Source organism: Phodopus roborovskii, unplaced genomic scaffold, assembly GCF_943737965.1.
Source record: "Phodopus roborovskii unplaced genomic scaffold, PHOROB, whole genome shotgun sequence".
In the NCBI taxonomy this organism is placed as follows: domain Eukaryota; kingdom Metazoa; phylum Chordata; class Mammalia; order Rodentia; family Cricetidae; genus Phodopus; species Phodopus roborovskii.
In genome coordinates this window covers 25,463,366-25,535,454 of record NW_026126447.1, presented here as the reverse complement: position 1 = coordinate 25,535,454, position 72,089 = coordinate 25,463,366, and positions in this window count along the sequence as shown.

Sequence of the window (72,089 nt, the reverse complement as noted above, 5' to 3'; positions counted from 1 at the left end):
AAGGTTTGTCTATCTTGTTGATTTTCACAAAAAAACCAACTCTTTGTTACATTGATTTTTGTATTGTTTTCCTGGTTTCTATTTTGTTGATTTCACCCTCAATTTGATTATTTCCTGTCCTCTACTCCTAAGGGTTGAATTTGCTTCTGTCTGTTCTAAGGCATTTCTTTTGCACTGTTAATTCTCTTATGCAACTATCCACTGTTTTCTTCATATGGTCTCTTAGTGCAATGAACTTCTCTCGTACCACTGCTTTCAATGTGTCCCATAAGTTCGGGTATGTTGTGTCCTCATTCTCATTGAATAATAGAAAGTCCTTAATTTCTTTCTTTATTTCTTCTTTTACCCAGGAGTGGTGCAATTGCACATTGTGCAGTTTCTATGAATTTGCAGCTTTTCTGCTATTTGTGTTGTTGTTGAATTCCAATTTTAAAGCATGGTGGTCTGATAAGATACAAGGGACTATTCCTATTCTCTTGTATCTGTTGAGGTTTGTTATGTTACCTAGTATGTGGTCGATTTTAGAGAAGGTTCCATGTGGATCAGAGAAGATATATTCTTTTGTCTTTGGATGGAATGTTCTATAGATGTCTGTTAACCCCAGTTGAGACATAATTTCTGTTAATTCTTTTGTTTCTTTGTTATGTTTCTGATTTGTGTTCCTGTCTAGTGTTGAGAGTGCTGTATTGAAGTCTCCTACTATAAGTGTGTGAGGTTTTATATGAGCTTTGAGTTTTAGTAGTGGTTCTTTTACGAATGTGGGTGACTTTCTATTAGGGGCATAGATGTTCAGAACTGAGACTTTGTGTTGATGGATTTCTCCTGCAATGAATATGAAATGACCGTCTTCATCTCTTTTGACTAATTTTGGTTTGAAGTCTAACTTATTAGATATTAGGATAGCTATGCCTGCTTGCTTCTTATTTCCATTTGATTGGAAAATCTTTTCCTTTCCTTTACTCTGAGGTAATTTCTATCTTTGAAGCTTAGAGTGTTTCTTGTATGCAGAAGAAGGATGGATTCTGTCTTTGTATCCATTCTGTTAGCCTGTGTCTTTTTATAGGTGAGTTAAGACCATTAATGTTGAGGGTGAGTAAGGACCATTGATTGTTGATGCTTGTTTGATTTAGGTTTGTTGTTGGCAGTGGTATTGTGAATATATTAATTCTGCTTTACCCTTGGTTTCTGGTGTAGTTGAATTATCTGTTGCCTACATTTTTGTGGGCATAGTTACCTTCCTTGGATTGGAGTTTTCCTTACAATAATTTCTGTACTGCCGGGTTTGTAGATATGTATTGGGAAAATCTGATTTTGTCATTAAATATCTTGTTTTCTCCATCTATAGTGATTGAGAGTTTTTGCTGGATATAGTAGCCTAGGCTGGCATCCGTGTTCTCTTAATACTTTTAGAACATCTATCCAGGACCTTCTGGCCTTGAGGGTTTCCATGGAGAAGTCAGGTGTAATTTTGATAGGTCTGCCTTTATATGTTACCTGTCCTTTTTCCTTCACTGCTCTTAATATTCTTTCTTTATTCTGTATTCTAGGTGTTTTGATTATTATATTTCGAGGGGTCTTTTTTCTTTGGTCCAGCCTATTTGGTGTTCGGTATGCTTCTTGTAATTTCATGGGCATGTCCTTCTTCAGATTGGGAAAGTTCTCCTTGTGATTTTGTTGAATATGTTTTCTGCACCTTTGAGCTAGGCTTCCTCACCTTCCTCTATGCCTATTATTCTTAGGTTTGGCCTTTTCATTGTGTCCCACATTTCCTGGATGTTTTGTGTTAAGGATTTGTTGGATTTATGATTTTCTTTGGTCGATGAATCTATTTCATCTAGTTTATCTTCTGTGCCTGAGATTCTCTCTTCCATCTCTTGAATTCTGTTGGTTATGCTTGTGTCTGTAGTTGCCGATTTTTTTGCCCAGTTTTTCTATTTCCACCATTCTTTTGGTTTGTGTTGCCTTTATTTTCTCTATTTCAGTTTTCAAGTCTTGAACCATTTCCTTTGTTTTTTCTTGGCTTTCTGTACTTTCCTTAAGGAATTTGTTCATTTCTTCCACTTTTTTGTTTGTTTTTTCCTCCATTTCTTTAAGGGATTTTCTCACATCTTCTTTGAGGGCCTCTATCATTTTTATGATGGTAATTTTTAAGTCGTTCCCTTCTGCTTCCTCTGCTTTGTTGTTGTGTTCCATTCTATTTGGTGTAGATTCCCACGATTCTGCTGGTGTCATGCTTGTCTTTCTGTTGTTAGGTGTTTTCTTGTATTGCCTTCTTCCCATAGCTTCTTCTAGTAGGTGTTGGTGCAGTCTCCCTCTCTCTCTATGGTACTTCCCCGGTGGGCTTATGTGGGTCTAAGATTCAATATCTGTAGCTCTTGTTGTCCAAGCTCTCTAGGAGGTTTCTCCACAGACAGGGACCCAGAGATGGGGTCAAGGATGAGGATCCATTAGAAGATGCCAGCAGGTACTCACAGTGGTCCTGCAGAGATAGGCGGATCTCTGGGAATGGCCTGGGACTCCAGCAGAGGACTGGAGGTGGGGTCAGAGTCCAAGCAGGTGTAAATTAGGGGTGGTCCTGCTTGGATAGTCAGGTCTCCTTTGTTCAGATTTGCTCCGAGAAGTCTCTGAAATAGGGTGGACTGTTGGCTCCACCATCTGTCCCAGTGCTCAACCAGAGTGGCAGTACTGTGGGTAGGGTAGGGCACAGGGTAGAGGAGGTTGGCTTGCAGTGGGGATGGGGGTGTGTATCAGCGCTCCAAGGGTGCTCTCGATGGGGACAGGAGACAGGAGCAGCAGGATCAGGGGCCCTCATGTTTTATTTTTAATTGAAGAGGCACATAACATGATTTTACCAGTTCATTCCCATTTCCTAAGGCTCTTCTGTCTCTTTATTCTAGTTGTAAATTGTTGTTACAGTAGGTTACTGATCCAATTGTCCTAGTCTAGCAGTTTGGTGAATATATGTTAATCAAGAAGCATGCAAGATGGACTTGGTGTTAGCTTGGTGTTAGAATATGTGATTTTAACAGCAAGGCAGCCAAAAATTGTAATAATTTTCTTGAAACATTGCTGTCTCTTCTATGTCTAAAACATACTTGTTATAATAGTTTATCCCTACCTAGTGTGTCCCTAGAAAGAAAAATGATGTTATTAAATACATATCATAAACTAACTATAAATCTTGTCAAATAAAAATTTCTTGATTTTTAAATATAAAAGCTTTTCTGCAATAATTCAAGGATAGATATGATTCTAATAATCTAAATAAAAGCTTCAGTATTTCCAATACAGATTAATCTAAAAGAAAATTTATTTATATATGTTGCAATGTCATATACAGTTATAATAAACATAATGTTTATTATATATCTCTTGAAAAAAAGATGTTACTGGCCATTAGAGAAGAACCTGGCATGAATTAGCTTTCAAAAGACCTTTATTAACACTGTAGCATCATGTCCCAAGTACTGTGTTTGGTAACAGATGGGAAAAAAATGCGACCCTTCAGTTCTTAATTGCAGCTTCATTAGACAAGTTATCCCTTCACAGATAGAGTAATAAAAGTATAAGTGCAAAGTTCTATCAATTCCCTTGGCTTCACAGACCATTAGATAGAGTTACAGCATTGCATCATAGATACCATAGAAAGCATGCTGGGGCCCTAAATGTAGAGAGAGTTCTCTAAGATCCAGCACAATCAAAGAAATTCCTCAGTCTTAAAGATGTATTGAGGTAGAACAATTCTATGTCATGTGACTTAGCCCATAATCCAGCAATCACAGACAGTTAGGCACTGGCAAAAAAAAAAAAAAAAAAAAAAAAAAAAAACAACAACAAAAAGTTATAATGAAAGGTGTGAAAGGTGGGCTTGGGCAGAGACCTGATTGGCTTGCTAGCAATTTCTTCAAGGGGAGCTCTCAACTTTTTGTAAGACTTTTAAGACCTTTTAAGACTACTGCTTGTATTACTCATGGAGACCTGCGCAGGTCACATCCTTGTAGTGAGATAGTCCTTCTGTAGCACTGACCACGCCCATTGGGGGGTGGAGCCATGGGCGGAAGTGACCTGTGGAAGGAGGTCGGAGGGGGCCAGGAAGGCGCTCTCTTTCTGGCCTGACTAGGACAGGAGAGGATCGGGTTGAATTTCCTGGTGTTCATCTGTCTAGGTTGTAAGTTATTTCTCCCTGAATAAACATCTATTCGGCCTATTTGTTTATCCTGATCCTTAGTCCTGGCCCCCTCTGACCTCCTTCCACAGGTCACTTCCACCCATGGCTCCACCCCCCAATGGGCGTGGTCAGTGCTACAGAAGGACTATCTCACTACACATCCTTACATCTGGGACAGTCCTCCATCTAGACAATATATGATGTAACAATTACAGCAATTTGACTGCTTTTTTAAGTGCTTTCTTTTCTTTATAGTGTCTGATAATATAAGTGTACTTACAAGGTCCTGCACATATCAATAGCAGATATTTGCTACTCAGCCTACTATTAGAAATTCTGAATTTTAAGGAAACATCTCACAGACATTCCTAGAACTCTTACTTTAATATCTTTCTAGTCTTCTTAAATTTGCCATCTAGATATTTTAAGTTTTATAAGGTACACTGGGCTACCAGTGAAGAAGTGAAGAAGAAACTGTATTTTCAGATAGTCCCACCTGCCTATTAAACTAAGACAATATTAGCCTTTAAACCACACAACATATTTCATTAACAACAACAAAAACCATTGGAAACAAAATCTTCATTTAATCATTAACTTAATTGATTGAAATCAAGTGTATTGCTAAAAAGTAACTGAAAATTTGATGAATATTTGTTTATAGCAGCCATATTTCCAGATTTAAAGAAAGCCTTTTATGGTAAAACACTATTCCAAAGGCATTAAACCACTTTATATTTTTTCATCTAGAATATTTATTTCTAATCATTTGTTTTCCTCATGTAATACTTTTTAAATACCAGATGGAAATCTGAGATACTATTTAACTTTATTGCTTAATAGCTGCCTAACTCATTAGATATTTTTTTTGACCACTTCTTCTTTATCCCATCTTCAGTACTGATGGCAAGGGTTTATAAACTGGGCTGCATTGATGTAAGATGAGCAGTTCTCATGTGTGGATGTGATTAAATAAAATCCAATCACAAGTAGCACAAAACAGTGGGGATTTAACCTCTGCTGTAAAAGTTTAAATTATAAATGAGACTCATTTGTTATTCTTACCTTATATAATGAATTATGTATTTAGTGATTTCACATTTATGTCTCTCTGTGTTCTTCAATTTATTGTAGTGTTATAATTTGTCCTCAAACATTTCAGTAAGTTTTTACATTTATATGACACTTGCCCTAAGCACCAGATGGATGAAAGTGAGGTCTATAAACATTTGCACCTGTCAGAAATGAAACCATTATCATAGTGAGAGTGACTACCAAAGGGCTATTATTATCATCTTTTATCTCTTGACCTAGAAAACACAACTAAATTTCAGAAAATCTGACCTTTTTTTAAGCCAATTCATTAAAAAGGAAAGTACCACCATTAGATTTTTTAAATAGCCTTTTCAATTTCTCTAAGTCACAAATCATATTTGTTGATATACAGAAATTACAAAGAGCAAATTATAATTAACAGCATTTCTACTCCATATTTCCAGTCAATACTGGTTATGAAAATACATACATTCTGCTTTGTTGGAGACAGACTATATATTTACATCTTTGATTCCTTTTATATATGTATTTGTTTTTATGAAATTCAAGATATTCAATATGTATATCTTTTGAAATTTCAGTGCTTCTTAGATTCTTAGAATTCCTAGATGATGCTTTGCATTCTTTTCTAAATTGTGTTTTTGGATTTGTGTGTGTGTGTGTGTCTGTATGTGTGTATGTTGTTTGCGCTGGTGTACTTAGAAGCCATTGGTTAACCTTGACTATTAATTGTCGGAAGCTATCTGCCTTGTTTTTGAAAGGAGTTTCTCACAGGCTTGAAGCTTCTCCAGGAGCTGAAACTGACTGGCCATTGATCTCCAAATGTATCTCTCTTTTCCTACTACTTCCTCCTCTCTCTTCTGAGAATATAAGTACACATCACGTTTCTGGCGTTTTATATAGGTTCTGGGCATGAGAATTCAGGTCCTCATTCTGAGGCAAGCACTTCACTAGTTTTCACTTTAAACAGAATCATATCTTGTTGTTTGTTTCTTGATAAGCATTTCAACAAGGTTAGGAAGAAAAGCCTAAAAATAATCTCTTTTCACAATTGTCCTAACCCTGACATAATCATGATAGATAATTACATACAAACCAAAGGTTTAAGAAAGTTATTAATGAATAATAAATTAACTAAAAAATATTTCTAGTCCAATCAAGACTTCATATGGTTTATATTATTCATACTCCATAACACTTTTATTTAAGAGATTGCATGCCAAATAGACATAATAAAATTGCTAGGTAAATATTTTATAGTAACAGAAAAGTCAATATAGAGAGAATGGCAGAAAGCATAAATCATTAGATAGACAATAAGCCCTGTTCTGTTTTCTATTTTTCATTTTCCTTTGTATTTTTCATGTTTTACACAAAAATGCTTGAGAGCCATTGATGTGTAGGTGTTACATTCATAGACAATCAGTAGATTGTATTTCAGTAAGAAACTCCTCTGGAATGTCAGTTTCTTTATGGACATGTTATATTAGATAAGTATATTGGATATGGTGTTAGATATAGACATAGATAGGCACATGACAGAATAAATAAAACGATTGGAGATTTAAGGTCTATAATATTTAAAATATTTATTTTTATTTATTTATTGTACATTCCTGTTGCACTTTCCCTTCCCTCCCCTCATCTCAGCCCCTCCCACCTATATTCCCTCTGCCCTACTCATCCACTCTTTTTTTTTTCTACTTAGATATTAACAAAACCTGACATATAAGACTTGCAGGCTGGGCAAGACAACCAAGTTTGAGGAGTAAGGTCCCAAAAGACAGAAAAAGAATCAGAGGCAGCCGTTGTTCCCACTATTAGGAATCCCACATGAGACTAAGCTATGAAACCATAACATATAATCAGAATACCTAGGTCAGTCCCATGCAGGCTCCCTTATTGTCAGTTCAGTCTGTGAGTTCCTACAAACAAAGATTAGTTGATCTTGTGGGTTTTCTTGTGATGTCCTTGACTTCTCTGGCTCCTATAATCCTTGCTCACCCTCTTCTACAAGAATCATTTAACTCAGCCTAATGTTTGACTATGGGTATCTGCCTCTGTTTCTGCCAGCTGCTGAATAAACCCTCCCTGATGACTATTAGCTAAGCATCGATCTATGAGTAGAGCAGAATATTGTTATGCCTCAGTACATTGACCTTTTTTATCCAGTCTTTCTTGGTTCTATTCTATGTCTCTGGGCCATCCAGTGTCTGGATCCTGGCTCTCCAGGCAGTATCATAGTTAGGCTCACTCTCATGGCATGGGTCTCAGGATGAAACAGTCACTGATTGGGCAACCCCATAATCTCTGTGCCACCTTTATCACAGGAAAGACTTTAGGTAAAAGGTTACTTGGCTGGTTTGGTGTACCAATCCCTCCACTGGTAGACTTTCCTGATCATAGGAGATAGCCAGTTCAGGCTACAAGTCCCCTGTTTCTTGGAGTCCTAACTAGCATCATCCTTGTAGATTCCTGGAAGTTTCTCTTGTACCAGTTTACTACTTGAACCTGAAATGGATCCCTTTCCAGTAGTCTCAACTAAGGTTGTTGAACATTTCTTTAAGCGATTCTTGGCCATTAGAGAGTCCTCTCTTGAGAATTCTTTGCTTAGATCTGTACCTTATTTTTTAGTTGTGCTATGTGATTGTTTTTATGTCTGTTATTTTAGTTCTTTATATATTTTGTAAATCAGTCCTCTGTTGGTTGTAGGATTGGTGAAGGTGTTTTCTCATTCTGTAGGCTGCCATTTTGTCCTAGTAATAGTGGCCTTTGCATTGCAGAAGATTTTCAGTTTTATAAGATCCTATTTATTAATTGTTGATCTTTGTGTCTGTGCTAGTGGTGTTCTATTCAAGAAGTTGTCTCTTGTGCCAATGTATTCAAGAATTTTCTCCACTTTCTCTTCTATTAGGTTCAGAGTATCTGGGTTAATGTTGGGGTATTTGATCCACTTGAACTTGTTTTGTGCAGGGTCATAAATCTGGATATATTTTTATTATTCTACTTTCCAACAGCCAGTTTAAATAGCACCATTTGTTGGAGATGTTTTCTTTTTCCCATTGCATAATTGTTAGCTTCTTTGTCAAAAAGCAGGTGTCCATAGGTGTGTGGATTTATCTCTGTGTCTTGCCTTTGATTCTGGTACTCAGTCTGTCTGTTTAAATGACAATACCATATTTTTTTTTTATAACTGTAACTGTAGTAGAGCTTACAATCTGTGATGGTGATACCTCCAGATGTTCTTTCATTTAGTGGATTGTTTTATCTATCCTGTGTTTGTTTTTGTATATGAAGTTGAATATTGTTCTTTCAAGGTCTATAAAAATTGTGTTGGGATTTTTAATAATTGTGTTGTATCTGTAGAAGACTTTTGGAAAGATAGCCATTTTAACTATGTTAATCCTACAGATCCAGGTTCACGGGAGAGCAATCCATCTTCTGTTATCTTCTTCAAGTTCTCTATTCTAAGATTTAATGTTATTGTCAATCAAGTCTTTCAATTGTTTGGTTAGAGTTTTACCCTGAATGTGCCCTACCTCATCTGATCTCAAAAACTAAGCAGAGGCAAGTCTGGTTAGTACTTGGATGGGAGGTCTATAATTTTGATTGTTTTACATAGTTAAAAAATGTAAAGTGTTTGTTTTGGCTTTGTTTTTGTTTTCTTTTTGCTGTTATTGTTTTTTTTGTTTGTTTGTTTTTCAAGCAAAACAAAGAGCAAACAGTTATATTTCAAATAAAATTGGCTAATCAGAAATTCTACTATGGGTAATTAGGATCAGATATAAAAACACAAAAATAATCATGGTTCATGTATATTCATAGGTAAACAATATTATATTTCCCAATAAGCACAAGTTGACTTTTAATTATTGGTCACATCTGTGAGGAGTAACAGAATGAGTCACTGTTTCAATGGATAATCTCTGTGGACCAATGCCTGTATGTGATTGTAAGCCCATGCTGGAGTCACAATGAAACAGTTACTATAGATGCAGGTTCAAGAATTGGTTTTTCTAAGTCCTAGGTGACTACAATTTGTGCCAAAGTTTAGGACAGTCTGAATAAAACTAAGATGGTAGCCAACATGGTTCTTCAAGAATATTAATGAAAACACTGTATCTGTTTATGTTATAGTATGATTTACAGACCAATTGACTAAAGCTAAGAAGCAACAACACACTGAAATTATACCAATGCCTTTCTCTAATCTAAATTAAATATTAGGTATTTTCACAATAAACGTGTTAAACACAATCACTTATATAAAGTTAAACTTATGAGCTGGTCAGATAGCTCTGTAAGCAAATTATTTGTCATGCAAGTATGGAGAACTGAGTCTGAACCCACAGCACACTTATCAAAGCAGCCCTGGATGGCACATGCCTATAATCCAAGAAGAGAGGCAAAAAGAAGACATCTCAGAGCCTTGTTGCCAGAGAGTCTAGATAATTGTTTAGTTCCAGGTTCACTCATAGATCCTGCCTCAAGTAAATAAAAATACAATCAAAAGAATAGGGGAACAATTATTTAAGGTATCTGGTATTGATTTCTGGGGCTTACAAATATATATACAATATGTAAACACACACACACACATACATGCTCACAGAAAAAAATAATAAAACTGCAAATTGTATAATGGTGTTAAAATAAAAATGATGAGTCCTAAGTAATCATGACTTTTTGATTTTTATTCTACTTAATACATATAATTTAGTGCTAGCTCTACCAGTGGTGACTATATTTTGTCTCAGTGTGTAATAATATATGTATATGCTTAAACTAGTCAGGCTCATGTAGTTATCATATGACATTTAACAAACAAGGTCAGTGCTAAATATTTTCTCATACTTCACATATTACCACTGAATTTTATAGAAATCTGATTAAAAATTTCCATTATGTATCTACCTAATTTAATAAACTATATTGAGATTAGATAGCAAACATTATTGAGGAGTGGCTATTTCTAAAAAAACCTTCTGAAATCACTCTAAGGCTAATGATATATATCACATTTCATAAAATTTAAAATCAGTCCATTAATAAATTCCTTTCTTTACTGATTATAAAAGACATAAAAATAACTTATTTGCTAGATCAGAATCAAGGTAGAAAAATAAAATGAGTGAGAAACAGGCCAATATCTAGAAAGAAAACTTTTATAAACTCTGCACTTTTACTTTTGATAACATTCACAACAGCTTGATGACTTTCTCTTCCTAGATTTTCAGCCAGGTGCTTTCCCTCTTAGTATCCTGAAACTTCTGTTCTCTTCTCTTCCCTTACTTCTAGTCTGAAAAAATAAAAAGTTCTTTGAAAATTCTGTTTGTCTAGTAAGCATGAATTAAATGGTTTCCTTCATCATCCTTTAAACAGGAAAGACAACAGGAAAAGGTGTACAGTACAATTGCTACAACTGAACTTGCCTGCACCATACTTAGAGTTAGATATTGTTAGGTGAATGAGAGATAAAATCCCTTGCCTTGAGAAATTTGTATTGTGAAATGGTTTCCTTATCAGAGAGGTTAATGAAGATGTCAGCAAATGAGATGAACTGTACAAATTGGAGTCATTTTTACCTCCAAACCAACTCAGAATGTGCTAATCAGAAAATTAATCTTATCAGAAGCAAGAAGGAAGGCTTGGATATGGGCATTTTCTGCATTTCATTAGAAAACATTGAAAAGATAATTATTTACAAAATCCATTTTATCTGTACAATGGGAAAAACATCTCTTTTACTAAATTGAAAAAATTCCATAAAGCAAAGACAAAGATATATGCATGGGCTAGAAAATAATCTCGAAGCAAGAATATATACTGTGGCATGTTTAGAGAACATGCTATGACTATTAAGACATAGTCAGAAGATGATGGATGGAAGTTTATCAACTAAACAAAAATCACTAAAAAACAACCACTGCCCAAAGAAAATTGGTGATTTCACATCATAGTTTGGGTATGACATATTCCCAACAAGATAATAGGCCTGGTCCCCAGCTGCTGGCACTGTTTCTGTAGGTTGTAGAACATCTGGGCTTTGGGTCTAGCTGGAGGATGAGGGTACTTAATAACAGACCTTGATATTTACAGTCTTACCCCACTTTCATTCCACTCTTTGATTTCTAATCCACATATGTAAGTAGTCTCAAGCTCCAACTGAAACAGTAAAATGCAGTTCATGCCACTGTACTATCCCGCATCACATTGGAATTCAAACCACTAATTAATATAAGTCCTTCCTCTGTAGTAGTATATCTATCATGCATCTTTTCACAGTGGCAAATAAAGCAGCTAAAATTGTCTTCTAAGTATTATAAATTTGTGTTTTCAAACCAGTCAATAATAGTGATAAAACTCAGAATGCAGATTAAGAAATGCATAAATAAAGACATATTATAAAATTCAGGACAATTATTATAAATCAATTATAAACTGAAATATAAAAAAATCAGTAAGTTTGATCAGATAATTTAAAATATATACAAATTAATAATTAAAAAAGGCATTTTACATGACTATTTAAAAACATAATTTAAAATCTGTATGCTATATTATGGCATAGGATAATGAACCCGTAGAACATTCACATACCACTTTCAACTATTGTTATATGCACTACTGATATTTTAAATTAGTATAACTAATTTTCAAATGGAATTCTTACTAAAGTTGAACACACACATATTTGGCAATTCCATTACTACACAGTTTTAGTAGCGATTGATATACATATCCTAAATATATGTCTATGTGAATTCTCATATAGAACATTGATATTAACTCCAAAACAGAAGTTATGAAAATTTCCAAAACTACTGGATTAGGCCTAAAAGGCATGAAGGTATAACCATATAAAATGAATGTAAAGGAATAAACCACACAGAAAATGAAGTAAATGATAATATTCTTGATAAGTATTAAAAATTGATATTTCAAAATAATCATATACAGAAGTTTTTTTTCCATAACTTTTTCATTCCACAAAAAGAGGAAAACAATGTATAGTGTAGGAACTGAGAGCATTGATCTGTAGAATGGAACCTTGAAACAGAATCTGAGTATGCTGAGTTAGGTCTGGAAGATGATATGATGCTTTCTACTTTGTTCTGAGAGAAGCTTAAATAACACCTTTGCAAATTGATATCTGGCAAGACTATTTTTTGAGGTAGTTGTTCACTGTCTATGTGTTATGTTTCAGTATGAAACTGTCAGTTTAATAGAACAAAGGGAGGAATTCTAGGATGATGGGCCACACAGCTTAAACAAAATAAGATAAAGCCAAGGAAAATATAGAACCTTATATTTTCCATCTGTATAATAAGTGATGGAGAAATGAAATGCAAACTGATAATTGGAAATAAACTAGAGCGCTGTATTTTTCTTTAATATGGTTTCAACTAAAAATGTAGCAGTATTTCATTTTTAGATTTTAAATGTATAAATAAAATAAATAGCATAAATAATCAAGGAGGAGTTGTATCAAAACATTAGAAATCTTATGAAAGATACTTTGTTAGCTAGTTCAATATTGTTTTTATTAACTAACGTTTTGCTATCTTTTCACATCCATGTTTTGCTTTATGAAGAAAAATGAATATCCTGGTGAGCTTAGGCCAATAAAGATGAATTCTTTTCAGCTTTAGGAATTGCGTCCTGTCTCTTAAAAAGAATATGGACATAAGAGTTCTCTTAAACAAGAGATCTACTAAATAACTAACTCAACAAAGCAACACTGCTCCCAAACATTTGCACATTTTAATACACCAGGTAGAAGACCTTGTAATCATACCATGAAACTTTCATATTAGTAGAAAATATAGCACCTGCTAGGTGAACTTTCATACTTAATTACACACACACTGAGTGAAACAGATAAACCTAAAGGAAAGCTCAAAGTAAATTAGCACTCAATCAAAAATTACAAAGCTGTTATAAGTAACACAAAAAATCATTCTAATTCTGTTCTATTAGAGATGAAATCCTTAAATTAGGGCCTTTAATTTATTTGTATAGTACAGAATATTTTAGAATTTTTAGGCCATGAAATGTCTGTTGAAACCCCTCAGTTTCATAAGTTTTAAATGCAGTAGGGAAAACAACAATAAAGAATACATAACTGATGAATACAGCTGTGCACAATAAATTTTTATTCATAAATATGGGTGGTACATTGTACTGAAATCTATTAGTGAAAGAAAAAGAAATCATGACACAAAATATTTTACGGACACACAAAATATCTGACCTGGACTGTTTAAGGAAGTGACATTCTAAATGAAAGAATACAGAAACACACCAGATTACCAAAAGTAATGGGTAACCTTTGACTGAATTATTTTTTAACATTTTTTTATTCCTCCGAGTATCCTTCCTGAGGTAATATAAAGGATTCAACTAAGACAAAATAGCAAAACAGCCCAATATTACTCTGACTGTAATAAATCTCCAGATATACGTCTTCCTGACTGCAACCTCTGTCATGCTTTAAAGGACTAACTTCAGGAAGTTTATGATTTTGGATTATTTCTGTTTTGAGTTTATTAATCCTCTACAACCCAAGAGAATGTTCCTTCAGACCTGGAGCCAGATCTATGGAATGACATCAGGAAAATGTGTCTTTTCTTCCCAGTAATTTTGGTAGAGTGGGTGTCATATGTCAGAGAATGGCAATTACCAGCAATAAATAGCTGAATAAGCTGAACAAACAACTTGGCAATCAGAAGTAAATTGCTAGTGCATGCTGACAATTAAAAGCCCAACACACACCTTTAATCATAGCACTCCGGAGGCAGAGACAGGTAGATCTCGGTGGGTTTGAGACCCACCTGTAATACAAGAGCTAATTCCAGGGCAGCCTCCAAAGCCAAGGAGAAACCCTGTCTCGAAAACAAAACAAAACAAACAACCAAACCCCCCCCCCAAAAAAAATCCACACATGCCTTCCATGCCTTCTGTTTAACTTCTGTTTTTAATATTATTTAAGCATTCCATTTCATGTTTTAAAATACTTATCCCGATGTGTTACACTGGTAAACGTTGGAGCAGTTACTTTTTTTATATGGTGTGTCACTTTTCTCATCATGGAAACTATACCAAAGATGAAAGGTTTATTTCGCTCATAGTTTCAATGACTCAATACTCACTTGGTCCTTATGGAGTTGCTGGTCAGAACATCATAGGAACTAGAGCATGGAACAAGGAAGCTATTGTCTAATGATGAACATGAAGAAATAAAGGCTATAGTTAAAGCGTTCAGGGCAAGATGGAGTCCCCCATGAATACAAGTGCCTGTGCTCTATTTCATCTATTTAGGCTTCACCTTCCTCAATTTCACCACATCATTTATTGTCTTTTGAATTTTTTCTTCCACCAATGAATGTATTAAACATGCATTGGGTGAGAGCCTACATGATTCAATTCACTCTGTCCCAAGAATTGTCTTGTCTCAACAATTCCTAAATGTACTCAATGTAGCAAAGTTAGTCATGATAAAATTTGTTTAATGTTAGAGCACTCAGCTCTATTTGGTTTCTTCATGAAACTAGGGAGTAAGAAAACTAAACGAGTAAAAATAGATTTAAGTAAAATCTATTATTTCCCACCAAATTGTACATAAACAGTTTGAAGTCTTTATTCTGGCATACAGTCACATGGAACACCCATCACATTGTCTTTCCAAAAGGGGTGGTTTTAATATGAATACTTAAATCACTTTAATTGTTTGAAATACACTAGGAAATCAGCCTTCTTTTCACTATCACATTAAATAAAGTCATAGTTCTTGTGACTGTTGAGTCAGACTCTGAAAAACTAGAGGAGACAAAATAAAGCAAATAGCAGAGATATAGGAGAAAAACAGGTTTCTGGTTGGCCTTGTGGGATGGTGTTCTCGAAAGCATGATCTCATTGCGGGGAAACTGATTTCCTGCTTCAATGTCCTAGATAAGCTTATGTTGCTTTGATAAAACACCATACAAAAAGTATCTTAAGGGAGAAAGGATGTTTTTGGGTTTACAATTCTAGGTTAGTGTCCCTCATTGGAGGAAAGTCAGAATAGGAACACAAAGCAATTAGCCATATCTATTTTGAACAGTGGAGAAAAAAAATGATAGTATGCATTGTTAGGATTCTTCTTACTGTCTCCTTCTCATTCAATCTATGGCCGAGCCCATGGAATTGCTATTCATATTCAGGAGGGATCTTCCTACCATTATTATCCCAGATAAGAAAATCCCTCTCAGACATACCCATAGGCCAAGTCCTCATTGACTCTTTGAGATTCCTTTCTATAGTAAACTTGCATTGTGTCAAGTTGATGGTGTAAACTGTCACTCATTTTCTATTAGTTGTTCTTTTATTGATTTGATAAAATGTCATGAAAAAAAAGCAACTTAGGAGAAGGAATTTATTTGGTTTATGGGCTAAACAAATAGAATCTGTGGTGGCAAAAGGAAGTCATGAATTTAGGACCAAAATGGCTGTATGAGTTTGTACTCCCACTAGCAGTGGAGGAGTGTTCCACTTTCTCCACATCCTCTCCAACATAAGTCATCACTGGTGTTTCTAATTTTAGCCATTCTGGCAGGGGTAAGATGGTATCTCAAAGTTGTTTTGATTTGCATTTCCCTGATAGCTAAGGATGTGGAACATTTTCTTAAGTGTCTTTCAGCCTTTTTGATTTCCTCCATTGAGAATTCTTTCTTCAGTTCTGTACCCCATTTTTTAATAGGGTTATTTGGTGTTTTGTATATTTTGGTTCTTTGTATATTTTGGAGATCAGCCCTTTGTCGGATATAGGATTAGTGAAAATCTTTTCCCAGTCAGTGGGCTGCCGTTTGGTCTTGTCAACTGTGTCCTTTGCCTTACAGAAGCTTCTAAGTTTGAAGAGGTCCCATGTATTAATTGTTTCTTTCAGTGTCTGTGCACCTGGAGTTATGTTCAAGAAGCAGTCTCCTATACCAATTTGTTCAAGGGTACCTCCTAGTTTCTCTTCTAAGAGGTTCAATGTGGCTGGATTGATGTTGAGGTCTTTGATCCATTTGGACTTGAGTTTTGTGCATGGCGACAGACATGGGTCTATCTGCAGTCTTCTACACACCCTCATTCAATTGTGCCAGCACCATTTGTTGAAGATGCTGTCTTTGCCCCATTGTATAATTTTAGCTGTTTTGTCGAAAATCAGGTGTTCATAGGTGCGTGGATTAATATCAAGATTTTCAATTTGATTCCATTGGTCTACCTATCTATTTTTATGCCAATAACAGGCTGTTTTCAGAACTATAGCTCTGTAGTAGAGCTTAAAGTCAGGAATGGTGATGCCTCCTGAAGTTCTTTTATTGTATAGGGTTGTTTTGGCTATCCTGGGTCTTTTGTTTTTCCATATAAAGTTTATTATTATCCTTTCAAGGTCGGTGAAGAATTGTGGTGGGATTTTAATGGGGATTGCATTGAATCTGTAGATTGCTTTTGGTAAGATTGCCATTTTTACTATGTTAATCCTACCTAACCAAGAGCATGGGAGATCTTTCCATTTTCTGGTATCTTCTTTAATTTCTTTCTTTAGAGTCACAAAGTTCTTATTATATAGATCTTTTACTTGTTTGGTAAGCGTTACACCAAGATACTTTATGTTGCTTGTGGCTATTGTAAAGGGTGATGTTTCTCTGATTTCTTTCTCTGCCTCTTTGTCGTCTGAAAAAAATAGGGCTACTGATTTTTTTGAGTTTATCTTGTATCCTGCTAGTTTGCTGAAGGTGTTTATCAGCTGTAGGAGTTCCCTGGTAGAGTTTATTGGGTCGCTTATGTAAACTATCATATCATCTGCAAATAGAGACAGTTTGACTTCTTCCTTTCCAATTTGGATGCCCTTGATCTCCTTTTGTTGTCTTATAGCATTAGCTAGAACTTCTAGTACGATATTGAAGAGATATGGAGAGAGAGGACAGCCTTGTCTTGTTCCTGATTTTAGAGGAATTGGCTTAAGTTTCTCTCCATTTAGTTTGATGTTGGCAGTTGGTTTGCTGTATATTGCTCTTATTATGTTTAGGTGTGTTCCTGTTATCCCTGACCTCTCTAATACCTTTATCATGAAAGGGTGTTGAATTTTATCAAAGGCTTTTTCCGCATCTAGGGAGATAATCATATGGTTTTGTTTTTTCAGTTTGTTTATGTGGTGGATCACGTTGATAGATTTTCATATGTTAAACCATCCCTGCAATCCTACTTGATCATGGTGGATGATTTCTCTGATGTATTTTTGAATTTGGTTTGCCATTATTTTATTGAGTATTTTTGCATTGATGTTCATCAGGGATATTGGTCTGTACTTTTCTTTCTTTGTTGTGTCTTTGTGAGGTTTGAGTACCAAAGTTATTGTGGCCTCATAAAAAGAGTTTGGCAATAAACCTGTTTCTATCTTGTGGAACAGTTTGAGGAGTAGTGGTATTAGTTCTTCCTTGAATGTCTATGGCAGTTCCTCAGGAAAATGGGAATTAGTTTACCACAGGACCCGGCAATCCCCCTCTTAGGCATATACCCAAAGGATTCACATCAATGCAACAAAGACATCTGTTCAACTATGTTCATAGCAGCACTATTTGTAATAGCAAGAACCTGGAAGCAACCTAGATGCCCTTCAATTGAAGAATGGTTAATGAAGATGTGGCACATCTACACAATGGAATACTACTCTGCAGAAAAAAATAATGGTATCTTGAAATTCACAGGCAAGTGGATGGCACTTGAAGAAAACATCCTGAATGAGGTAACCCAGTCACAAAAAGAGAAACACAGTATGTACTCACTCATATATGGATTTTAGAACTAGATCAAATGATCACCAGCCTATAATTCACATCACCATAGGAACTAGGATACAAGTTGTATTGTAAGAGATTCATATAAAGTCCCTCACAGAACTGGGAAGGGACAAGTCCCCCAGATCTCAGGTAAAGTGGGGGAGGACAGCTAATGGAGAGAGAAGTAGGAGAAAATGAGAGGGAGGAGGAAGGCATGTGCGACCAGGAGGATTGAGCCTGGTTAGGAATGGAAAATAGGAAAGAGAGAGAGAGAAAGAGACAGAGAGAGAGAACATAAAAGAGGGAGCCAATATTGGTTTGAAGATAAAGTTGAACACAAAGAAAGGTCGAGGGAACTACAAGACTGCTGCCAACTAACAATTTGAGCTTCCGTGGAAAGGCTATCATAAATGCCCTTCCAGGAGAGTGAGATCAACAACTAACTTCTCCATGGAGTCCTCAACTAATGCCTGTTGAAAACAGGAGCAAACACCCATACATAAACACTGAGTCGAACTAGAACCCAGAAGCAGATGGAGAGGACAAGACCATGCGGTAGAAGTACATAGAGACAGCTTACCTGAACAAGGAGGAGCTAAGGGCCACTAGACTGATAGCTGGGAAGCCAACAGGGGACTGACTCGGACCCCCCTGAATATGGGTCTCAGCCAGAAGGTCTGAGCAGTCTAAGAGACCTCAGACATTGGAGCCAGGTTGTATCCCTGGTGCACAAAAGGACTTTGCAAACATATCCCCCATGGAGGGATAACTGCCTTATTCTAGAGTTAGGAGAGAAGCCCTAGTCCCTACTTCACAGGACCTGTCAGATCTGCATGACCCCAACTGGATGGCATTCCCCTACATATGGCATTGTGGTGGGGGGTTGGGAGGGCAGGGTGTTTAGAGTGCATGGGAGAGGGTAGAGAGGGCAAAAGGGAGGGAAGGAGGGAGGGAGGGCTGGAGGAGAGGGAGGGATGGAGGGAGAGGGAACTGGGATGGACATGTAAAATAATAAATTAAAAAAAAAAAAAAAACGCTTTGACTCCAAAATTTAAGTTGAAGGACAAGTTACTGGGGAAAAGGATTTCTATTTTTGTTTCCACAGAAAATGAAAAGATGTGGATTCCTTCCAGACTAATGTGGTTTGATCACACCAGACCGCCTGAAACAGAGTACAAGCTGATCCTACATTCCAAACAGCTGGACAAACAGCCCTACAGACTACAGCTAGGATATCTGAATCTTCTTCGAATCCCCCAAGACAGCGCCCCTTACCAGCAGGAAGTAGTTTGGAAAGTACGACGCCCAAATTCCCAAATATTGTGTATAAATGTTTGTTTTCATTTAATTGGACTTTGTTATATAAAATAAAATAAAATAAATAAATAAATAAATAAATAAATAAATAAATAAAAGAATGTAGGATCAGAAATCTGTGGGCTCACCACTTGAATAGCAAGCACTAAGGACAAAGAGGGTAAGGAGGAAGCTGGGAATGGTGAACCCTTAAAACCCACTCCAAGTGACATATTTTCTCAAACAAAAACACTCCTTGTAGACTTCTTTAAACTTTGCCAACAACTGTGGACTAAGTGCTCAAATGTCTGAGACTATGGGGAAGTGTTACATGCAGTTTTCCCACCAGCCTGGTCTCACTCCTGCACCTGCCCCAAATAACACAGAGATTCTATATTAGATACAAAGCTGTTGGCTGTCTCTGTCTTAAATCTTAAGCCATTTCCATCAATCTAATTATTTCCACGGGGTCTTATCTTACCGGAGAGAGGATCCAGACTTCTGCTCTCTCAAGTCTTTACATCTCGAATCTCCTCCAACCTCTTCCCAAACTCCTTGTCTCCTAGTCCCACCTATCTTGCTTTTCCTATTGGCCAACAGGGCTTTATTCATTAACCAATACAAGAAACATATTTACAGAATGACATCTCCCATCAGCAAAGGATATCCCCTACAAATCATCACACACAAATTCACTATATTTAGAAAAAACTTACTTTTTTCTGTGTTGATTTTATTACATTAAATAATCATTTATACTAGAAGCCATTTTTTTCTTTTCTCTGACTGATTATGAACATTCTTTAAAAAAAATTACAGTAGGAAAAGACTGAAACTGTGTGGTAAAAGAAAACAGGTTCAGTTGCTTAGATTGAGTACTGCTAGAATCTTAGGCAAAGGATCAGGAGGTAAATCCATTCTCCATGCCTGGAAAGGATATGACTTTTCCCTGCACATAAGTATCACATTCTTTTAGCAATCTTTCCTATGGCTATTATTGGTTAGAAGGGAAGACATTTTTTTAGTGTGTGTACTTTTTTTCTAGTGAGACTTTTGGTTCTGGCTCTTGTTTAAGGAACAACAATATTCAGTATAGCTCTGTGCCTCGCTGGGAAGCTACTGTCTTTACATCTAAATTTATGCTTAGTTTAAGTGGAGTGCACATGCATTACAAATTTCAGACAACAGAAAAGTCCAGAACACAGTAAAATGAGTTCTAACGCTAATTTCTAATAATCTCACAAACAAGCTTATGGTGAACTCAGATACTCATTTATATACAAAAGGAGTTGCTTCTGCTGATGCCAGCTGTCCATAGTCATGCTGAGTAGGCACAAATAGTGTCTGGAGAATGTTTTAAGCACCCTGTGGCTGTGCAGCAAAGGAGGTATTATGTTTCATTTGTTCCTTGTGACATATTCTTTTTAAATTTCCTCCATCAAAACACAATACACCCTGGTTTTCTTTAAAATCCATGGCCATCTTTTTCATTAATTATTGTTACATATATGCATATGTATACATATCTGTTTATGTATATGATATTAGTGTGTGTGAATAAAATCTCCGCATCATTCATTATCCATTTTGTCTGCATCGCATACCTCTCCCCAGCCAAACAAAACATTAAATGCTAAGTGATTATAGTCAGGACTCCCATCCATATCACAGTACATTTAAGCTTGCTATTGATTTTCTTTTCTAATTTAATTAGTAGGTTAATAAACTGATTACAACTTTACATGGATCTTCTGATGATTCTGAGAACTATATTTACTATGATGGCATGTGTAAGTCTCTAGAGAAAAAAGACAGGGATCTTAGTTTTTGATTTTGTTTTTAACCTTGATAAAACACCATAACTAAATATACACTAGAGAATAAATTTATTTGTTTGGTTTACACAGCCAGCTCATAGTCTATCACTCAGGAAAGTCAGGTAGGAACTAAAGCAGGAGCAGAGACAGGAACTATGGGGGAACACTGATTACTCTCTTCCTCACTATGGCTTGCTTGGTTTGCTTTCCTTTATAGCTCAAGACCACTTCTTATAGCACCACACAGTAGGCAAAGCCTTCCCAAAGCAATCAAATATTAGTCAAGAAAATATCCTACAAACTCCCCTGCAGAAAATCTGATAGAGGAATTTTCTCAGTTGAGAACCCTCCCCTCAGACTTAAATTTTTTAGTCACTGTGTCCTATGGGCCAAAAATGGATGAACCAATTTACAAAAAAAAACTTTGGTTGAGCGTCAGGGTAGCAAGATGTCTCTGTCATTTCTATAGTTTATATGCCATCTTTCCATGGTCTTTAATGGAGTTTAAGACAGATAGCTTTGCTTATATTTACTTAGTTAGGATTAAAGATTAGTTATGTATAAGACTTTAGACTCACAAAGATAGGATAGATGATAGAATATTTTCTTTAATTCCTGATAATGTTAATAGACTAAGTATTGCTAACTATAGTTCTTATTAGATAGCTGTTTTGTTATATATTTTACTATGTTAAATTCAAAACCCTTGTTTTTATTTTAGACAGAAAAGAGGAAATGATGGGAGATGTCATCCTGTAAATATATTTCTCTTATTGGTTAATGAATAAAGCACTGTTGGCAAACAGGAAGACAATATAGGCCGGACTAGGAGACAAGAAGGATTCTTGTTGATATAGTTGAGAGGAGTCAAGATGTAGGACATGAGAGAAGAGGTCTGTACCCTTTCTCCAGTAAGATAAGATCACATGAAAACACTTAGATGGTTAGAAATGAGTTAATATTTAAGACATAGCTAGCCAAAAAGAAGCTCTACCCCTTGGCCAACAGCTTTATAACAAAACAGAGAGAGAAAGAGAGTGAGAAAGAGATAGACAGAGAGAAAGAGGAAGAGAGAACTCTCCTTTCAGATGACCCTAGCTCATGTTAGGTAAGCAAAAGTCAATGCAGCCATCAAGGAATGCGCTTGGGCAATTCCATTTGTGAATCAGTACCTATGCATTTGCCCTTATCCTCTACAAAGCAACTGAGCCATGATTGGCTTGAGATTTTTCACTTTGCCTGTCATTTGTAGAGTCACTCTATATTCCTCAGAAACCCTAATAATAACCTTTTACCATCTCTGATTTCCTCCATTAGTTAGGAATTAATTAGGTGTGGCTCGTTTGAGGAAGTGTGTCACTATGGGGATGGACTTTGTGGTCTCATATGCTCAAGCTATGCCCAGTGTTACCATTTACTTAATGCTGTCTATGGATCTGTATGTAGAATTAATAGCTACCTCTCCATGAACATGTGTGCCTGCATGCCACCATGTCCTGCCATGATGACAATGGAATAAACCTATGAAACTGTAAGCCAACACTGATTAAATGTTTTCCTCTGTAAGATATTCTGGTCATACAGATTAACAGAATGGATACGAAGACAGAATCCATCCTTCTGCTGCATACAAGAAACACATCTTAGCTCCAAAGATAGACATTACCTCAGGGTAAAGGGTTGGGAAAAGATTTTCCAATCAAATGGAAATAAGAAGCAAGCAGGCGTAGCTATCCTAATATCTAACAAGCTAGACTTCAAACCAAAACTAGTCAAAAGAGATGAAGACGGTCATTTCATATTCATCTCAGGAGAAATCCATCAACACAAAGTCTCAATTCTGAACATCTATGCCCCTAATACAAAGCCACCCACATTCGTAAAAGAAACACTACTAAAACTCAAAGCTCATATAAAACCTCACACACTTATAGTGGGAGACTTCAATACACCACTCTCAACACTAGACAGGACCACAAATCAGAAACTCAACAAAGAAACAAAAGAATTAACAGAAGTTATGTCTCAACTGGGGCTAACAGACATCTATAGAACATTCCATCCAAAGTCAAAAGAATATACCTTCTTCTCTGCTCCACATGGAACCTTCTCTAAAATCGACCACATACTAGGAGACATAACAAACATCAACAGATACAAGAGAATAGGAATAGTCCCCTGTATCTTATCGGACCACCATGCTTTAAAATTGGAATTCAACAACAATACAAATAGCAGAAAACCTGCAAACTCATGGAAACTTAACAATGTGCAATTGCACCACTCCTGGGTCAAAGAAGAAATAAAGAAAGAAATTAAAGACTTTCTAATATTCAACAAGAATGAGGATACAACATACCCGAACTTATGGGACACCTTGAAAGCAGTGCTACGAGGGAAGTTCATTGCACTAAGTGCCCATATGAAGAAAACAGAGGATAGTCACATAAATGAATTAACAGCGCAACTGAAAACCTTAGAACAGAAAGAAGCGAATTCACCCCGCAGGAGCAGATGCCAGGAAATAATCAACTTGAGGGCTGAAATCAACAAAATAGAAACCAGGAAAACAATACAAAAAATCAATGCAACAAAGAGTTGGTTTTTTGAGAAAATCAACAAGATTGATAAACCTTTATCCAAATTAACGAAAAAGCAGAGACAGAACATGCAAATTAACAAAATCAGAAACGAAATGGGGAACATAACAACAGACACAGAGGAAATCCAGACAATTTTCAGGTCATACTTCGAAAATCTGTATTCCACAAAAATTGAAAATTCAAAGGAAATGGACAAGTTTCTGGATAACTATCACTTACCAAAATTAAATCAAGAACAGACAAACAACTTAAATAGACCTATAACCCGAAATGAAATAGAAGCAGTCATCGAAAGCCTTCCAACGAAAAAAAAGTCCAGGGCCAGATGGATTCAGTGCAGAATTCTACCAGACATTCAAGGAAGAACTAATACCACTACTCCTCAAACTGTTCCACAAGATAGAAACAGAAGGTTTATTGCCAATCTCTTTTTATGAGGCCACAATAACTTTGGTACCCAAACCTCACAAAGACACAACTAAGAAAGAAAACTACAGACCAATATCCCTGATGAACATCGATGCAAAAATACTCAATAAAATAATGGCAAACCGAATTCAAAAATACATCAGAGAAATCATCCACCATGATCAAGTAGGCTTCATACCTGGATTGCAGGGATGGTTTAACATACGAAAATCTATCAACGTGATCCACCATATAAACAAACTGAAAAAGAAAAACCATATGATTATCTCCCTAGATGCAGAAAAAGCCTTCGATAAAATTCAACACCCTTTCATGATAAAGGTATTAGAGAGGTCAGGGATAACAGGAACATACCTAAACATAATAAGAGCAATATACAGCAAACCAACTGCCAACATCAAACTGAATGGAGAGAAACTTAAGCCAATTCCTCTAAAATCAGGAACAAGACAAGGCTGTCCTCTCTCTCCATATCTCTTCAATATCGTACTAGAAGTTCTAGCTAATGCTATAAGACAACAAAAGGAGATCAAGGGCATCCAAATTGGAAAGGAAGAAGTCAAACTGTCTCTATTTGCAGATGATATGATAGTTTACATAAGCGACCCAATAAACTCTACCAGGGAACTCCTACAGCTGATAAACACCTTCAGCAAACTAGCAGGATACAAGATAAACTCAAAAAAATCAGTAGCCCTATTTTTTTCAGACGACAAAGAGGCAGAGAAAGAAATCAGAGAAACATCACCCTTTACAATAGCCACAAGCAACATAAAGTATCTTGGTGTAACGCTTACCAAACAAGTAAAAGATCTATATAATAAGAACTTTGTGACTCTAAAGAAAGAAATTAAAGAAGATACCAGAAAATGGAAAGACCTCCCATGCTCTTGGATAGGTAGGATAAACATAGTAAAAATGGCAATCTTACCAAAAGCAATCTACAGATTCAATGCAATCCCCATTAAAATCCCACCACAATTCTTCACCGACCTTGAAAGGATAATATTCAACTTTATATGGAAAAACAAAAGACCCAGGATAGCCAAAACAACCCTATACAATAAAAGAACATCAGGAGGCATCACCATTCCTGACTTTAAGCTCTACTACAGAGCTATAGTTCTGAAAACAGCCTGGTATTGGCATAAAAATAGACAGGTAGACCAATGGAATCGAATTGAAAATCCTGATATTAATCCACGCACCTATGAACACCTGATTTTCGACAAAACAGCTAAAATTATACAATGGGGCAAAGACAGCATCTTCAACAAATGGTGCTGGCACAATTGGATGAGGGTGTGTAGAAGACTGCAGATAGACCCATGTCTGTCGCCATGCACAAACTCAAGTCCAAATGGATCAAAGACCTCAACATCAATCCAGCCACATTGAACCTCTTAGAAGAGAAAGTAGGAGGTACCCTTGAACAAATTGGTATAGGAGACCGCTTCTTGAACATAACTCCAGGGGCACAGACACTGAAAGAAACAATTAATAAATGGGACCTCTTCAAACTTAGAAGCTTCTGTAAGGCAAAGGACACAGTTGACAAGACCAAACGGCAGCCCACTGACTGGGAAAAGATTTTCACTAATCCTATATCCGACAAAGGGCTGATCTCCAAAATATACAAAGAACTTGGGAAACTAGTCAACAAAACACCAAATAACCCTATTAAAAAATGGGGTACAGAACTGAAGAAAGAATTCTCAATGGAGGAAATCAAAAAGGCTGAAAGACACTTAAGAAAATGTTCCACATCCTTAGCTATCAGGGAAATGCAAATCAAAACAACTTTGAGATACCATCTTACCCCTGCCAGAATGGCTAAAATTAGAAACACCAGTGATGACTTATGTTGGAGAGGATGTGGAGAAAGTGGAACACTCCTCCACTGCTGGTGGGAGTGCAAACTCATACAGCCACTTTGGAGATCAGTATGGCGGTTCCTCAGGAAAATGGGAATTAGTTTACCACAGGAACCGGCAATCCCCCTCTTAGGCATATACCCAAAGGATTCACAACAATGCAACAAAGACATCTGTTCAACTATGTTCATAGCAGCACTATTTGTAATAGCAAGAACCTGGAAGCAACCTAGATGCCCTTCAATTGAAGAATGGTTAATGAAGATGTGGCACATCTACACAATGGAATACTACTCTGCAGAAAAAAATAATGGTATCTTGAAATTCGCAGGCAAGTGGATGGCACTTGAAGAAACCATCCTGAATGAGGTAACCCAGTCACAAAAAGAGGAACACAGTATGTACTCACTCATATATGGATTTTAGAACTAGATCAAATGATCACCAGCCTATAATTCACATCACCAGAGGAACTAGGATACAAGTTGTATTCTAAGAGATTCATATAAAGTCCCTCACAGAACTGGGAAGGGACAAGTCCCCCAGACCTCAGGTATAGTGGGGGAGGACAGCTAATGGAGAGAGAAGTAGGAGAAAATGAGAGGGAGGAGAGGAAGGCTTGTGCGACCAGGAGGATTGAGCCTGGTTAGGAATGGAAAATAGGAAAGAGAGAGAGAGACAGAGACAGAGAGAGAGAACATAAAAGAGGGAGCCAATATTGGTTTGAAGTTAAAGTTGAACACAAAGAAAGGTCGAGGGAACTACAAGACTGCTGCCAACTAACAATCTCAGCTTCCGTGGAAAGGCTATCATAAATACCCTTCCCGGAGAGTGAGATCAACAACTAACTTCTCCATGGAGTCCTCAACTAATGCCTGTTGAAAACAGGAGCAAACACCCATACATAAACACTGAGTCAAACTAGAACCCAGAAGCAGATGGAGAGGACAAGACCATGCGGTAGAAGTACATAGAGACAGCTTACCTGAACAAGGAGGAGCTAAGGGCCACTAGACTGATAGCTGGGAAGCCAACGGGGGTCTGACTCGGACCCCCCTGAATATGGGTCTCAGCCAGAAGGTCTGAGCAGTCTAAGAGACCTCAGACAGTTAGCCAGGATGTATCCCTGGTGCACAAAAGGACTTTGCAAACATATCCCCCATGGAGGGATAACTGCCTTATTCTAGAGATAGGAGAGAAGCCCTAGTCCCTACTTCACAGGACCTGTCAGATCTACATGACCCCAACTGGATGGCATTCCCCTACATATTGTATTGTGGTGGTGGTTGGGAGGGGAGGGTGTTTAGAGTGCATGGGAGAGGGTAGAGAGGGCAAAAGGGAGGGAAGGAGGGAGGGAAGGCTTGGGGGGAGGGAGGGAGGGAGAGGGAACTGGGATCGACATGTAAAATAATAAAAAAAAAAAAAAAAACGCTTTGACTCCAAAATTTAAGTTGAAGAACAAGTTACTGGGGAAAAGTATTTCTATTTTTGTTTCCACAGAAAATGAATAGATGTGGATTCCTTCCAGACTAATGTGGTTTGATCATACCAGACCGCCTGAAACAGAGTACAAGCTGATCCTACATTCCAAACAGCTGGACAAAACAGCCCTACAGACTACAGCTAGGATATCTGCATCTTCTTCGAATCCCCCAAGACAGTGCCCCTTACCAGCAGGAAGTAGTTTGGAAAGAACGACGCCCAAATTCCCAAATATTGTGTATAAATGTTTGTTTTCATTTAATTGGACTTTGTTATATAAAATTAAATAAAAAATACTCTATATGCAAAAAAAAAAAAAAAAAAAAAAAAAAAGATATTCTGGTCATGATGTCCCTTCACAGCACTAAGACATCTTTGTTTTGTATTTACCCTGGACTTTAAGAACAAATGGATGTCTAAACAGCTTGTGAGTCAAGTCATCCATCCCTCTAAGACAAGGACCTTCTTTTTAGGTACAACTCTTTGTTTGAATAACCACATAATTTTCAGTAAGACCACTACATAATCAAGATCATTAACTATGCAAGCTCCTCCTCTGCCCACATACATGTGTCAATTTTGATTATAATCTAGAGGCTAAATGTTGTGGAGACAGATATTGAAATATTAAGTTTATAGAGGGTATACCTTATCCTGGGTTAGTTTTAGTCCAAAGGGAACAGCCATCCCTTTCTCATCCCCATATCAGACTAATAGATAAAACTAGAATTCAACAGACTTAGCAGATCTATTGGTTTCCAACAAACCAAAAGTTAAAATGTCATCAGATAGCATGTTAGGTCTATAGAAAGCACCTCTTATCTTGTAACTCTTATGATTTTGCTGGCTCTGAAGAAAAGAACACACTGGTGAAGGGCAGGGGTGCAGAAGCCAAGCATGAGTTTTGCACTGCTTCAGAAGGTACCTTATTTATAGCCCTAACTAATTAGATAAGCAGGTAAAGATTTTCCAGGACCACACACTGTGAAATTACTTTGACCATTGGTTTCTTAAATGGAAAGACTAGGAATTAAAGAAAAGAATGTTAAGAATCTAGAAATTCCTCTTTGAGTTGACTGAGCTCAAAATCACTTAGTGAAGAAGGCACATAAGTACACTCAGGACTTGCCAATTGATAAATATCTTCTTTACAAAATACTTTCTCCTGTATACCACATTCTTTTCCATATAGTAAATTGGCCCAGAAATCAACAAACTGTGTTTCTGTAAACACAGCCTTTGGTTCAAAGACATGTATTTCTCTGCTTTGTTCCTGGAGTTCCAATAGAAATTGTGACAACAGGATGGTTTTTCTGACCTCACAAAAAACAATGTAATGAAGGAAAACAATCACCATAGGTCTTGTCCAGGAAAGCAGAAGATGGTTAGAATAAAGGAGGAAAAACTTCAAGCCAGCCCTTTTCTAGTGCCCCAAGCTGAGCTAATCAGTGTGGGGCTTGTGTCCCCATGCTCATGTGTCCAGGAAGGGATCGGTCAGGCCAAGTTAGGAAGTATTCTTCTTCCTTATTTTTCCAATAGTTGGGCAAAGAAATAAAATCTGGTCAGTCCCAGTGCAATGACATGATTAACAAATATTCAAAATTGTTATAGCTTTATGCAAAGTAAAACAGAAATGACACTGATGTTTCCCCTGTTTTTAATAGGTAAAGACAAAAAGATTTTATGTTTAGGCATTGAACAGGATATAAGAATGTTTCTGAAAGTTTCTATGCAAATTGCTTTCAGGAAAATGGAGTTTGGTTTTGATTATTTAACAAAAAAAGTATGTATTGAATGTTCACAAAACAGTTCAAATGAAGCTGAATATGTGAAGCTTGAATAGAAATATGTGGCTTGTTTTCAATCAGCAATAGGAAAGGTGGTTCCAAGTTTAAAAGTATGAATTATGATTGGAAAGTTTGAATATACTCATGTATATGAAATTAGTACACTTCACAAGGGTGCTACTGGTATTTCTCAAACATTACAGTTAACACATCCAGACTACCACTCCTTAATGTCAAGTTCCATAGTAATTCCAGTAACAAAAAAATGAAGGAATCAAAATCTCATATATCCCTGGAGTTAGTATTCATTCCCCCCACAGTCTGTGGCAAAATACCTGGCTGTAGAAGCAAAAGAAAGGGAAGGTATATTTTGGCTCATTGTTTAATATTTACAATATCATACCATGGAGGTGTGGGGGCAGGGGTAAAAAGAAATGGCTAATCATGATGTATGCATAGTCAGAAAAGAGAAAGGGATGAAGGTACCCACACAGCTTTCTTTATTTTGTTTATTTTTTTCTTATTTTACATATTGATCCCAGTTCTCTCTCCCTCCCTCATCCCTCTCAAACTCCCTCTCATGCCCCCCAAGCACCCTCCTATCCTATCACCCAGCCATTCCACAGGGAGGGTGATGCCTTCCAGGAGGGGTCAACAAAATCTGTCATTTGAAGTACTGACTAGGCCCTCCCTCCTACCTATAGGTTAAGGGAGTATCTCTCCATGGGGAACATACTGCCAAAATCCTTTTGTATACCAGGAATACATCCCCGTTCCACTGTCAGAGGTCCCATAGACTTCTCAGGCCTTCTAACTGAGACCCAGATTCAGGGGGTCTAAGTCAGTCCAATGCTGGTTTCCAAGCTATCAATCTGGGGGTCCATTGGCTCAGGAGATCTTGTTCCTTTCTCCTTCTGTGAGGGACCTTATATGAATCTCTTAGAATCCTCTTTGTATCCTAGTTTCTCTGGTGGTATGAATTATAGGCTGGTGATCCTTTGCTCTATGTCTAAAATCCATATGTGAGCAAGTACATACCATGTTCCCCATTTTGTGACTGGGTTACCTCATTCAGGATAGTTCCTTCAAGTTTCATCCATTTGCCTGTGATTTTCAAGATTCCTTTTATTTTTCTGTAGAGTAGTATTTCATTGTGTAGATGTGCCTGCCATACCTTCATTATCCATTCTTCAGTTGAGGAGCATCTAGGTTGCTCCCAGGTTCTTTATATTACAAATAATGCTGCTACAAACATATTTGAGCATATGTCTTTGTTGCATGGATATGGGTTATTTGGGTATATGTCTAAGAGTGAGATTGCTTGGTCCAGTGGTAGACTGAATCCCATTTTCTTGAGGAACCTACATTTTGATCTCCAAAATGGCTGTACAATTCTGTATTCTCACCAGTAGTGGAGGAGTGTTCCCCTTCCTCCACATCCTCTTGAGCATAACTTGTCATTAGTGTTTCTAATTTTAGCCATTCTTGCAGTAGTAAGATAGTATCTCAAAGTAGTTTTGATTTGCATGTCCCTGACAGCTAAGGATGTTGAGCATTTTCTTAAGTATATTTCAGCCTTTTTGATTTCCTCCATGAGAATTCTCTCTTCAGTCCTGTACCACATTTTAATAGGGTTATTTTTGTGTTTTGGGTGACTAGTTATTTGAGTTTGTTGTGTATTTTGGTGATCAGCCATCTGTCAGAAGTACTGTTTTTTTTATATTCAGTTTTATACTCCAATGCTTCATGTTTGTGCCCACATTCAAGATGAGTCCTTGACTTAAAACTTTTGGCCAAACCCACATCAGAAATTTCATGGAAAACCTAATGCAATTAAGTAAACAATGAATATTGACCCTGACAAAAGGGAACTGACAAACTACTTTGGAAAGCAATGGGTAGCTATTAAGTTAAATTTAAGAAGCATATGTCCATACCACATTCCTCTTTTTGTGACTGGGTTACTTCATTTAGACAGACATCAAAGAATCACCAGCCTACAATCCATACCGCCAGAGGAGCTAGAAAATAAGGAGGACCCTTCACAGAAGGGGAAAGCGACAAGGTCTCCTGAGAAAACTGAAAGCAGGGGTAGGGGAGAAGGAATTAGGAGAAACAGAAGGAGAGAAGAGGAGGGGAGAGGAAAACATGAGGGAACAGTAAGATTGAGTTGGGGAAGAATAGAGAAGAACAAAAAAAGAGACACCATAATAGAGGGAGCCATTACAGGATTAAAGAAAAATTTTTCACTACAGAAATGTCCATAGACCTACAAGGATGACCCCAACTAACAATCTAAGCAATAGTGGAGAGGCTACCTTAAATGCCAGGTAATGAGATTGATGACTACCTTATACGCCATCCTAGAGCCTTCATCTAGTAGCTGGTAGAAGCATAAGCAAACACCCATAGCTAATCACTGAGCCAAATCCTGGAATCCAGTTGTAGAGAGGGAGAAGTGATGATCAAAGGGGTCAAGACCAGGATGGAGAAAACCACAGAAACAGTTGACCTGATCAAGAGGGGAGCTCATGAATCCTAAAATGATAGCTGAGAAACCAGTATAGGACGGACACTGACCCCCTGATCGTGGGTCTCAGTTAGAAGGCAGGGGAAGTCTATGGTACCTGTGACAATGTAACCAGGACATATCCCTAGTACAGGAAGGGAATTCAGGAGCTCATTCTCCTTTGAAGGATACTTTCTTAGCTTAGAGACATGGGTAAGGGCCTAGGCTCTACCCCAAATAACTTGACAGACTTTGGTGACTCTTCATGGAAGACTTCACCCTCCCTGGGGAGTGGATGGGAAATGAGATGGGGGTGTCTGTGGGAGGCATAGGAGGATGGAGGGAGAGGGAACTTGGATTGATATGTAAAATAAGAAAACAATATTAAACAAAAAGATGCATATGTCCTGTAGCTTAGTAAATCTTTTAGATTATATGCTTGAGAAGTTAGTGAATGGTAAACAAGTAAGAGTGAACATGTTCATAGAAACTATAGAATTTTTCATAATAGCTCAAACACAGATATTATTAAAGGGTCATCATTAACAACAATAAGTAAATTATATGTATTCAAATGTGCTAGGATGAAGAAGAACAAAGTAAACCAGTTACACAATAATGAATATTATCAAACTATGAAGCACAGTATGATTCCTCAGGCAACACTTATTACATATTTATGGGTAAATACACACATGCTAAGTGTTCATACAAAAGAAAGAAATTAATATCACAAACAGAATGTTGTTTAATCAATGGGAGGCAATAATTATTCATTACCCACTATGACCTACCTTTCTTTGAAGACCATGTTTTTTTTCTCCTTTGCTACTTACTATCCTTCCTCCCTTCACTTTGTGTGTGGTACCGTGGATTGCATTCACCTTGGAAAAGTACCTGTGGTGCTCATTTGCTCAAAAATACAAATGCCTGCTTTCTATATGCTATCCTGCAGGCTGCTGCTTATTCATCTTCCAGGAAACTGAAAGGAATTCTGGATGCTAAATCACACCAAATAGCTCTGTTAGTCCAAATAAACAAAATACCCACCACTTCAGGTCAGGCTTTTGATGGCCTCCATTAATGCCTCTGAAATTAGGTCCCTTCTCTCTTTCTGAAGAGGGTGGGATCACTATAGTCTAGATCACCCATTCTCTAAGATAGCTACAAGGTAATAAGCAAAAGCAAAGTATTGCCTTTATGAAAAATGCACAAATGTGGGGCATTTGATGCTATTTTCTTGCTGTGGCTGATTAACTCACTGGGAAAGACATGTATGAAAGGAGCAGTCAGGAGTGTTTCCATGGTTGCCAAGCTTTTGTGTATAATAAAATAAGGAGGCCTGAGAAGTTTCCTGAGTCCTGGAGATCACCAAGATGGAGTGCTAGAAATGGATGAGAAACTATTTGTTGTGGAAGGAAATCCACATACACTATTGTCATCTCATAAAAAATATATTATACTCATTACAAAATATTACATAAAATGTGGTGAGGCTGATATAATGATATTATGAGGTAGAAATTTGCAGAAATATTCATATAGAAGGAAACTGATATTTCTAGGTACATGCTACAAGCTTGGAACCAATTAGACTATCCTTACCTTGAGAGACATAATTACTTTTATGTGTGTGTGAAACTAACACTCAATGAAATAAAAAAAAACAAAAAAGCTTCTTCCCATGAAAAATACTGGAAACGTTCCCTCCAAATCTGAATCTCTGCCATATCACCTTATTGTTGAAAGCACCAACTGATTAACCTTTTGAGGGGTTGTGGGTTGTGGCAAAGTATGTGGCTGAGCTGCAATCACATCCAAGCTGTTGTTCAGAATAATCCTTGAGTCCCTCCAGGTAGTCCTCAAGTTAGAAAGATATTTTCACTCATACAAGAAGCATCTGCCAGGCACTGGTGGCACAAACCTTTAATCCCAGCACTCTAGAGACAGAGGCAGGTGAATCTCTGATTTGAGGCCAACATGGTCTAAAATGTGACTTCCAGGACAGCCAGAGCTACACAGAGAAACCCTTTCTCAAACAGCAGGGCTAAACAACCCACCTCAAAATTACTTTAGTTTGATATTTGTTTGGATTCTACATATCTTGTATGGCATTATTAACTTGTTTTTGGCCTGACCTTCAAAGGGATGAGAGCAGAAATTAGGAGTGAGCTTAATCTCAAAACTGGTTTGTATCCTGACTCCCCCTTGATCCTTCCATTACTGTCAGTTCTCTTTCAAGTAGATATTAATGAGTATGCTTGTAAATGTGTTCATTCTCCTGATTTATATACTTATTCACAGAAGAAAGGCAATGATAAGGATTAGCTATAATATACTTAATATTCTTTAAAAATAACCTTTTTTCTCTATTTTTATTTATTTAAACAGACTTTACTCTCTTTATATTTTTCACAATTCGGTACATATTCTTTGAGAAAGGTTTTCCTCTTTCTGCTTACTCCCACATCTTTTTTGAAAGTGTCTGATATGTTGTACTGTAGAGCTATCTACTAGGGGCATCGAAAAATCCATTCTGTCTTGCTATATATTTTCTAGAAGAATGAATTCTGCACTGTCTCAATCTGACCTCTCAAACATTATGTGCTGACAGTTTCCATCTCTCTCACCTATCAGACGATGCCAGATATAAGAGAAGAAAAACATGTGGTAAATCACTCATGAAGTATCCACATTACAAAGGAAATTAAATCAGAATTGGAATAGCATGAATCTGTTGTCTCCTCAGAAGTGCAGTGAGGTGAATGTTACAAAGGTAATTTTGTGGTTTTGGGAAGGGGGATCAAAGGCTATGTCTGAATGCTAATCTTTACAGAAAAGGAGCTCTCTTCTTCACTGCTTTTGTTTTGTTGCCTCCAACATCAAAGGTGATGGGTAACACACACAGGAAGCCATCTTTACTATAGCATCAGGAAATCCTTTCTAAGCAGCTACATACCAGAGACCCCAGAGACACATAAAATCAGTTTTACTACAGACTGTTTGAAAGTTTCCTTTCCTTTTATGTTCAGTTTAACTGAAATATCACATGGACAAAAGTGTCCCCTATGTCCAGTAATATAATGTTCTGTCATCAATGGGTCTTGTGTGGCAACAATATGTCTCTCTGCCCCTCTCTCAATCTGTGTGTGTGTGTGTGTGTGTGTGTGTGTGTGTGTGTGTGTATGTGTGTGTGCGTGCGTGTGTGTGTTTGAATATACTACAGTCCTCTTCCAATTCAACTGCCTGGTATCTATTCCTTGCAAGTAGTAACCTTATGCCAATGTCAAAGGTGAGAAGCCACATTAAGGATGGTCCTGTCTAGTTCTCTACTGATCATTCAGTTTCATTCTCATATCTCAGCACTCATTGACAACACTAAGTTTTTCTGTATTGAATGTTTAACTAATACCAATGTTAGAACTTTAAAAGGTTCCTATTTTAACATGTCATGTCACACAGATAATTATAAAACTTTTGTATTTCAAATTGTAAAATGTCAAAATACAACACAGAACTCAAGGTGACAGTGTGTAAACTCCAGTCATTATAGGTAACAGAACACCTCTCAGATCGTCTTATGGGATACTCCCAACAAAGGTCACTAGAATTTTCTCAGATACTGCCTACAAAATGCCAGACTTGGAAATTTGAATATTAAAATATATTGATAGGGAAGTTTATGAATACAGATTCATACAAATGTTATTCAAAACAGCAGCCGTTTTCTCTCCCTCACTCATTCACTCTCTCTCACACACACTCTGCCCTGCACACACATTAGTTTTAATTTACAGTTGAAGTGAAATGCAAAGAATTATTGTTTTAATTAACTTGATCATCTCTTTGAAGTTGCAGAACTGGGATTCATATTGCTCTAAACCAAGTTGTCCTTTTTTAAAAGTTTGTCATGTTACCTGGTTTTATTTGAATACACATATTCAGCTTAACTATGATAGCATCTCCTTGAGGTTGTATTGAGCTCTACTTTTATCAATCCCTCTAGCCCTTTCTATTGCGTTCCTACTTTCATCCAATGATAGAGCTTTGCCTGGAACTCCTAAAGCATTTCAAGTTACTTTCTAGGTATTTTTTTTTTCATAAGTCACTTGACATTTTCCCTCTAACATAAATCTGGTATTATTGTCTTTTAACTATACTCTGCTCTATATACACTTACCTTCCTTTATATTTTCCTCATCACTTATGAGGGACATTATTGTATTTTGAAATCATTATGTGAGAGAAGTGTCAGTCTTACATGCTATGATACTGTACATGAACACTGGAAGTCATATAGAATAAGATCCAGCATTTTTGCACCATGCCTGAGCAGCATGTTTGGATGTATACACTTAGTTGTGAATAATTACTCAAGTATTATTAGCCATCATAATGCTTCTTGATATTGGTGTAGGTACCCTCCCTTATAAGCACAGGCATTGAATGCTATTCCTTGTTTCATTTATCAAGGACTTAACTGGGTCTTTTTTCACCTTTCTATCAAAAACTACAAATTAAAGTGCAACTAGCACTACTGCAATATTTTTTATTATCTTACACTAAAATAGTGCATATGTTCTCCATATAAAAATTCAATTGCATTTTTAATCTAAAAATATTCAATATCTAATTTGTAGTGTATTGATATAGTACCTAACAGTATATAAACATAGCCATAGAACAATAGCAAATGTATAAAATATTTTTCTATGTATCTACTATATTGACACCTTCTGTTGTACAATTATATCATACAGTATGGTGTTTTTGCTTATATTTAACATTTTTAATTTATTTATAAAAATCAATTCACTACAGCACTTTACCTAGAGTAAATGGATTAGTTACAAATCAAATTAAGCATAAAGCCTTGAATTCTTATTTTCAAGTTCAATGATGTTACTGCTAGAGTATTCTAATTAATTATTAGAAAAGATGTGTATATTGAACACCATTGCTAATTTCCTCAATAATTTCTATAGTGTGGAGCTTTAAGAGTAAAATTTGTCTATAATAAAATAGTCAGCAAAAACTCCATTATTATACTTCAACAAATTTGAATGGATGGACCATTTTGGTTATCATTGTTTACCGGACAGAGACCTAAACTGATGTGTTTAGGGGATGAACTGACTGGGCTCACTTGAGTTACAAAATAAGAAGAAGGAGGAAGGAAAGTTGGACAAGGAGTAGAGGAGGAAGGAAAGCTAGGTGAGGGATGGGAGCTGGAGGATTTGGAGGTATAGAATAAGAGATGGATGCGATTAAAATGCATTACATTTGTGTATAAAATTAATATTACTCTGAAACACATCACTGAACAGCAACACTATGAAAATAACTATAGGCAACTGAGTAAATCTGGGAGTAGGAATGGGTGGGGTGGGGTAGGGTGGAAGCCTGCCTTAAAAAGGGTCTTACATTTCCCAGGAAAACCTTGAACTCCTGATCTTCCTGGTTTTATTTGTTTGTTTGTTTATTGTTCATTATTTGTTTTTTTTTTAATGAGTTCTGGGATTGCATGCTGAGCCACCAGGACTAGTCCACATGGGGTAATGTGATGATAGAGTTAAAAGTCCATCATTAAGCATTTTTTTTTAAATGCAAAGTGTCGGTGACACATTCACTATAGAAATTGTCAGAGTAACTTTTAATTGTCAACGGCCTCCATAAAGAACTGTTTGTAAGCACAATGTGCTTTATAATATTATTTTGGCTACATGTGGATGAAATATGATCCCTTAAGATCAAATGTTTCATTGATTACAATATTATCTTAGTTTCTATATTGCAGCTTAAGGTGTCTGCACAATGCCAACTTAGAGGTTCATTTCTCTAAACGTGTCTTTATAACGTTATCCATAGTCTGCTTATTAATCACTGGATTCAGAAAATGTTTTAAAATAATAGTGTGTAAATTGGATAAATTTATACAGGTATCATTTATTCCTGGTGAGATTAATGCAACAAAAATTACTGATATGAGTAGTCATTAAAAATCATAAAACTTGATAAATATAGTATACATTTGCTTATATGTAGATATTAGCCATTAAATAAAGGATAACCAAGGTACAATCAATAAACCAGAGAAGTTAGATTTACAGGAAGGAACTAAGGAAGACACATAGGTCTCCCTGGAAAGGAGAAATATAACAGATTTTATTGGTAGACTTGGGGTGGGTGGGAACAGGAATGGAACCCAGATGTGGAGAGCAGAAAGAGAACTGAAGGAGGGAATGCTGAGACAGCTAGTATTTGAGGGATCACATGGAATCCTGATACAGTAGAAACTTCCTCTAATAATGGGGAAATGAAGTCACCAAATGAAACTTTCAGTAGCAGGACTTGGCTGCATTCAGTTGAGTTGTTGGCCAAAGGGGTCTCAGAGAAATCCCCAACATCCCAGGATATTGGTAAAAGAATGAGTTGCTCTCTGAAAACTGAGAGTCAGCCCCATTACCAAGGACAACACCCACACATCATTGATCATGGAGAAGTTGAGCTGGTGCCTACATGGAGCCTTTTCCCCTATATTCTAGTGTTCTTAATTAGGAGGCATTCTGTAAGCTACCAAAAGAGAAAGGTAAACAACCCATTCACCAAGCCTTTGACCTACAATCTGTCCTGCTGGCAAAGTATGCTAGGGTTATGGTGGCACAGAACTTGTGATAATAGCCATCTAGTGTGTGGATTTTAATTAAGGCCCAATCCACAAGATAGAATCCATATTTAACAAAGCTTGAGAAATCAAAAACCAGAGTCTGGGTAGCCAAAACATCTACAGAAAAACCGAACACAACCGGTATAAAGAAAAAATAACAATAAAATTGCTCCTAATTATATTCTGCTATACTCATAGATCAGTGCCTTATTCTATCATCATGAGATAGGCTTCCTCCTGCATCCAATGTGAACAGATGCAGAGACCCACAGCCAGGCATTATTAAGAGAGAGAGTCCTTGGAACAAACAGCTCTAAATGGGATGTCTCCATCAAATCCCTCCCATAAGAGCTCAGGAAACACTGAAGAAGAGGAGGAATGAGTGTAAGATCCAGAGAGGATGAAGGACACCAGGAGAGCAGGCCCTCCGAATCAACTAAGCAAGGCTCATATGAATTCAGAGAGACTAAAACATCAAGCATGGGGCCTACACAGGTGTGCACCAGGTTCTCTGCATATATATTATAGCTTTCAGCTCATCAAATGGATTGAGATTTGTATCCTAGCTCTATTGCTCCTACAGCTTTGTGAATATGTATAAAGCACATGTCTCTACACCTCATGTCCTTGTTTGTTACTTGTGATTAGGAGCATGTACCTACAGTATGTGAGAATCACATAGAAAAGCTTGCTAGAATCCTTTAGAGTAATATAGTCTGAAATATAATATGAAGTATGAATTCAATTATTTTTTCTCATTTTAGTATCCTTATAAACTTTCATAGTCTAGAGTTTATCTTCTTTTATTTTTAGATGCAACTCATGCTTAGAATTCTGAAGGAGGCATCCACATTGATTCAGTTCCACTTTCTTAAAGATACACATTTTCTTAGAAAAGCCCTAAATATCCAGAAAGTGAATGCTGTTGAAAAAGGAGAAGAAAGTTCAGAAGGGGCATGCATCTGACATTGCAAATGGGCCCACTGAAATGTTAGGAATTCCTCTTCAGCTCCTCAAGCTCCAGGCTACACAGGACAATGGTGGAGGGTGAAGAGACAATGGAAGTCTGCCAAAGGTCAAAAGAAGATGTGGACCATATCATCAGAAGTCAAGTCTACTCACTTGGGTCTGAGGTAAGGTCCTGTGCACCATGAAGAAGTTATATTGCTAATGGATCTATGTTTATACATAAACTATGGGACCATAATAGGCTCATTCAATCATCTGAAAGAAGAGACTGTATTTAACTATTCCTAGGGATTTAAACTACTTTTCATTTACATCAGACATCATAACATTTGTATTTCTATTAAAATCAAATAATGATTTATATTACATAAGTCCCCAAAATTAATAATCATATGGATCTCCATTCAAGCTATTCTCTAGATTATTCTTGTTGTGGGATATTTATACACTGTGTAAGATGTGGTGCTTTGATTGGTATAATAAAAAGCTGAATGGCCAATAAAAAATAGCTGAAGGCAGGAGAATATAGATAGAACTTCCAGGCAGAGAGAACTCTGGGAAGAAGAGCCAACAAGAATCAGAAGAAGCAGGAAATACAGTACAGAGATGAGGTAATGAGCCACATGGCAGAACGTAGATGATAAAATATTGGTTAATTTATGTTATATGAGTTAGTTGAAGCTGGGCATAGGTGGCACACACCTTTAGTCCCAGCACTCAGGAGGTGGAGGCAGGAGGATCTCTCTGTGAGTTTGAGGCCAGCCTGATCTACAAAGCTAGTTCCAGGACATCCAGGAAAGGCTCCAAAACAATACAGAGGGAAAAAAAAGAACTAGTTGAGAAAAACCCTAAGCTGAGGCCAAGCTTTCATCATTAATAATAAGTCTACATGTCATTATGTATGCACTGGAGATCCTGATGAGAAAGTACTACTACATTTTCTGACCAATATAAAAATGTAACTTAATAGTAACATAGTTTTGATCTCTATTCTTGGTGACAGTATAATACACAATGTTTTCACTATTCTAATATTATTCATTATGTTTATGATCTGTTTGCCTCTGTGATGCTCATACAAAAATGACAATTAGATTTATCTACAATATCTCAACTCAAAACCACTCTGAATATCGTGTTACTAAACAATTAAATAGGGGAGATATCAGACACAGTAATACAGTCATATAAGGGAAAATCTGAAAGCTTGTTAAAAAAAATCATTAAACTTTCCATCTGATAAAACTCTAACAGTTAGTGTTAAGAAACATAAAAAATTAATTATATTTCAATATAATATTTCAATATTATTTTTCAATTAATATACAATTACTAATAATTAAGATTTGTTGTATTGTTTCATTTTAAGAATCTTGCTTAGTTGTAATGACCTCTATGTAGAGATTCAGTAATAGTAACTTGGCCAAACAGTTTTTCATAGGATAATATAACTGCCCACAAAGGATGATAGGGGTGGGTAGTACAGCAGTACAGTGGCTAATGACACATGCAACCAGGAAGATTGAGCCTGGTTAGGAATAGAAGCCAGGAAAGAGTGTGAGAGAGAAAGACACACAGAGACAGAGAGAGAGAGAGAGAGAACATAAAAGAGGGAGCCAATATTGGCTTGAAGATAAAATTGAACACAAAGAAAGGTCTAGAGAACTACAAGACTGCTGCCAACTAACAATTTGAGCTTCCGTGGAAAGGCTATCATAAATGTCCTTCCTGGAGAGTGAGATCAACAACTAACTTATCCATGGAGCCCTCAACTAATGCCTGTTGAAAACAGGATCAAACACCCATACATAAACACTGAGTCGAAGTAGAACTCAGATGCAGATGGAGAGGACAAGACCAGGCGGCAGAAACACATAGAGACAGCTGACCTGAACAAGGAGAAGCTAACAGGCCACCAGACTCATAGCTGGGAAGCCAGCATGGGACTGACTCAGGCCCCCTTGAATATGGGTCTCAGCCAGAAGGACTGAGCAGTCTAAGGGACCTCAGACAGTGGAGCCAGGATGTATCCCTGGTGCACAAAAAGACTTTGTGAACACATTCCCCATGGAGGGATAACTGCCTTAATCTAGAGACAGGAGAGAAGCCCTAGTCCCTACTTCACATGACCTGTCAGATCTACATGACCCCATCTGGATGGCATTCCCCTACATATGGAATTGGGGTGGGGGGATGGGAGGAGAGGGTGGTTAGGGTACATGTGAGAGGGCAGAGAGGGTAAAAGGGAGGGAGGGAGGGAAGAAGGGAGGGACAGAGGGACAGAGGGAGGGAGAGGGAACTGGGATCAGCATGTAAAATAATAAATTAAGTTAAAAAATGCTTTGACGCCCAAATTCCCAAATATTGTCTATACATATTTGTTTTCATTTAAATGGACTTGGTTATATAAAATAAATAAATAAATAAACAGATGAAGCACATCTTTTCCTACTGGAAAAAAACAATGGAAATATGGCAATACAAGAAAACATCTAATAGTAGAAAGACAAGCATGACACCACCAAAATAGAGGGACTCTACACCAACTAGACCTGAACACTGCAAAGCAGATGAAGCAGAAGAGAATGACTTAAACAATATCTTCATAAAAATGATAGAAACCATCAAATATGATGTGAGAAAGTCGTTAAGGAAATGGAAGAAAAAACAAACAGAAATTGGAAGAAATGGACAAATTTCTTAAAGAAAGTATGGAAAGCAAAAAAAAAAAAAAAAAAAAAAAAAAAAAAAAGAACAGGTGAAAGAAATCATTCAAGACTTGAAAACTGAAATAGAGACAATAAAGAACTCTGAAAGAATGTTGGAAATAGAAAAACTGGGCAAATGATTGGGAACTATAGACACAAGCATAAGCAACAGAATACAAGAGATAGAAGAGAAGATCTCAGGTGGGGAAGATAAACTAGAGGAAATAGATTAATCGACCACAGAAAATAGTAAATCCAACAAATCCTTAACACAAAACACCCAGGAAATGTGGAACACTGTGAAAAGGTCAACCATAAGAATAATAGGCATAGAGGAAGGCAAAGAAGCCCAGCTCAAAGGTGCAGAAAACATATTCAACAAAATCAGAGAAGAAAGCTTTCCCAATCTGAAAAAGGGCATGCCCATGAAGTACAAGAAGCATATAGAACACCAAATAGACTGGACCAAAGAAAAAAGACCCCTCGACACATAATAATCAAAGCACCTATATACAGAGTAAAGAAACAGTATTAAGAGCAGTGAAGAAAAAAACCAGGTAATATATAAGGGCCGAACTATCAAAATAACATATGACTTCTCCATTGAAACTGTCAAGGCCAGAAGGTCCAGGATAGATGGTCTACAAGTACAAAGAGATCATGGATGCCAGCCCAGGCTACTATAACCAGCAAAACTCTCAAGCACTATAGACAGAGAAAACAAGATACTTAATGACAAAGCCAGATTTTCACAATACATATCTACAAATCCAGATCTACAGAAAGTTCTGGAAGGAAAACTCAACCCAAGGAAGTTAACTATGCTCACAAAGACATAGGCAATAGATAATCCAACTTTATCAGAAACCAAGAATAAAGCAGGACAAATATATTCATAATATCACCTCCAACCACAAATTTCAAACAAACAATCATTAACAATCAATGGTCTTTACCTGAACATTAATGGTCTTAACCACCTATGAAAAGACACAGGTTACCAGAATGGATAAGAAGACAGAATCCATCCTTCTGTTGCATAAAAAAAAACACATCTAAACTTCAAAGTCAGACATTACCTCAGGGTAAAGGGTTGGGGAACGTCTTCCAATCAAATGGACCCAAGAAACAAGCAGGTGTGGCTGTCCTAGTATATAACAAGTTAGACTTCAAACCAAAATTAATCAAAAGAGATGAAGATAGTCATTTCTTATTCATCACAGGAGAAATCCATCAGCACAAAGTCTCAATTCTGAATACCTATGCACCAACTAAAAAGGCACCCACATTCATAAAAGAAATGCTACTAAAACTCAAAACTCACATAAAACCTCACACACTTAGAATGGGAGACTTCAACACTCCACTCTCACCACTAGACAGGACCACCAATCAGAAAATTAACAAAGAAACAAAAGAAATAACAGAAGTTATGTCTCAATTTAGTATCACAGAAATCTACAGAACATCCAAACACAAAAGAATATACCTTCTTCTCTGCTCTCCATGGAACCTTTTCTAAAATTGACCACATACTAAACAACATAACAAACCTCAGCAGATACCAAATAATGGAATACTCCCCTATATCTAATCAGACCACCATGTTTTAAAGTTGGAATTCAACAACAACACAAATTGCAGAAACCCTACAAACTCATGGAAATGGAACAATGGGCAATTGCACCACACCTGGGTCAAAGAAGAAATAAAGAAATGAATTAAGGACTTAATAAAATTCAACAAGAATGAGGACACAACATACCTGAACTTATGGACACCTTGAAAGTAGTGTTACCACGGAAGTTCATTGCACTAAGTGGCCATATGAAGACAATAGAGGGTAATCACATTAAAGAATTAATAGAACAACTGAAAGTCTTAGAAGAAAAAGAGGCAAACTCACCTTGGAGGACTAGAAACCATGAAATAATCAATTTGAGGGCTGAATTCAATAAAGTAGAAACAAAGAAAACAATACAAAAAAATCAATGTAACAAAGAGTTGGAATTTTGAGAAAGTCAACAAGGTACACAAAAGTTTTTCCAAACTAACAAAATAAAAAAAAAAAAAAAAAAAAAACCTGAGAGAGAACATGTAAATTAACAAATGAACAAGGGGACATAACAATGCACACAGAAGTAAATCCAGACAATTTCAGGTCATAATTTGAAAACCTGTACTCCACAAAATTTGAAAATTCAAAGGAAATGGAAAAATTTATGCATAACTATCAGTTACCAAAATTAAATCCAGAACAGATAAACAACATAAATAGACCTATAACCCCTAACAAAGTAGAAGCATTCCTCAAAAGCATCCCACCAAAAAGAAAAAAAAAAAAAAGCTAAGGGCCAGATGGCTTCAGTGCAGAATTCTACCAGAAATTCAAGGAGGAACTAATACCAATACTCTTCAAATTTTTCCACACAATATAAACAGAAGGTTCATTACCAAACTCTTTTTATGACACTGCAATCACCTTGATACCCAAGCCACACAAAGACACAAATAAGAAAGAAAACTGCAGACCATAATCCCTCATGAACATTGATGGAAAAATACTCAATAAATACTGACAAACTGGATCCAAGAATGCATCAGAGAAATCTTCCACCATAACAAAGTAGGCTTCATCCCTGGGTTGAAGGGATGTTTAAATATATGAAAATTTATCAATGTTATCCACCATATAAACAAACTGAAAAAGAAAAAAACACATGATCATTTCCCTAGATGCTGAAAAAGCCTTCGACAAAATTTAACACCCTTTCATGATAAAGGTCTTGGAGAGATCATGGATAACATGAATATACCAAAACATAATAAGAGCAATATACAGTAAAGCAACTGCCAACATCAAACTGAATGGAGAGAAATTAAGGCAATTTCTCTAAAATGAAGAACAAGACAAGGCTGCCCTCTCTGTCCTTTTCTCTTCATTATTGTACTTGAAGTTCTAGCTAAAGCAATTAGACAACAAAAGGAGATCAAGGGTATCCAAATTGGAAAGGAAGAATCCAAACTTTCTCTATTTGCTGATGATAAGATAGTTTACATAAGCGACCCAATCAACTATATCAGGGAACTCCTACAGCTGATAAACACCTTCAGCAAACTAGCAGGATACAAGATAAACTCAAAAAAAAATCAGTAGTCCTACTTTATTCAGAAGACAAAGAGGCTGAGAAAGAAATCAGGGGGCATCACGTTTTACAATAGCCACAAACAGCATAAAGTACTTTGGGATAATGCTTACTAAAGAAGTAATGACCTAAAAAGCTAGAACTTTGTGTCTTTAAAGAAAGAAATTAAAGAAGGTACCAGAAAATGGAAAGATCTGCCATGCTCTTCGATAGGTAGGATAAAGATAGTAAAAATGGAAATCTTGCTGAAAGCAATCTATAGATTCAATGCAATCCCCATTACTATCCTGGCACAATTCTTCACTGACCTTGAAAGGATAATAAGCAACTTTATATGGAATAGAAGACCCAGGATAGCCAAAACAACCTTGTACAATAAAGGAATTTCAGGAGGCATTACCATCCCTGATTTTAAGGTCTACTACAGAGCTATAGTCCTGAAAACAGCCTGATATTGTCACAAAAATAGACAAGTAGACCAATGGACTCAAATCTAAAATCCTGATATTAAACCACACATCTACAAACAACTTATTTTTGACAAAAGATCTAAAAGTATATACTGGGAGGAGGAAAGCATCTTCAACAAATGGTGCTGGCACAACTGGATGAAGAATGCATATAGACCCATGTCTACCGCCATGCACAAAACTCAATCCAAATGGATCAAAGACATCAACATCAATCCAGCCACATTGATCCTCTTAGAAGAGAAAGTAAGAGGTACCCTTGAAAAAACTGGTATAGGAGACTGCTTCCTGAACATAAATCCAGGGGCACAGACACTGAGAGAAACAATTAATAAATGGGACCTCTTCAAACTTAGGACACAGTTGACAAGACCAAATGGCAGCCCACAGACTGGGAAAAGATTTTCACCAATCCTATATCTGACAAAGGGCTGATCTCCAAAATATACAAAGAACTCAATAAATTAACACGGTTAAATAAGGATCAGGATAAACAAATAGGCCGAATAGATGTTTATTCAGGGAGAAATAACTTACAACCTAGACAGATGAACACCAGGAAATTCAACCCGATCCGCTCCTGTCCCAGTCACACCAGAAATAGGGCCTTTCCTGGCTCTCCCTCTGACCTCCTTCCACAGGTCACTCCGCCCATGGCTCCATCCCCCAATGGGCGTGGTCAGTGCCACAGAACTATCTCACTACAATAAACTAGTCAACAAAACACCAAATAGCCCTATTAAAAAATGGGGTACAGAACTGAAGAAAGAATTCTCAATGGAGGAAATCAAAAAGGCTGAAAGACACTTAAGAAAATGCTCCACATCCTTAGCTATCAGGGAAATGCAAATCAAAACAACTTTAAGATACCATCTTACTCCTGCCAGAATGGCTAAAATTAGAAATACCAATAACAACTTATGCTGGAGAGGTTGTGGAGAAAGGGGAATATTCCTCCATTGCTGGTGGGAGTACAAACTTGTACAGTCTTTTTGGAGATCAGTATGGAAGTTCCTCAGGAAAATTGGATCAGTCTACCACAGGACCTGGAAATCCCTCTATTAGGCATTTACCCAAATGATCCACATCCATGCAACAAAGACATGTGCTCAAATATGTTCATAGCAGCATTATTTGTAATAGTAAGAACCTGGAAGCAACCTAGATGTCCCTCAACCAAAGAATGGATAGAGAAGATGTGGCACATCTACACAAAGGAATACAACTCTGTGGGAAACAACATTGGAACCTTGAAATTCACAGAAAAGTGGATAAACTTCAAGAAACCATTCTAATTGAGGTAACCCAGTCACAAAAAGAGGAACATGGTATGTACTTGCTCATATATGGATTTTAGACCTAGAGCGAAGGATCACCAGCCTATATTTCACACAACCAGGGGAACTAGGATACAAGGAGGATTCTAAGACATTCATATAAGTTTCATAACAGAAAGGGGAAGGGACTCATTCTCCAGAACACATGAGGTGTAGGGGTGGGGCAGTGAGTGGAGAGGGAACTAGGAAAAAGAGAAGGGGAGGAGAGGCAAGCACATAGGACTAGGAAGATTGAGTCAGGGTGGAACAGAACAGAGGAGAGAGAGAGAGAGAGAGAGAGAGAGAGAGAGAGAGAGAGAAAGAGAGAGCATAAAAAGGGGAGCCATTATTGGTTTGATGAGAAAATTGAATCTAAAGAAATGTCCTGATACCTACAAGACTGACCCAACCTAACAATTTGAGCAATAGTAGAAAAGCTACCAAAAATGTCCTTCCTTGATAATGAGATCGATGACTAATTTATCCTCCATCATGGATACTTCACCCAGTACCTGATGGAAACAGAAGCAAACACCCACAACTAAACTCTGAGCCGAACGGGAATCCAGATGCAAGAGGGAGGACAAGACCAGGCTGCAGAAACACATAGAGACAATTGACTTGAACAAGGAGGAGGTATTGGGCCCCCTGACCGAGAGCTGGGAATCCAGCATGGGACTGACTCAGATTCCCTCTGAACATGTGTCCCATCTATAAGGCCTGAGCAGTCTAAGAGACTTCATACAGTGGAACCAGGATTCATTCTTGTTGCACAAAAGGAATTGCGGGCATATCCTCCATGGAGGGATACTCAAACTAGAGACAGGAAAGATGTCTTAGTCCCTATTCCAAATGACTTGACAGATTTTGATGACCCCTCCTGGAGGGCATCACCCTACATGTGGAATGGGGGTTGATGGGAGTGGAGAGTGGTCGTGGTCCATGTGAGGGTGAGAGAGAGGGAAAGAGGGAGGGCAGGAAGGAAAAAGGGAGGGAGGGAGTACAGGAGGAAAAGAGGGAGGGAGGAAGAGAGGGAGGGAAAAGTGGAGGGAGGAAGATTGGAGGGAGGGAAAAAGGGAAGGAGAGAGAGATAACTGTGATCAATATGTATAACAAAATAAAAAAATTATATTAAAAAACTAAAAATTTCAGATACAGAGCTCAGGTGACCAACAGCATGATAAGAATACCCCCTCTCTGACAAATACATTTCAAGTTGCCACATTGTACAATGAAAGCTTCCAAGGGACAGAAGTAACTAGAAATCTTACCCATCCCAAAATACCTAAAATCTTAACAATCCCAGTGTGACAAAATAAACCTACAGACAGATCAAAGGCGTGTGTATGTTGGTGGTAACCAGAAGTTTCTCTAGTTGGACATATACCCCACTGTTCATGAGGGAAATAATGCTTGAACAGCAAACCTGAGCAATTACTCAGCATTTATAGAATTATATACCCCACTTCATTACAGAAACATTTTTATCCCTATTTATATTTTTGCCACAGACACCATTATAGTACACAAAACCAATCAAAATTCAGAGTAGAGGTGCAATGCCAATAGCAACCTCTACAAAGTTTCCATCACAGAAGGCTGAAGAAAAACTGAATATTTGAGGCTAAAATATGGAAAAATGATATATTTTATATCCTTCATGAATAACATATTGCAACACACAGGTAAACTAATTTCTGATGACATCAAAATATTATTCATTATAGTCACACTTCCATCATCTGAAAATTCAGTTATATCCAAGGCTCACCATCCTCAAACTAATATAGCTGATATTTCACATAAACTAATACAAGGTGAGATATCTCAGAATCATCACAAGAGGGCAAGAATGTTTGCTGACCAATTAAAATAATCTTTTACTAACACAAGTCCTGAGAAACAAGACTCAATGTATTAAAGACAGGGTTTAATAATCTTATCAGCCAATATTATTGTAATGAGGGATACTTCAAATATTTCCACTCAAATAAGTAAAAGGACAAAATCTTCATGTCATATACACATATTAAGTAGTTTATTATAAATTCATCAAATGTGTAGTAGTTCTTGGGAAAATAAGTATTTTAGGAGGTTTTACTCTAGAAGTAAAACCTAATTTAAAAGGAAAAAAAAAAAAAAGACATTTTCTGTTGTTCCCGAGGATCTGAATTTAGCCCTAAGTATTGAAAAGGCTGGCTCATCATCACCTTTAACTTAAGACCCAAGAATCTAATATCTTCTTTTCACTTTTGTAGACACCATAGCACACTACACATACATACATACAAACAGGCAGGCCAGCTGACACACAGATACACAAACATAAACATAATAGTGATAAATGTTTATTAAAATTATTAAAAATCTCACAGATACCCTTCAATAAATCTGATAGTCAAAATAAATATAGGGGAATTTTACTTTTCTAATTTCATTTAGTTTTCTGAGAAACACTGCTTAAATTAATGTACAGCACCCATAAGTGCTTTTTAGATTAATGCCATTATTGTTTTTAATCATAGTATTGTATGAGTCACACAACAAATAATATATATTACACAGTGTTTTATTGCACAAAGTAATGTTCAAGTATTTGAAATAGTTGGAAGATACATTGAATTATACAAAGAGAGTTTCAGAAAAATTAATAATGATTATTGTTTGTATGATGAGAAATAGTTTGATTTATTTCCTAAGGGAAATGATTTTTTTATTTGGATCTCTCCTAAAAAAATTAAATAGAGCAGGAGGTTTGAGTCAGACATAAAAATTCAATGAGATCAAGTGATGTTCCTCAAAGTCACGTCCTTGGATTTTATTGAGGATTGACACAGGGAACAGCCAGATGCAGGTGGCTTCTGCATCCGCTATAAAATCATTTAAAACATTATCATTGCACATTAGTCAATGTTCCCTGTCAGAAAAACCTTGTGAATGTCCTTCAGAGAACCTCACATCAAGGGAAACATTTGTTCTTTCTAGAACAAGTATGCACTCTAATACTATCCATTAATTCTAGTTTTGTACTGGGTTTCAAGACACCCAAAACCTTAGAAGTCATATAACAATAAATTCTCTGTGTAAGTAGATGTGTGTCATAAATTTCATTTGAATTTATGCACATATGCCATATTATACCTAGCTGTCCATCATAAAGTATCTTAAAACCTTTTTGGAAATGGTAAGAATGTGGTCAGTATTGAAGCACTGGCCTTCTTAATCACCTGTGCTTTAAAATGCTAACATACTCCACTCCTAATGGTGAGACTGTGGTTTTAGTCATGAAGAATATGAGTATAAAGATAATTATTCATAGCCACTTAAATTAATAAACTACATTCATGTGTCTCTTGCTTAAACATGTATTTATAAATTCCTCCGAACATTTCTTTAAACTTATAAACAGCACCTATAATGAGAATAAGAAAGTGGGCAAAATTCCTCAGAGGAATGCTATGGTGGTGATCACCTGGCACATATTAGGAAATTTCAAGATGCCTGTGCAATTTTTTGTTTTGAACTTAGCTTTTGCTTTAAGTCGAGAAGTATATTTGAATAAGCATTAACAGAGTTTGCAAGATTTTTTTTTTCTTCAACACCCATGTTCTCCTGTTGCCTATGATTAAAATTATTTGCTTTATCCATGACTGCAATTGATCATCTCCACTGAACATATAACCAGATCTGGATTCAATTGTCAAAGCTATGGGAGTCTCTAAGACACTCAATGTTTCAACATAATCAATGATAGGAACCTTTTCAAAGATATGTTTACCAAATAATAACAAATATAGCAAATCCTTAGAATTATTTTATTATATTGTGTAAATCGTGTCATGAAATTGATTCAACTTTTCAATTATACATATACTAAACATTACTGCTGAAGTGTATTAAGCACTGTACTCTCTGTTCTTATGTTCCAGTTATTATTAAAGTTTATTGCATGAAGCATGGCTGAGGCTATGTTTATAGACTAAAGAGCAACCAATGGTTTTCTTCCAGTGGACCTGATTTCATTACCAACACCCACTTTGCAGCTAACAACAATTTTATCTTGATTCTAGGGCATTCTATCTGATATTTTAGTTCCCAGAACACTAAGCATCTTTGTGGTGCACAAGAATATGGGCAGGCAGAGCATCCATACACATAAAACAAAAATAAATTTAAAAACTTATTGTATATAAATAGTATTTATTTTCTGAATTAAAAAGAGGATTTTGTGTAGTAAATAATTTTAATATAGCAGTTTAACATTCTTAGCAGATTTTAGCAAGTCAAAAACCTTTAAAAGCAGGTTATTGTATTTTGTCACAGTTCACTGATTAAACATTGCACAGTAGCAAAACTCTGATAGAGTGTTTTTGACAATGGTGGTGCATTACTTAAATGCCAGCTGTTAGGAGACAGAGTCAGTTAGAAATCTGTGGGTTCTTGGCCAGCCTGTTTTAAAGAGTGAGTTTCAAGACAGGTAAGCTACTAAACAGATAAAATACCAAATAATAATAATAATAATAATAACAATTCCTTCATGTTAAAAGTTGAATTATAACTGAAAAAAAATTGTCTGAAGGTCAGTCTTCAAAATTCCTGATGCTACCAGTACTTTTCAATATCCCACAAAAAATTAGCTTAATCATTTCATTTGTAGAATATTTTCTTTTTCTTTTTTTATTTATTTTATATAACAAAGTCCATTTAAAAGAAAACAAACATTTATAGACAATATTTGGGAATTTGGGCGTTGTTCTTTCCAAACTACTTCCTGCTGGTAAGTGGCACTGTCAGTGGGTATTCAAAGAAGATTCAGAAATCCTGGCTGTAGTCTGTCAGGCTGCTTTGTCCAGCTGTTTTGAATGTAGAATCACCTGGTACTCTGTTTCAGACGGTCTGGCTTGATCAAACCACATTAGTCTGGAAGGAATCCACATCTTTTCATTTTCTTCTTAAACAAAAATAGAAATCCTATTCCCCAATAACTTGTCCTTGAACTTAAATTTTGGAGTAAAAGCATTTTTTTTAAATTTAATTTATTATTTTACATGCCAATCCCAGTTCCTTCTTCCTCCTTCCCTCCATCCTTTCCTCCCTCCCTCCCTCCTTCCTTCACTTTTACCCTCTGTGCCCTCTCACAAGCAATCTATCCACCCTCCCCTCCCATCCCTCCATCCCAATTCCATATGTAGGGGAATGCCATCTAGATGGGGTCATGTAGATCTGACAGGTCATGTGAAGTAGGGACTAGGGCTTCTTTCCTGTCTCTAGATTAAGGCAGTTATCCCTCCATGGGGAATGTGTTCACAAAGTCTTTTTGTGCACCAGGGATACATCCTGGCTCCACTGTCTGAGGTCCCTTAGACTGCTCAGTCCTTCTGGCTGAGACCCATATTCAAGGGGGCCTGAGTCAGTCCCATGCTGGCTTCCCATCTATCAGTCTGTTGGCCCATTAGCTTCTCCTTGTTCAGGTCAGCTGTCTCTATGTGTTTCTGCCGCCTGGTCTTGTCCTCTCCATCTGCATCTGAGTTCTACTTCGACTCAGTGTTTATGTATGGGTGTTTGATCCTGTTTCCAACAGGCATTAGTTGAGGGCTCCATGGATAAGTTAGTTGTTGATCTCATTCTCCAGGAAGGGCATTTATGATAGCCTTTCCACGGAAGCTCAAATTGTTAGTTGGCAGCAGTCTTGTAGTTCTCTAGACCTTTCTTTGTGTTCAATTTTATCTTCAAACCAATATTGGCTCCCTCTTTTATGTTCTCTCTCTCTCTCTCTCTCTCTCTCTTTCTATCTATCTCTATCTCTGTGTGTCTTTCTCTCTCTCACTCTTTCCTGTCTTCTATTCCTAACTAGGCTCAATCTTCCTGGTCATGAATGTTTTCCTTTCTTCCCCCTCATTTTCTCCTACTTCTCTCTTCATTTGCTGTCCCCCCCACTTCCACTGAGCCCTGGGGGACTTGTCCCTTCCCAGTTCTGTGAGAGACTTTATATGAATCTCTTAGAATACACCTTGTATCCTAGTTCCTCTGGTGATGTGAATTATAGGCTAGATAGCCTTTGATCTAGGTCTAAAATCCATATATGAGTGAGTACATACTGTTTTCCTTTTTTGTGATTGGGTTACCTCATTCAGGATGGTTTCATCAAGTGCCATCCACTTGCCTGCGAATTTTAAGATACCATTATGTTTTTCCTGCAAAGTAGTATTCCATTGTGTAGATGTGCCACATCTACATTAACCATTCTTCAATCGAGGGGCATCTAGGTTGCTTCCAGTTTCTTGCTATTACAAATAGTGCTGCTATGAACATAGTTGAACAGATGTCTTTGTTGCATGGATGTGAATCCTTTGGGTATATGCCTAAGACAGGAATTGCTGGGTCTTCTGTTAAACTAATTCCCATTTTCCTGAGGAACCGCCATACTGATCTCCAAAATGGCTGTATGAGTTTGCACTCCCACCAGCAGTGGAGGAATGTTCCCCTTTCTCCACATCCTCTCCAACATAAGTCTTCACTGGTGTTTCTAATTTTAGCCATTCTGGCAGGGGTAAGATGGTATCTCAAAGTTGTTTTGATTTGCATTTCCCTGATAGCTAAGGATGTGGAGCATTTTCTTAAGTGTCTTTCAGCCTTTTTGATTTCCTCCATTGAGAATTCTTTCTTCAGTTCTGTACCCCATTTTGGTGTTTTGTTGACTAGTTTATTGTAGTGAGATAGTTCTGTGGCACAGACCATGCCCATTGGGGGATGGAGCCATGGGCGGAGTGACCTGTGGAGGAGGTCAGAGGGAGAGCCAGGAAAGGCCTTATTTCTGGTGTGACTGGGACAGGAGCAGATCGGGTTGAATTTCCTGGTGTTCATCTGTCTAGGTTGTAAGTTATTTCTCCCTGAATAAACATCTATTCGGCCTATTTGTTTATCCTGATCCTTATTTAACCGCGTTAATTTATTGAGTTATTTGTATATTTTGGAGATCAGCCCTTTGTCAGATATAGGATTGGTGAAAATCTTTTCCCAGTCTGTGGGCTGCCATTTGGTCTTGTCAACTGTGTCCTAAGTTTGAAGAGGTCCCATTTATTAATTGTTTCTCTCAGTGTCTGTGCCCCTGGATTTATGTTCAGGAAGCAGTCTCCTATACCAGTTTTTTCAAGGGTACCTCTTACTTTCTCTTCTAAGAGGATCAATGTGGCTGGATTGATGTTGATGTCTTTGATCCATTTGGATTGAGTTTCGTGCATGGTGACAGACATGGGTCCATCTGCAGTCTTCTACACATCCTTACCCAATTGTGCCAGCACCATTTGTTGAAGAGACTGTCCTTGCCCCATTGTATAATTTTAGCTGTTTTGTTGAAAATCAGGTGTTCATAAGTGTGTGGGTTAATATCAGGATTTCCAGTTCGATCCCATTGGTCAACCTGTCTATTTTTATGCCAATGCCAGGCTATTTTCAGAACTATAGTTCTGTAGTAGAGTTAAAGTCAGGAATGGTGATGCCTCCTGAAGTTCTTTTATTGGATAGGATTGTTTTGGCTATCCCACAACAATCTTTTGTTTTTCCATATAAAGTTGATTATTATCCTTTCAAGGTCGGTGAAGAATTGTGGTGGGATTTTAATGGGGATTGCATTGAATCTGTGGATTGCTTTCAGCAAGATTGTCATTTTTACTATGTTTATCCTACCTATCCAAGAGCATGGGAGATCTTTCCATTTTCTGGTATTTTCTTTAATTTCTTTCTTTAGAGCCACATAGTTCTTATTATATAGGTCTTTTACTTGTTTGGTAAGTGTTATACCATGATACTTTATGTTTCTTGTGGCTATTGTAAAGGGTGATGTTTCCCTGATTTCTTTCTCTGTCTCTTTTTCATCTGAAAAAAGTAGGGCTACTGATTTTTATTTTTTTATTTTTTTGAGTTTATCTTGTATCCTGATAGATTGCTGAAGGTGTTTATCAGCTGTAGGAGTTCCCTGGTAGAGTTTATTGGGTTGCTTATGTAAACTATGATATCATCTGCAATTAGAGACAGTTTGACATCTTCCTTTCCAATTTGGATCCCCTTGATCTCCTTTTGTTGTCTTACAGCATTAGCTAGAACTTCTAGTATGATATTGAAGAGATATGGAGAGAGTGGAGGGCAGCCTTGTCTTGTTCCTCATTTTAGAGGAATTGACTTTAGTTTCTCTCCATTCAGTTTGATCTTGGCTGTTGGTTTGCTGTATATTGCTCTTATTATTTTTAGGTATGTTCCTGTTATCCCTGACCTCTCCAATACCTTTATCATGAAAGGGTGCTGAATTTTGCCGAAGGCTTTTTTAGCATCTAGGGAGATAATCATATGGTTTTTCTTTTTCTGTTTGTTTTTATGGTGGATCATGTTGATAGATATTTGTATGTTAAACCATGCCTGCATTCCAGGGATGAAGCCTACTTGGTCATGTTGGATGATTTCTCTGATGTATTCTTGAATTCGGTTTGCTAGTATTTTATTGAGTATTTTTGCATCGATGTTCATCAGGGATATTGGTCTGTAGTTTTCATTCTTAGTTGTGTCTTTGTGAGTCTTGGTTACCAGGGTTTGTGGCCTCATAAAAAGAGTTTGGCAATGAACCTTCTGTTTCTAACTTGTGGAACAGTTTGAGGAATAGTGGTATTAGTTCTTCCTTGAATGTCTGGTAGAATTCTGCACTGAAGCCATCTGGCCTTGGACTTCTTTTTGTTGGAAGGCTTTCAATGACTGCTTCTATTTCATTGCAGGTTATAGGTCTATTTAAGTTGTTTGTCTGTTCTTGATTTAATTTTGGTAAGTGATAGTTATCCAGAAACTTGTCCATTTCCTTTGAATTTTCAATTTTTGTGGAATACAGATTGTCAAAGTATGACCTGAAAATTGTCTGGATTATCTCTCTGTCTGTTGTTATGTTCCCCTTTTAGTTTCTGATTTTGTTAATTTGCATGTTCTATCTCTGCTTTTTCATTAATTTGGATAAAGGTTTGTCTATCTTGTTGATTTTCTCAAAAAACCAACTCTTGGATGATTTTGTTGAATATATTTTCTGCACCTTTGAGCTGGGCTTCCTCACCTTCCTCTATGCCTATTATTCTTAGGTTTGGCCTTTTCATGGTGTCCCACATTTCCTGGATGTTTTGTGTTAAGGATTTGTTGGATTTATGATTTTCTTTGGTCGATGAATCTATTTCTTCTAGTTTATCTTCTGTGCCTGAGATTCTCTCTTCCATCTCTTGAATTCTGTTGGTTACACTTGTGCCTGTAGTTGCCGATTTTTTGCCCAGTTTTTCTATTTTAAGCATTCCTTCGGTTTGTGTTGCCTTTATTTTCTCTATTTCAGTTTTTCAAATCTTGAACTGTTTCATTCACCTGCTTAATTGTTTTTTCTTGGCTATCTGTACTTTTCTTAAGGAATTTGTTCATTTCTTCCACTTTTTTGTTTGTTTTTTCCTCCATTTCTTTAAGAGATTTTCTCATATCTTCTTCGAGTGTCCATATCATTTTTATGATGGCATTTTTTAAAGTTGCTGCATTACCATTTTCTAATGCAACTTCTCTGGTGAGGGTTGAATGATAATATGATCTACAGGTATAGCATTATATCCCTTTCAGGAGTTATCTTGTTGCTATTTTCACTTAGCAGAATTATAATCATAGCTTTTTCCCTAGTTCCCATGACTTTTCTAGTTTCAGACCTTGGCCCCATTAACAACGTCAAGTATGAATTCTACCTCATTTAGTGAGCCTTAATGCCAATCAGAAATTGGTGGCTTTCCAGAACCAAATAGCCATCAAAACATCTACACAAGTAACATATGAACTGATAATGTGATATTTAATAATGTATGTATAAACATACATATATAAAATATAAATTAATGAAGAAAGGGACCATGAATGTGAAGGACAGTAGGAGAGGTATATGGGAGAACTTACATAGATGAAAGAGAATGGAGTAATGTTATGATATCAAGAAATATTTTTTTCTAAAAAGGAGTGGAGTAATGTTATAATTTCAAGAAATATTTTAAAAGTGGTGGTTGATTTCAAAAATTTTATGCCACTCCTGCAATGGAGGTTTTATGTTGCAGGCATGTTTTTATTGTTGCTCCCATGGTTAACAGGTATTTGAGATTTATAGATATCTTATTTTTTTTTCTTCTATGTTAATGTATGCAGTTTCTCTATCACTATGAAGGCTAATCTGCAGGCAGAGTTTCTCTGTGTCCCACATAGAGAATAAGCACATTGAGCCTTAATATAAATTATAAAGTTTCAGCCAATATCTCAGGATTGTTACTAACTAGCTATTAAAATTATCCCATTTCTAGTGATATATGTACTGCTCCAAGGCTCATGGTTTTTAACTCTATAACTTTTGAGTGTCCAACTTGATTCCATCTAGCTAGAGACTCTTCAGACTCTGCCCTTCCTCATCTCATCATTCTCTGTTTGGCTTTCCCACCTAAATTTTTTTATTTAGTAATTGGCTGGTCAGCTTGTTTATTAAACCAATCATAGTGTCATATCTTCACACTGTGTACAGAGATTATTTCATAGCTTTTCCCCACTTTTCTCCAATTGGAAAGTAAGATTTTAAATTTACATAGTAAGGTTATATACAACAAAGACAGTTATCAAGCAAGCAGTACAGTTAAAATATCCAGTCTATTTTTATTTAGCAAAATTAGAAAAAAAAAGTATTCCATCATCTATCTTATCTTGGTGAGTCTAAAGTCTTATACCTAATCGACTACATATTAGGTGGCATAACAAACCTCAACAGATACAAGAGAATAGGAATAGTCCCTTGTATCTTATCAGACCACCATGCTTTAAAATTGGGATTCAACAACAACACAAATAACAGAAAACCTGCAAACTCATGGAAACTGAAGAATGTGCAATTGCACCACACCTGGGTCAAAGAAGAAATAAAGAAAGAAATTAAGAACTTTCTAATATTCAATGAGAATTAGGAAACAACATACCCGAACTTATGGGACACCTTGAAAGCAGTGCTACGAGGGAAGTTCATTGCACTAAGTGCCCATATGAAGAAAACAGAGGATAGTCACATAAGAGAATTAACAGTGCAACTGAAAGCCTTAGAACAGAGAGAAGCGAACTCACCCCGTAGGAGTAGATGCCAGGAAATAATCAACTTGAGGCCTAATTTGCTTTTGATCATTAGTAAGAAAAACTATAAGTTTAATTATTTAGTCTTTAACTCCATACTACTGAAGGATGAAACATTAGCTAATGACATAGACATAATTCTGCCTAGAGTGTCACACAAGGTTTCTTTGCAGGGTTGGGGCATCCATTCCTAGCCCACAGACCAAGAGTATATCTTAAAGACTTTTGAGAAGAATAATTTTTGAAGAACTGTCCCACCTTGTCTTGGCAAATTTTGGCAGTCCCTTCCTTTTGTGTCCTGCTGTTCAGTTTGGACAGTGTACTGTCACTGTTAAGGTAAAAGCAGTTTCTTTCTCAGGAGCTACCTTTTGCTATAAAATCCAAACTTCATAGGGAGTTTCTTCCATGTCCATCATGTTCTCTGAAGTAGATTGGTGCTGCCAGGAGCACATGCGTCTCACTGTCATGCAAACTCCTAGGTTATTAAACATTAAATGCCATATTTTGTAGGTCTTTGAAGTCTTTGAAAACTATATAAATATATGCGATTTTAGTGTGTACATATTTGTGTGTGTTTTAGAGAATAAGAGGTGGATATGAAGGTGGATGACCAGATACAGGAGACAAACTTGGAGAAGGGAATAGCTTGGGGGAAAGGATATATGACCAAAATATACTGAATAAAATTAGAAAAAATAAAGACATTTTTATTTTTTTTTATTTTCAAAAAATCTTATTGTATTAGTAAGCAAATATTTGAAATGAGAGGCTAAAACATGGGTCTTAAGGCAGAATTCTTCACAATAAGTCAGCTTGTGAAATTTAAAAATAAAGTCAATAATATGAGTAATAATTTAAAGGTTGTTTATGTTATAGACAATAATGTGTTCACAGTGAGCTGTCCACTGCAATTGGTTGCCCAATACAAAATGTTCACCCTGAAAACATGCATAAAGTAGCATTATATGAACTGAGAATATTGTATTACTTTGTATAGATATGTTTGAACATATTTATCATACATATGCATACACATAATTACATATATGTGTGTAAACATATAATGTAAAAAAGAGTCCAAGAAAAACAAACCAGATATAATGCACTTAAATCTAAAAAAAATAAAAATACATTGATATACTAGTAAGTGTATAGTAATTAATTTTGAATCCTATGATGTATTTTCAGATATGGTATTCTGGATCATATTTCTCTATTTTCCATTTTGAGTTAACTCCATAATAGTTTTTAAAACTCAGGTTTAATGTTTTTCCAATCATCAATGAATGTTTTTTTCTGTTTGTTTGTTTGTTTCCTGTCTCTCCAAATGTTTACCAGCATGTTTGGCTAATTATTTTCTATTCTTTTTTTTCTTATTTATTCTTCTCTCATATAATACATTCCAACCACAGCTTCCTCTTTCTCCATTCCTCCCACTTCCCTTTGACCTTCCCTCTCCTCCAGATCCACTGATCCTCCATTTCCCTTCAGAAAAGAGCAGGCCTTTCAGTGGCCAAACCAAAAATAGTATAACAATATTCAATAAGACTAGACACAAAACCTCACATCTAGGCTGAAGCAATGGCTCAGCTGTTGAAGGCCAGTATTAAAACAAGAAAACTATTTTCTTAATGGTAGCAATTCTAAGAGAGGTGAGATGACAAGTCAATATGGTTTTAACTTACATTTCAAAGGTGACTAAAGATAATCAAACATTTTTTCCTTAAAGCATTGTGCATTTGTACTCTTGAGAAATGTATATTCATTTTGTTATGCATTTCTTCTTTTTTTCCAATATTCCTATCTTAATTGTATTATATAGATTTGATGGTTAAACCTTTTATGCAGTCTGTAAGTTGAATGTCAAATGTATAGCTATCAAGAGTTCTCTTCATTATAGTATTATCTACATTGCCTTCAAAATCTTTCAATTCCAAAGGATATCTAAAATTTTTCTATATTACTACTGAACAAGTGGAATTCTCTACAATAAGACTTTGCCTATCCCTATAATTTTAAGTTTTTACTATGTCTTATGTTTTTTCTTTGTACTTTAAGAGTTACAATGATTTGAAAACAAATCAGGTACTAAAATGTACTAAAGGGCAATTGAGGATGTCACATTTGCAAATATAGTTAGGAAAAATGTGCTAGGACACTAAAAGGATCAATTATAATTTTAAATATTATTAAACTAACTATATTAATAATTTACAAGTAAAAAATTAGTAACTAGTGCAGCAAGAAAAGCAGAAGAATTGGATCACGGGAGGAATATGTTTTGAGACAATAGCATGAGTAATAATTCAGAGGATACAATATGCAGGTGAAAGAATTACATATAATTATACAAGACAAAAATGCATAAAAGAAATGAAATATATAATTAAGATAAAACAAAATAATATAGTACAAAAATCAGAGTACCAGGCAGTTGTAGCATGAGTTATGAAAACCCAGAGACAGATACCAAGGTTCGGGCTTATTTATCAGAAAAGCAAAGCAGCCAGACACTAGAGAATACTCACCTTCAAAAATACTTAGACTGAAGGGGTGATCCATGAAACCTCAGATTGCATCTCCAGACAGCACTGCTCTCCACCTAGCCTCAGAATCCTAGACTGCTCCTGAGACTACACTGAGCTGCTTGTATGCTCTCTAGGGCTGGTAATAAAGGTGTGAGCTTCGTTAATCTGTTACACCGATTCACTCTCCTGTAGCTCAGGGTTCTCTTTGACTTAGAGATCTGTCTGCTTCTGTCTCCTACATCCTGGGATTAAAGGTGTATGACACCTCTGCCTAGCTTCTACAGGTAGCAGTGTGGCTGGCTTTGCTTTCTGATCTCTAGTGGCCTTGTTTGATCATAAACAATCTATCACCACAGACAGAATTCCTTCCTTCTGTTATAAAGGTGGGTTTCAGATCTACAAGAATGTCTTTCATACCTTCCTGAGTCAATAGCAAAGCAAGTGTTTCTCTAACTGATATTTAAACAAGTTAGCCTCAAATTATATATAGCTGACTTAATTGTTTTACTTCTAATGTTGAGTTCCTGAATAGGAGTGTTCCAGAAGCTATTACTTGTTGATGAATACAACTCTCTTCAGCTCTATTTGGTATGTTTAATAGTTATGCTCTTCGTCATATGCTTATTTTCCAATTGTATTGTAAAACATTTGTTAAAGATGTACTTTATTTTTTTATGTAATTAGATATATTTAATCATCTCTCTCTCTGTTCCCTTAAATGTTCTCTACTACCCATCAAATTTATGGCCTCTTTTCTTTTTCTTTACATATATCTACACAGATACGTGTATAAACAACTTGCTGAGCTTGTTCAGTAGTGCTTCTGCAGCTGATTCCTTGGTAATGGATAACCATTTCTTGGGCTCATCACATAGGACTAATTCTCTGTGTCAGATGATTTCAATTTGTTGTACTTTTTCATCTAGGAGATGGATCACATGAATTTCCCCACATCTATTTTGACATGTAAACTAGTGTCACTGTTCATTGTTGTCTCTCTTAGGTGAATACATAATACATATGTTTGTTTTTATGAAAATGCATGTGTATATATAAGTACTTGAGCACATGTCTTTGCATACTTGTGGAAGGCAGAGCTTAATTTCAGTTGTCATTCATCAGAAGGCTGAGTACTTGTACTTTGAAGCAGAATTCTCACTGGAACCAGCGTCTTACTGATTCAGGGTGGTGAATTGGTGTGACTCCCAGCTATCTGTCCACATCCATCATCATAGTGTCTTAAAAAATCACACACACACACACACACACACACACACACACACACACATATATATGTTTATAGACTTAGATGTTTTTGTTGGATAAGTTAATAATAAATTAGTTTATCAATTAAAAACACTCCACAGTGCAACTGTAGAACATAAAATGGCTCAAAACTCTAAACAGAGTGGTTGTTTTACACTTAAGTTTTACAATAATTTATGAGTACTTTTCAAATAATTGTAAATTGCACTACTGATATACTATCTATATTAGAAAAATTGGCATCTAATGTAACTGATAAAATCAAAGGCAAACAATAGGAATAGCATTTTGATAATACATGTATCTGCATGTGTTTCCAATTTCACAAATAGATACTAGCTATAAAAAATTGCTCAACTAAATGAATGCAGTCTAAATAAATTACATATTAGTAAATATTTAAATATCATGAAATTGACCAATTTTGTCTGTTTATAGATTTTAAAAAGTTGTTACATGGTGAATTTCAACTTACTATTCCAATAACTTCTAAATGCAACTTTTCTGCATGATAAAGTAACACCAGGAACCAAGAACTAATGCAGTCTCACCAGGATATCAAACATAAGGATCATATATATGTAAATCCTGCAGAAAACATAGTTTTTGTTCTACAGAGAATTTTCTGTTACCTATAATTTTACATTTAGAAATTTCAAATAGAATGTTTTAGGTGATTTGAAATAAAAACTGAGCTAATGCATCCAAATATGTTTTACTAGGAATATTTTACCAGATTAAAATGCTGTGATCATCTAGGCTCACAGTATGACAGTTTGTATTGAATGGTGCTAACCAGTAAATGATGGACACATGCATGCACATACTTCTAAAATAAATTTCTGAGTTGGAAAGGAGAAAAGGTTTAACACACACACACACACACACAAATAAGTGTTAGAGAAAATTCATAAAATAAAACATTTTTTACAATAACCCATCAATCAAAATCATAATAAATTTAATATTTAGTTTAAAGTTCTTTAGTTTCAGAGAATAACAGCAGGGCCTTGATTTACTCATATAGGAAAGCATAAAGGGAATGTTTTTGTGTTAAATAAAACATATTTACATACTGTACCTTCCTTGTAAATGTACAATAAATTCTTTTACAACATCTCAAAGGAAGAAAATGTCATACAGTCATATTTTAACTCTGACTATAAATTTCATTAGTCAAACTGACTGACTTGCAAGGTATATGGTTATTTATTAGTAATTATTGTTTTGTTGGTATTTTCCTTTAGGGATATTTCAGGATGATAGAGTACGTACCAATGAATTGAAGAAAGTACATTCGCTTCCCAAGGTAAACTGGGTGAAACTCATCCCTGTGGAAAGCGAAGGAGAACAAAAGGCTATATGAGATAGAATTCATTCTGCTCTGAGCTGGCATCTGTCTTCTGCTGCACCTAGACCAAAATTTACTTTCCTCTGTTGTCAGGACTTAGGACTCCAATGAGAACTACACAATGGGATCTCCTGTTCTTCAACAATAAATGATAATTCATAAGATTTTACTGTCTCCATAATCAGCCATGCCAATTCCATATGAATATGGTTTTTGGCCATGCACCAAAAGATGAAAAATGAAGATTTGAAACAAAAACAAAGCAAATATTGCATTATTGGAAGATATCTCTAGGAAGAATGAGTGATGGAATGATAAACGTGAATTTGGGAAAAGAGGAAGCCAATAAAATTGGCTAAAGAAGCAGTTGGGAGTAATGGGACTCAATCCTACCAGTGACCCTTTGCTTCTACACCATCTTAATGAGGTACATTCAGTGAAGGATCAGTCCACCATCTCTCATTCCCACTGTTAGAGAATTGCTCTGGCAGGCCTATTACTTTAACTCATCCATGAGTTTACCTGCCTGAGTCCCAGCTGGGCTCAGTGGTGCTAAAGAGATTCTTAGCCAAAGCAGGTAATTATTTTAGAAAAATAAACTAGTGAACCTTTTTAAAATCTCTTTTCAATAATTTTCATTTAAATTAGAAACAATCTTATTTTAAATATTAATCCCAGTTCCCTCTCCCTCCCATCCTCCCATGTTCCCCACTGACCCTGCTTCCCAGGCAGGGTGAGGCTTTCCATGAGGGATCATCACAGTCTGACAAGTCAATTGGGGAAGAGCCTAAACCCTCCACCATGTATCTAAGCTAAGAGGGTATTCCTCCATGAGGGATGGGCTCCCAAAGTCCATTCCTGCAGTAGGGATAAATACTGGTTCCACTGCCAGAGGCCTGGGCCTCCCTACTGATACCCACATTCAGGGGGCCTGGTTTGGTCCTATATTGGTTCCCCAGCTATAAGACTGGGGTGCATGAGCTTCCACTTGCTCTGCTCAGCTGTTTCTGTGGGTTTCCCCAGCACAGTATTGACTTCTTTGCTCATCACTCCACCCTCTCTACATACAACTGGATTCCAGGAGTTCAGCTCAGTGCTTACCTCTGGATCTCTGCTTCTGTTTCCATCAGCGATTGGTTGAAAGCCGTGGGATGCCATTTAAGATAGTCATCATTCTCATATAGGGGAAGGGCATTTAAAGTAGCCTCTCCACTATTGTTCTGATTCTTATTTTTAGTTGGGTTCATCCTTATAGATCTCTGGACATTTACATAGTGCTGGATTTCTCTTTAAAACTATAATGGCACCTTCTATTAAGATATCTCTTTTCTTGCTGTCTATCTTCCTGATCCCTCATGTTGTCCTCCCACCTCCTCTTCTCTCCTCCTCCTTCTCCTACCTGCCTCCTCCCCATGCTCCCAATTTGTGCAGGCGCTCTTGTCCCTTTCACCTTCTCTGGGGTCTTCCTTGTTTCCTTGTTGCATAGCTTCTCTTGACTAGTGGATTGTAGGCTGGTAACAGACTACTGAACAATTTTTTTTTTTTTTTAGTTATGTAGTGGGTTTGTTGGGGTTTCTTACAGGACCTTGGAGAAGGATTTTTACAGGATGTGTAAAATGGTATTTACATGAATATGGGAGAGGAGGTTCATATAGGAGTAGGTATGAGGGACTACTAGCAGAAACATGGATGAATTAAAACAACTGCATCACCCAAAGACCTACCTCCATATGAGTCAGGTCCCACAACACTACTAAATCTGGAACTATCTGTGTTAACTTACACTCAGCTCCTTGCAGGGGTATCTCCTCTTTTCAACAATCATCACTGTTTACATATATTTGGGAGAGGGGTTTGTTATTCTCATGATTCACAAGCTTTCAGATTCTGTAAATTTCATTAGCTTTCTCATAAGGCTCCCCCCTCCTTTGACTCAGAAATATCTAAAGGAAGGACTGGAGCTAACCTCCCCTGCTGCCACCTCATATTAAGGGTACAGGCTTTCTGTTTGACACACCCCTGTTGTAATTACTGTGACAGCCTGGCTGAGACCAGTTTTCCAGGTGTCTTAGCATTCTGTTGCTGTGAAGGGACACAATGACAGTTTCAGAGATGTAGCACATTGTAATCCTGATGTGAAGCATGCTGGCATGGAGTCAGGTGTGGTGCTGGAGAAGTAGCTGTGAGTTCTTCATCTGGGTCCACAGGCAGCAGGAAGAAAGATCCTCTGGACCTTGCTTGGGCCCAAGGACCATCTTCAGTGACATACTTCTTCTAACTGGGCCATCCCTCCTAATTGTGTCAAACAGTGCCACTCCCATTCTATCAGATTCTGTCTCTCTCATTTTGTCTGGTCCATACAAAAGGCTTTATATACGACCATCAGATGTCATGAATTCATGATCACCTTCAGTATTCTCAGTGGAAATGAGTGCTTAGGCCTTTGCAAATCTCTAGCCAATGGCTGGTGGAAGAGGACAAAGGCTGAGCTGATACTTGGGAAGTTTCTCTAGCCAATGGCTGGCAGAATAGCCTACTGAACATTTTTAACACCAATAGCCACAGATAAATTTGGGTAGGTCAGCGGAATATAGGATGAGTTATCAACACAAATTGAATTTAGCTGTATAATTCCTCTTGCAAAGAGAATAACTTGTCTGAAACATTATATTTTCATACTAACTGGTTAAAATTAGAAAAGTGATTTTGGTGTAATTGTTAAAACTCATGGACGAGAATAAAATGATTATACTATCAAAATAAAATATATACAGAACTAGAATATAGAAACAAAATATTAATATAGTTCCTAAAAAAGAGAATTGTCAATGAAATACAGAATAAAAATATATTAACAAATTAAGATGTGGAAAGTCTGCAATATATTTTCATGGATGAAAATGAAAATATTAGAAGGTCAGAAACTTTAATTTGAAAAAAATAGTTCAATAAAGACCTGAATCAATCAAAATCCAGGAAATGTGAATAAAGCAAGATATCAGGCTAGAAGCCCTGAGAGACAGAAAGAAACCAAGTGAACTTCTTCCTCTCTTCATTTGCTGTGAAGAAAGGAAGCAGCTGTGACAGGTGAGAGGGTATGTTGTCCACAGAAAAGTGAGGAGGACCAGAAAATGGTAAGTGATCTGAGGAGTCGTTTCTGAGCTCAGGGGTAAAGATGTGAGCTCCGCTGAAAGAATGGCAGAGAAGACAGACCTACAGGAAGAAAACGCTATAGAAATCACCAGCTTTTCTCCACAAAGCTGGAGAGAGATGTGTTGAACAAATGCAAAACATGTACAATCCTATAAAGCATCAGTAACATCACAGAAAATAATCGAAAGGCGAAAAGTGCTAGTAGAGAAAGTCAACATAAAAGGATGAAAGCCTTACAAGACTGAACTTTTTTGCACCTAATAGTTTGCACATAAGTATATAAAGCAAGGGCTTCTGAAATGAAAAAAAAAAAAAAAGAAAGAAAACCATAAACTACAAAGAACTTTGACAAATCAGGATGACAAACAATATTTTACAATAATGCCATTTAAAGAAAAAGGTTATCAAGAACTCAGTGGCCAAGAGGAGATACAGCTTTGGAAAAAGATCCAAGTTGAGTCCTCAGCATTCAAGAAAGGGAGTTCACAATGGCCTGAGCTCCAGCTTTCTGAGATTTATGCCTTCCTCTCACATCTGCAGGTACCTGCACCATCTAGTAATACCCCAGCATATACACACACACACACACACAATTAAAAATAAAATAATAATACATTAATCTAGTGTGCATATAAAGGAGATCCAATTTCTTATTATTACTTAAATAAAAGTGGTGCCTATGAAAAAAGTGATGTTTGTATATCATAAAACAGAAATATCAAAGTTTTTAAGTTATGTGGATAACAATATTTTGCAATTAAGGAACAATTTATAGTCATAAAATGCATAAATATGGAATAAACATATATTTAGTTATATTTAAGTGTCCTATTTATGAGCTAAGGGAGAAATCACACAATGAATCAATAGAAAATATAAATGAGATAAAAAGAAAAGCAAATTAGAATGAGATTAAGGAATATGAGCATACCAAAATTCACTAAATACTTCTAACAAAACTCAGATTTGTATTAGAAGTGGCCAAACAAAACAAAAAGATTACATAAAAGGCAAGTGTGAACTAATGGCAAAAATTTGCATGTATGCTATGAAGATTAATAAAAAAACAGTACACACCTCAAATAGTGAAATCACCAAAAACACAAGTAAAATGTTTATTTTAATTTATGCCAATAGCTCAAATAACTGATTGAAATTCATATATTTCAAGAAGTATGAAGAAAATGGCTGTCCTAAAGATACAAAATTTAATAAAGATAACAATTAAAAAATTATTCATTAACTCACATTGCAAAAACTTAATTATTTTTTTTTTTGGTGAACTCCATTAAACATTTGCTGATATAAAAATTCTAGAATATAGAAACTGAAGTAGTTTTTGACTCATTTTAGAAAATTCTTTACAACAAATTATTGAAAAAATATGATAGGGGCTGAGTGTGAATTAGGGGAGGAACGGAGGTAGAGGGAACTGGGGTTTACATGTAAAACAAGGTTGTTTCTAATTTAAATTTTAAAAAAATCATAAAAGAAAGAAATATAAGAAAGATGTGTAAGGTACTGAGATTACAGGAGGAGCACTGGCCTAACAGAATTAACAGCCAGGTTAAAAAAAAAAAATGGCAATTATCTAGAACAGGATAAGCCCACAGGAACTGGCTTGGAAGTCTCAGTGGCTTGATCTAAGAAATGAGTGTTCAAAGGAAAAGGTCATTAGGCCTGTATACTTTTGAGTAGTTCCTCCTTGGAGGTTTATCACGTGTTCACGAGAAAATCTAAGTTTCTTCCACCAGGGGGAGGAAATAAAGAATCTTTATGAAATTCTTCCCATCACTACCTTATTAAGCAGCTGTGCTGGAGGAGAGGGCACAGAGCCCTAGGCTGGTCTGTAGCAGTTTCATCAGAGCCTAACTAATCTGGTGGAAATTAAAAGCCCAACTATAAATCCCTCCATCTATAATGTTGAACTAACTCTTACTGTCACATAGGTATAAAAAAAGAGGGAAAGAAAGAGAAGATGTGCCTGATACTACAGTGCTGTTAGTTTGGTTGTGTGTGTGTGTGTGTGTGTGTGTGTGTGTGTGTGTGTGTTTGAGGAAAGGTATACCTATATTACACAATAGGGCTTCATGTCTAGAAGACTGTGCCAAAACATGCAGCTAACAAAAGGTTTTTTTCTGTCGTTGTTGTTGTTGTTTTGCTTTCACAGAAGGAAACCACAGGATAAAACCCAAGCTCTTTATAAGTGAAGGTAGAACAATGAAGACGGAATAGTTAAAGTAAAACAAAAAATAGAATTTCCATTTAGAGTTGCTCGGAGAAATAATAGCCATTTATACTAATGGAAAGAATGTTTAGACATACATTTATTCATAAGTGAAGTGATTAATAACAACAATAAAAAGCAGGGACTATAATTAGTTTATAATTGATATGCATTCACACAACCTAGAAAATGAAGTGATGTATTGCTATTTAAAAATGAATATCACAAACTGTAAAGAACGTACTTCAAATAGTCAAAGAAGTATCAATGATAATTTTGTTTTTCTTTTAAAAAGAAAGATATTGAATTCTATAAGTTTAATTAAAGTTGCACACACTAGGAAAACAAAGAAGGATGGAAATGAGAAAAGAAAACCATGGCAAGAAAGAAAAAAAACAGGAAAGTGACTGTGGTAGGTGTTATTTCAAGAAGCTTTATACTTGTTTTGAGTGATAATCATCCATATACATCAAGTGTCAGAATGTAATAAAGAGATATATCAAGCTGGAGTCTGTGTCCACCAATATGCTTTAAATATATATCTACATCTATATCTATATCTATATCTATATCATCATCTATATCTATCTATATCTATATCATCTATATCTATATCATATATATATACTATATATATATATATATATATAGAGAGAGAGAGAGAGAGAGAGAGAGAGAGAGAGAACATAAAAGAGGGAGCCAATATTGGTTTGAAGAGTAAACTGAACCTAAAGAAAGGTCTAGAGACCTACAAGACCGCAGCCAACTAACAATTTGAACAACCATGAAAAGGCTACCATGCCCTTCCCAGATAGTGAGATCAACAACTAACTTATCCATGGAGCCCTCATCTAATACCTGTTGGAAACAGAAGCCAAAATCCATAACTAAACACTGAGTCAAACTTGAATCCAGATACAGATGGAGAGGACAGGACCAGGTTGCAGAAACACATAGAGACAGCTGACCTGAACAAGAAGGAACTAATGGGCCCCCAGACTGATATCTAGGAATCCATCATGGGACTGACGCAGACCCCCTGAATATGGATCTCAGCTAGAAGGACTGAGAAGTCTAAGGGTCCTCAGACAGTGGAACCATGATGTATTCCTGGTGCACAAAAGGACCTTGCGGACACATCCCCCGTGGAGGGATACTCCCTTAACCTAGAGACAGGAGAGAAGTCCTAGTCCCTACTTCAAATGACTTGAGAGATTTACATGACCCCACCTGGATGGCATTGCCCTACATGTGGAATTGGGGTGGAAGGATGGGAGGGGAGGTTGGTCAGGGTGCATATGATGATGGAGAGAGGGTAAGAGTGACAGAGGGAGGAGGGAAGGGAGGGAGGGAGTTGGGACTGGAATCTACATGTAAAATAAAAAAAAAGTATTTATCCATCACTCTCTGTTAATATTGCTCATGCCACCATGTTTTTCCAGCCATAGTGGGCTGAAATAGACCCCTTTCCCCTTAATTTGTTTCTTCTTGGGTATTGTATTAGTAGAGCACAAATAATAAAAACTCAGAAACAGATACTGGGGTTCAATCTGAAGATCAGGAAAGCAAAGTAACCAACCACTAGAGAATTCTTACCTTTACTAAGGCTGGGGTCTATCTGTCCTCTGTGTGACAGAAGTCTGAATACCTGCACTCATGTCTCCATCCACCTGATATTCCTCTCTAGTGCTGGATTTACAGGTGTACACTGCTACTGCCCAGCTTCTATGGCTAAGTTGTGTGGCTGCTGGGATTATAGGTGCATGCCACCACTGCCTGGACTGTATAGCTGACTCGTGGCTAGCTTTGAACTCCTATCTCAGGAAAGCTTTACTTGATAAGTCATAAACAACATATCAACACAGGTTAGTGAAAAAAACCAGCCAACCAACCAACCAAACAAAAAACCTGTGAGGACTATTAAAAAAAAATAACAGGAAATAAATCACTAATCCTGAGCAGAGTGAACATGGCAGAGTTGCCCTTAGCTCTTTTGTACTATGCAGAGTCCCATTAGTGTCTTGATCATTTGAGCTCTTGACCTGCTTACACTCTTGTTCTAACTACAACTAAGAGCACTACAATTTTTCTCCTGACAATACTACTTATAGCTTTCTATTAGACCTTGTCATATTTTAATGTTCTTTTCACTCTGACCATGTGTAAAAATATTGCAAGTTCTTAATCGATAATTTGAGTATCAAACAAAACTAGTGTTCTATTCAAACCACCATTCATTTCTGCCAAGTCTATCAGAACTAATACTGTGACTACTGGTTTTGTTGCTGTATCTGTTCTGATGGTCTGTGCCAGTGTAATGACTGACTCCTACAGTGGGTATAAAGTGGTACCTGTTTTTAGCTGCCACGATGCTGAGACTCATAATTACAGTAAATATCTACAGAAGACATTACGATGGAGCTCAGCATGCAGCTGACTAGTAAAAGGTTGTGTAATCAGCAGTGACAGTAATGGCAATGAAGATCTTCAGGTAAATTACCAGGTCTTAAAGTCAGCATCATGGTTATGGTTCCAGAAAGCTCATCTGTGAGAAAATGGAGCAATCAATACAGAAAATAAGCATATATTTGAGAACTGTTTATTCTCTGTTCCAATATATCTGGCCTTTTCTTTTCCTTGAAGATTTCTAGTCTTCTTTTATAATGCAAGTATACCAGTGGTGTATGTTTATTGTATTTCTAATTAGTAACATTGGAGGCACTACCTGGAAAAGTGCTATCAGGGCAGGGTAGGCTACCTTCAAGCCCCACTCCATAACCCCATTCCCTCAGTCTATCCCCAGCTTTTGAGCAGAAGACCTTAAGTGGCCTTTTATTTCTAACTGCCCACATTCCCTGGTGTCTGCAAGATCCTGGTGGCACACCCAGCTTTTCTCCCTCCTGGGGACCCTCTCAGTCACCACCACCATTGACCCTCATCTCCCACTTCCTCTCTGACTACTTGTCTAGCCCATTTTCATTCCTAAGTATTAGTTCTCAATATCTAGTTTCTACCTGGATCCTTCAGTATCCTGAAAGGGCATGGGCTCAGAAGCATTCCCTTCCAGACAACACACAACCACCACACTTTCTAGGAAGCAGAAAGGATAACAAACCAACAAATGGAACACCCACCCAAAAATGTCAACCAGATATCAGCACATAGGATTATAAACACCAAAACCCCTAAGCATAGAGATGCCAGGTAAAAAATACTGTCAATGTCAGCCAAGACAGCAAGTCTCTGGCACAACCTATGACAATAGCCTTCTGGCAGTTTTGTTTGTTGTGTTGTATTCATGTATTAC